The 72,089-nt window shown below is 35.8% G+C and overlaps 1 protein-coding gene and 1 long non-coding RNA gene across 2 annotated transcripts; both read right to left on the bottom strand.

Annotated features, from left to right (window-relative positions):
• Positions 1-51,187: 51,187 nt before the first annotated feature.
• Positions 51,188-59,743, bottom strand: LOC130641636 (uncharacterized). Its single transcript, XM_057448516.1, has 16 exons — positions 59,144-59,743; positions 58,971-59,063; positions 58,630-58,701; positions 58,306-58,529; positions 57,978-58,061; positions 57,779-57,823; positions 57,409-57,474; positions 57,257-57,322; positions 56,588-57,182; positions 56,041-56,103; positions 55,317-55,376; positions 55,099-55,137; positions 54,913-54,972; positions 54,739-54,786; positions 52,730-54,109; positions 51,188-52,079 (listed from the first exon to the last, which is right to left on the bottom strand). The coding sequence occupies exons 4-16, from the start codon at positions 58,306-58,308 to the stop codon at positions 51,751-51,753; spliced, it is 2,838 nt and encodes a 945-aa protein (XP_057304499.1). The 5' UTR covers positions 58,309-58,529; positions 58,630-58,701; positions 58,971-59,063; positions 59,144-59,743; the 3' UTR covers positions 51,188-51,750.
• A 3,302-nt stretch (positions 59,744-63,045) lies between these two features.
• On the bottom strand, positions 63,046-65,279 carry LOC130641635 (uncharacterized). The gene is made up of 3 exons (XR_008982494.1): positions 65,256-65,279; positions 64,754-64,849; positions 63,046-64,534 (listed from the first exon to the last, which is right to left on the bottom strand). It is a non-coding gene; the product is annotated as an uncharacterized LOC130641635 (long non-coding RNA).
• Between the last annotated feature and the right edge of the window lie 6,810 nt (positions 65,280-72,089).

The raw sequence follows: 72,089 nt of genomic DNA, 5'->3' as shown, positions 1-72,089 counted from the left end.
ATATAAATGGCCTTAGATCTAAGCTAGACTTACTTGTGGATATTCACAAAAATGGATGCTAACCCAACGAACAGTGAGATTGAGATCTCAGGGTACACTTTGTTTAGATTTGACAGAAATAGTTTTGGTGGGGGTGTGGCCATATATGTCAGTGAAAGTGTACAAACTAAAAAGTTGAGAAATCTAAGTCACACTCAATTTGAGAGTCTTTGGTTGGAAGTTAAACTAAAAAATGTGGCTCCTTTTTATGTATGTTCTATCTATCGCCCTCCAGCTAAAGGAAAAGATATTGAAATGGTCTGTAAGCTCTGTACTCACTTAAAAGAGAGCATAAAAAAACTTCTGCAAAATCCTGAGGTTTTTATACTTGGTGACTTAAACGTCAATTTTAACAAACCTAACACTCTGAGATCAATGATGAAGGAATGTTTAATATCGTGTCAATTAGAACAACTTATAACCTGTGATACTCGTTGTACTATTTTTTCGTCAAATTTAGTTGATGTTGACATTTCAAACAGCGAGCATAACTGTCATTCTTCTGTGGTTGACATTGGATAAGTCATCATTCACTAATATGTATTATTTGTAAATGGAAAAGGACCAAGCTTCCTGCAAAGATTATCAAAAGCAGATCTTTCAAAAACTTTGATGAACAAAAATTTCTGGCAGATTTATAAAAGGTTGATTGGAACAGTATTATTAATGATGATAATTTGGATGCTGCATGTGACAGATTCAATTCTGTTGTCAATAAATTGTTAGATAGTCATGTTCCTATATCTGTTTGCCGCATCAAGGGTACATCCCCTCAGTGGGTAAATGACGAGCTTATCAAAAACATCAAAGAGCGTGATTTTCTCAAAAAACGGCATCACGCACCAAATCTATTGTTAACTGGGAAATGTTTAAACAAAAAAGAAATCAAGTTAACAGGTTAAAAAACAAACTTAAAAGCAGTCACTACATTAGGAAACTAAACGAATCCCAATCAGATCCTAAAAAGTTGTGGAAAACACTAAAAGGGCTAGTACCAGGCAAGCAAAATAAAAAATCTCCAGGAATAATATCAAATGCTGGGGTGAACATTTCTGATCCTAAGTTGATTGCAAATAACTTTAACAATTTTTTTGCAACTATTGGGGCTACATTAGCTGAAAACTTTTCAACAGAGACTTGTGACATCAAAGTTGATGTAAATAAACATGATTTCAACTTTTTGAAAAGGTGATCCACTACCAAATGACTTCTTACTTAACATATAACAATATTTTGAACCAAGAGCAATCTGGTTTTCGTAAATTGTACTCAACATCCACTGCTGTGAAACAAGTTTCAGATTTTATCTTAGAGGAAATGTGGAAAAATAAATATATTCTAGCGGTACTAATAGATTTAAAAAAGCGTTTCATACTGTAGATCATAAGATCCTATTTATGAAATTATTTTGCTATGGTTTTCGGAATGCTGCACTCTCCTGGCTAGAATCCTATCTTTCGGATGGAAGACAGGTTAGTAAACAACCGCACATTAGACGTCATTGCTGAGGGATCATATGGTGTCCCACAAGGATCTGTCCTTGGCCCTTTACTTTTTCTTGTGTACATTAATGACCTGAAATCGGCCATACATCTTCTTTTTTTCATTATGCCGATGACACAATAATCATTTGCAGTTGTGACTCGACCCAAGAACTGAAAATGTCATTAGAGCAGGATTTGAAAGATATAAGTAACTGGCTCAAGTGAAATAAACTCATTATAAATACTAGTAAGACAGAAGTTATATTTTTTGGTAATAAGTGCAGATTAAAGTCTTGCAAAGATGTAGCTATTTGTTATGATGGCATTCCTTTAGTATCTAAACTTGACATTTGACACCAAAAATTTATTAGTTAATGCTCTTGTTATGCCTTATTTAGCTACTGTTCTTCTGCATGATGCAAAGCTAACACATCTGTTTGAAAAAAGCAGATAAGTTGTACAAGAATATAAGCACATTTATAAATAAACCACATATTGAATAGGAGAATTTACTAAATTTTAATCATTGCATTACTATTTTTAGATCCATCCATAAAACAACCGCAAGTTATTTAAGTGAAAAAGTTGCACTTGTAAAATCTAGTCACAGTCACAACACTAGAGCTGCTTCAGACTATATGTTAACGATACATCCAAATGGGTCCAGATTTTTTAGGAGATCCTTTAAATTCCGATCACCTAGGCTCTGAAACAGTCTTCCTTCTGAGTTAATAAAAATTATTATTATGATTGTTATTGTTATTGTTATTGTTATTGTTATTGTTATTGTTATTGTTATTGTTATTGTTATTGTTATTGTTATTGTTATTGTTATTGTTATTGTTATTGTTATTGTTATTGTTATTGTTATTGTTATTGTTATTGTTATTGTTATTGTTATTGTTATTGTTATTGTTATTATTATTATTATTATTATTATTATTATTATTATTATTATTATTATTATTATTATTATTATTATTATTATTATTATTATTATTATTATTATTATTATTATTATTATTATTATTATTATTATTATTATTATTATTATTATTATTATTATTATTATTATTATTATTTAAATTTAAAATTTGGAAGAAATTATAGAATTCTTGGCTTCAGGTTAACATGCTTAAAATTATCACTGCATTTGAATATTACGGTCAATCTCTTATAAAGTTATATAAAAACTTCATACATAATTATACATTATGTTCATGTAAACATGATGTACATGTCCAACATGTTAATAATCATAGCTATGGTTTTCCTATCTTATATAATTTTTGCTCCTCAATTATCTAAACAACTAGTTTATTTATGCAGGGTTTTAGGCCAAAAACAAATGGGCTTAAAAGTCACATATATATATGAAGATGATGATGATGGTGGTGGTGGTGGTGGTGGTGGTGGTGGTGGGGTTGATGATTGTTTTGAAAAGCAAATACATTTTGTGGTAACTTTTCACAAACACGCTGCCATTGGCTGATAGCACTAACTGAACATTCCTGTGCAACATGATTCATTAATGAATTTTGCTCTTTTAGCACATTCATATTAGACAAAACTAACTGTTTTGTTAATAAGTCTATCCTTTGGGTTCTTAGGCTGATCAAGATTTAGCAGGGTATCAGCTTCAACGTATTTCTCAGCGGTTAATCGATACAGGTTACGAATTTCAGGATTAACTGATTCTTTCAAAATGTTTCGAGTTTTTAACTGGCTGGAATTGTAACAATGAGATGGTAACATAAGTTTCATACTCAGTTGTTTAACTGGTATGTATAAATGCCTAGTATTTGCGCTTTGAGGTAATCTGAGCCAACGTTTCGTGTATTCTTTAACAATAGAATCAAGTCTTGAATTTAGCAGCTGGGGGTCCTGGGGGCGCTGTAAGCCCCCCTCTCCCAGGTGGGGTCAGAATATTTCACTAATAAATCGCCGAAATTGTCTACCGATTTATCTAGTTATTAATAAAATTGACGAAAAGAAACGGTAAGTTATAAGAAAATCTCCAAGAACATTTTTTATAAGAATCAACTCTCCGTCCTACACGTCTTATTTAAGATAGATAAAGGCACTAAAATTAACAGGGATTAACTACAATAAAGTGAGACAATTGTGAATATATTTCAATATTTATAAACTCCTGCTGTTTCTGCCAATATCAGGCTTCATCAGCATGACTAGGTGATCACACCAGCCATGGACAGCAAAATAAAACACAATCATAACAAAAACAATAAGAATATGGAAAGATCAGGATAATGAAGATGAAATATACATACATGTGATATGATACATACACCTCAACCCATGTATTTATTCAGATATATTTGTTTATTCATAGGGCTAAACTCAAGTTTCGTTTGAACTTTAAGAAGAATTAAGAAGGGCAATTTTCTGCTTTTTTGCATGCTGAAATAGGAAAATGCGACTTTCGCTTAAGAAGGTTGCAACCTGGAACAAGGCTTGAAGTCTACACCAATACCTTCATAACAAAATAAAATTTTTAACTGATCTCCATCAGGTAAAATAGATGGGCATGGCAATATACACTGTGTAAAGAGAGTTCGAAACAGTAAAAAGCCGAACTGTGGGTAAAACGTATTAATTTTTCTCTTTATTACTGTTGACAAGGCAAGTATTGATAGAAAGGAGACCACGTCTGGGGTTACAGATGTTGATTGCTTCTGCTTTAACTGCCTCCTCAGGAGAAAGAGTCATATCACAAACAATATGGGAAAGGGAAAATCTGAATAAAATTTTTTCAGATATAAAAATATTTGTTTTGTTTCCTAATAGCCATTCGAAGAGTTGTTTATTTTCTTCACCAACCTTACTTATCCAGATGTCAAGTTCTTGCTTCTAATACCAACACAAATATTAATTGAGAAAGAACTCCTCCACAATGCTGAAAATTCTGTTCAAAGCTCATATTACAAAAACAATTAGCCAGCTGGCTAGCTATAGTTAATTGGCTAAATCTTTTTGTAATTGTTCTTGATAGTCTGTTGTAAAAAGCTCTCCCACAACTAGCTTTTCGTAGCGAATATACTGAAAACCCTTAAATACATGCAAGGTGTGTTGGAGAGTAAAAAACATACTTCTCACCTTAAAGCAATAATTCCTTTATCTTCACACCTCGCCTCAGATGGAATGTATATATCTGCACCTGAATTCCGATGAAGACTTTTACCAACCAAGGGATAAATATCCCCAGACAACAAAAATGTCCGAGAATAAACACTTTCTAAAAGTTCTTTTTGGATTTTACGAACAGATTCAACATTATCACACTTTAAATCAGTAAGCACCCGTGCCAACATGTCCGCAGTAGCTATGATAGTACGGGAAGAATCCAAGCCAAAAGGCGTGAGTCTTTGACTAATCCTGACGGATGGGAGTTAAAACTATAGCCTAACAGGTTATAAGTAACCACGCAGTATGGAACCTAAATTTCCTACGCCGGCTGCGGGCCACATATTGTTGGACTACGCATAGAGTGTGAAAATTACGTCACGATTTTGACGTCACGTGCCCCTTAGGTGAGATGGGGAGGGTTGCGGGCCATAGCTATTTGATTTTTGACTAACTGAGTGACTGATTAGTCAAAATGAATCAGTCAAAATCTGTAAGCTATAATTTGCAACCCTCTCAGTCTATATGGTAGCGACGTCACAACTTTGACGTCAACATCGCCATAGGCGAAATGGAGAGGGCTGTGAACCATGGCTTTTCGCCGTAAATAAATTACAATGTGATTTTTTAACTCGCTCCGTCTGCAACACCTGGATTGTCGACATTATTCGCTTGGCTAACATTTTTCGTCAAATTTACACTAAGTCACGCGACTTATCTGACAAACCCTGGATCGAACTTCCTTTTCTTTACTGTATTACATTGATGACCTATGTGTGGCTTTTTCTATATTAATTAGTTCATCATGCATTCTCTTATATTTTGACAAGGATTTTTTTTCATTCGTTTTTTGGCATTAGATTTTTTCTTCATCTCGTTTTCTTTTTGGATAAAAGTCGGAAACGTGTTGTAACTTCAATTCTGTGGTGATGTGATATAGATTTATGACTCAGATAGTTATTGTTTGTAAAGATCAAATTAGCAACATTTCAACAATCAGGAAAGCACTAGCACTGCAAACTACCATTAATATATTATAATTGAAAATATAACAAGTTGTTAAAATAAATGCAACTTTTTAAAATTTAAAATCCAAATAAAATATAATTTGACAGTAATGATATAAACGATAATTGTTTGCTTGTCAGTAGTGCTGCATCTGTAAATGATGGATTCAGTGAAATCGTATTCATTCAATATCAATTTATTTAATATCAATTTATAAACATCTTTCCATTAGACTTCATGTTTTATTATAGTAAATTCATAAGAAAGAGTGAAATGTCAAATAGCAGATAATCATGAAATTCTATTACTCATTGTTTTACAACTTTATACAACGGAATTTCTATTGACTTTGTTGGTAATTGCTGTAAATTTCAGTATCAGTATTCTTAAGAAAGCAAATATTTACAATATCCACCAATTAGTTAAGGATAAACATTTTAGGAGCACACTCACGTAATCTTGTAATTGTGTATTTACATTTGTGTCTGCCGCCCTGGAAGAATATGTAATACTTTTTGTAATTCCTTTTATATCTTGTTCACTTCAATGATGCAGCTTAAAAGAAACTGTCTCACCTAAGCCATGGGCTGTCTAATCATGCTTAACATAAGTAGTTTGGGAGAAACCATTATCTGTAAAATAAGTAAGGGATGCTCACACGGAAAACCAAAACGTAATGCCTGCAAGCTAAACATTAGAGCTGACACTATGAGCTCAGTAAAACAATGCTTTTTATTTTGGCGTTTTCCCAATCAGGAAACCTTTACCTGCTTTTTCACCCGCTTAGGGACAAACGCAAAGAAGAAGCAAATTATTTCTGTAGCTAAGGCAAATATTAGTTAATTATAGCTATATAATATTTAGCTATAATTAACTGGCTATCTCTATAATAATACGGACCTTCTGTTTGTCTGTGACTTTTACAAAGACGATATTCTTTACCACCTGAATACGCGAGTTTTCCAGGTTTTTTTGTTGTGTTCACATTCCCCTCGCAACCATTAGAAACCATGTGATAGGAAATAAGCAGTATGATTCGCTCAAATACGTACTTTCAAACGGCACGGTATTCGAATAGCAAGTTCCTTTGGCCTAAAAACAAACAAACATAAAAATCTCCCGACAAAGTTCTCGACAAAAGGCAAACTAAAGAATCGGATAAAAAATGTCTTATTTTCGACGATCCTTTAGTCATAAAAAAGTGCAGATATTAAGAGCAAGGAAAGTCAAAGTGGAGAAGTGAAGTGGATTAAAGAAGCATATAATTTGGAATAGGGTTACCATCGACACACAAAAAACGTCATAAAAAAAGTGAAAAAGTAAAGCGGTTCAAAAAAGCATATTTGAAAAAGAAAAAAAAGTTCAAGTGAAGAAGTAGAAGTAGAAAAGTAAAGTTGGAAGCCACAAGAAGTTGCTTCGGAATTGAAGAGTGAAGCTAAAATTAGCAAATTAAAGTTAGAAGTAGAAAATGAATGCTAGAGTTTCAAGTGGATTGAAATTCAGAAAAAGTAAAACTATGATATTTTTAGACGTTCCGTTTTTATATGTAACACACTCGAAATTATCACTGCCTTCTCAAAAAATCCATTGGAGCTTCAAATTCTTAAAGTTTTTTATTTTACCGCTTTTTTTAAAAAATAAAAAAGCTGGCATATTTGTTTATGTTTTTTGCATAATTATAACTAATGTAATTAACCTAAAATACAAAATGCTACACTAAACTGTTAGCTTAATACCAAACAAATATGCTAAAGAAAGAGGAAATTTTGGTTTCTTGAAAGGCAAATGTCATAATTTTTACATTAATATTGTATGTGTTTTGCTAAGTATAAATGGCTACCTAGCTATATACGTCTCCTCAGTTTAATGTTGGCTTCAAGCTCCATTAGCTAGCTAACTTGTGAGTTATGTTGTTATCCCCCCTTTTTAGTTATTTTTAGTAGCCAAACTTAGGGATCGTTTTTAAGCACGAATTATGATGTAATAAGCCACAAAACCTTTCAAAGACTTATTGAATAATAAGTCTTATTGAATAGTTCAATAGAATAACTTATTGAATAGTTCAATAAGTCTTTGCCCAGCATAGAGATTCATTTTTAACGTTTGCTGTAAACATTACAAGGAGGCCATATGCAATATGACAAGAGGAAGGATTTTTTGTAAAATTTGAAGTGTGTGCGTTAAAGGCGCGTAATCACCCTTTTCAAAAAAAATTAACATATACATTTTTTTTATTAATTTCAAAGTTCAGACAGAGTTATGCCTTTCCTGAAGAATATAAAACTTACTAGAAATGGAAATAATGGTACTTCAATATCTTAAAATTATTGTTGTTGTTTTCTAGCCGCCATATTTAACGATCTTGTTGATCTCTTATTCCCGTCTAATAAGCGGACCGTCGCAAAATGTTCGTGTGAAACTGTAGGTAAACAAACGGCCTTAACTTTAAATGAGCACTCAGATGGAGTTCGATAATATCGCCATTATGGTAGACTCCGTTCACGCGGTATTTTTGGCTTGTTTTTTCTTTGTAAAACGTGGCATCAAAAATTGGAAAGAAATTTTTTCCCAGGAGTTTCTATTGGAAAGACACAGAAGAAAAAAATAATTTTCTCTGTATTCTATTCGCCATTGTTTTGGGAGACCACAGACAAAATGAAACAGAAAGAAGAAATCGCAATATTGTCTCGTGTAGTTAATAATTAATATTTATCATGATCTGCCTTTTTATATTAGCATGACCGGGATTATTTCATATTATAAGCAAAAAAGCCCAACGGAGGAGAATGCACATTGTAATAGTTATAGATAGTTGAAGCATTATGGACATAATTAAATTTAGAGCATAAAAGGGGAAATTCTAAAAATTTAGGTATTCTAATTGTCTAGATCTGATAATGCCTCCTTAAGGAAATGACTAACTGTTTGAACAAAGGTAAATAATCAAAAAGTAAGATAGCTAGCGAGGCAAAACTATCTTAAGAAACAAGAAGAAGAAGAGTTCGTTGTTGCAAAGAAGTCTGATTTCAGTAAGTTAAAACGTTTAAGTAATAAAGAATGACACAGAAACTTCGATTGATTTATCTGATTTATCATGTTCGGAACTTTGTTGATACATTTATAAAAGCATTACGATGGAAACACAGCTACAGATGCTCTCCCTCATTCATTATTTTTTCTGTAATGGCATGAATCCAGCAGCCATGTGTTCGATTTTGCCGTGCGTTTATTATCGCATGATTCGTGCAATGAAATGTAATGGCGATTCTGTAGGCTAAGAGAAATTGGGGTGAGTTTGCTATTTCTATGAAACATTTGAACATATTCTGGTTGTCAGTTTTCAATAAAATTTTCAGGATAATATTTTCTCATGTATATCTTTCAATATTTACTATAAAATAGGTACCTCAAAAAAAATTGCCTACAAGGTGATTACGCGCCTTTAAGTGGATTTATTTTTACTATTTTGTTTTTGACATACAGTTAATCTTTTGTGAGCCAGTTACTAGGTTATTTCTACAAGTGTTATTGATATTATTACAAAGGTTGTTGATATTGTTAGGGGGAGGATCGTATTTTTGTCTGTTTATATTGTTTGTGTTGCAAACTACAATTTTTTTGAAATTTTGTGTAAACTTTGTGGAAACCGATCACATGCAATATACTAGAAGAACAATTTTTTTAGAATTTTTAGAATCTAATGGGTGAGGACTGAAGCACTGAAATGACTGATTTTTCCATAACTTGCTGTGTTTCATAACCTTTTTGAGAAAGATTTAGGGTAAAAGCAATGCTGAAAGAACTGATTTTTGTTGGCCTGGATGTGCTCCTTAAAAACCGGTCTGTTTTACCTTTTGTGTACAATTTTGTGACGACGGGTCATATATATCGTTTCCAAGATAATGATCTTTGTTGATTCGAAATTTACTCCTTCCTTATTGCTTTTATTGACATTTTGGTTTAAAATGGTTGGTAAAGGGCAGTACGGATCATCAGTTCGTGCTTGTTCATGCGAGTCTTTTTCTTTTGACAATTCAGATTTAAATGTAAAAGGTTTTCAATGTAAGCACTTAATAAGATGTAAATATGTGTTATTTCTGACTTTACTAGTATTGTCGGTGTTGTAAGTGTTTTACACCTTGCAAGCTGTTGTTTTTCGTATTTTGTGTAAGGTTTTCTTGGGAGTATTTCATGGTATTTGACATTTCATATTTGTGTAAGATTTTCAGAACTGTTTTGGAAACAGTCTTTTTTGCATTTTCAGATTATTTTTTTTTGTTGAAAGGCAGTATTCAGTATACTGAAATATTTGCTGATGTCATCAAAATTTACATGACAGATCTTTTCTATTGTTTTTTTGCGTAAGTGGATTTTAAATATATATGTATGCCTAGTCCATAAATTTTTAATGTTGGTTACAACGCAATAAGTTTACTGATTTGGGGCTAAATTTTAGTGGAAAAGAGCTATATACCGACACTGATTTTTTCTATTTTTCTCTTACTACATCTAACTGGCAGCAACAGTAGAGTTTAACCAAGCACATGACTTAACACTAAACAAGATGGCACATTTCTTTAAAATGGCGTTTTGTCACTCTGGAAAACCCGTAGAGTGAATTTAAAAAACGCTGTAGGAACATGAAAACACAAGGCCTATTATTTTCTTAAACATTAACTTTTCTCGCCTTAAGGCGCTATAATTTAAAAGTAAAATAGTTTAAAACGTTATCGTATTTACAATTTGTGGGAGAATTCACTCACAAGATTTTTTAATATTGTGGCTGGAGTGCTTATGAAGATGAGGGAATCGTGTTGTAATTTGGGTGAAGACATTGGCAAATAAATTGTATATGTCATAGGATTTCTGATCGTGCAGCTATCAAGTATCTTGTTTTCATATTTTTTTGACTTCATCATAGCGTGACGTCACCTCCATCCCTAACCCTTTCACACACATCCATGGATCATTGAGGCCGTCATCACAGTATACATCCTGCTAATGAAATAGGTTTTCCACGGGCCATTCAACTACTCTTATGTAATAATACGATAAATTCGTGTCTGTGAGTTTCTCAAAAGGGATGTTTCAATGTCTTATTTTGCTAGCTGAAAAATTAACTCATTTTTGATGCCAATACATGTGACTGACGTCAGTGCATTAAAAAAATTAGCGAATAATGCTGTTTTATCTTTGGGTTATGGCAGCATTTAAAGGAATATGTCAGCCGTGTAGATTATACAGGTTATGTTAAAATGCAGATTATCTTATTCTTGCGAAAAATGTTATGGTATCCTATGGAATTACTGTCAAGCTACTTATTGATTGATTTGAAGTTGTTCGTTTTAATGGAGAACTAACAAAAAAAACTTCTTATATGTTTTCCTTGGTTTAAATAAAAACACAGAAAACTGTCCGTGTCGCACATGCGTATAGGCGTATAGAAAATTATCGCAACAAGAAATAGCCTATCATTACCCATCACTCAGCAATTTTATTTTGTAAAACAGGTATTCATGACAGTAATAAAAGATATAGCTACCTAGCTAACTGCATAGGAATTATGGATTAAGAATTTTGTTGTAAGACAAACTTCATATGGCTACTTTTATTTTTTAGCCAGAGCTAACTAGCCAGATAGCCACATCTAACATAAAAATTAATAATAATATAACTGAATGAAACTTGACAAACAAGATGAATAAGGATAGCTATACGGTCATAGCCAAAATCTTAAAATTGGTTGTTTAAGATTTAAACATGGCTAGAAAACGTGACAATATATTCATGGTAACATGTGAAAACATGAGAAAATAAATTTTCCTATAGAAACAAAGTATATAGAAGAGAAAAAGTGAAAAGGAGACCTACAAACCCGACAACATCACTTCCAAACTAAAATGCTCTTCGTCAAAACAGAGCCGGTAGTTTTACCGCACTTGTGTTTTATGACTCGTGAGCGGAATCGGCGAGTGAGATGACGGGGTTCATACTAAAAATTGCGTTAAAAATAATAATGCATTTATTTTAGTCACTTAATTTGTTTAACTTGTTAGTTCTCCTTTAAAGTTACTTAAAGTATACAACACATTTTTTTGCAAAGTGTTTTTCAGTTGGCGACAAATACAACAAAGAACACCGGAAGCGTTGAAGGTAAATCTTTATTAGCTATCTTAATTTTAACGAAGTTTTAACCTTTATAAAAAATTTTGTGTATGTTCCCTTACCATTAAAGCGTCCGTGGCCAAAACTTTTTAGAGTCGCCGCTCAATGTGCTCAACTTTCTTACGCTAAATGTGTCACAGCTGCAAAATGTTGTAATACAAACTCATTATAAATAAAAAGGAATTTGATGACGTCATATGGATCAGGAATGACGTCACACGGTATTACAACAAATTTTGATTTCTCACGATACTGATGCTACAGTCTTAAGCTTGGGTAGACTTGTGGACTGAGGATATAAAAATTAGTTTCTCAAATAAAGGTATTTTTAATGATGTCATTGGAATCAAAAATGTTGTCATTGCGATTATGAATGACGTCGTCATGTCTGCAAGAAAGTTTGTGATTTTAACGATACAGTATAAAAAACCGTTTTTCCAGAAATTATTATTATTATTATTACCATATTTTAATAGGTGCAAAGCTTCAGTGTCGCAACAATATATAAAAGTTGTCACTGTTATCAATGTTTGTCCTACATAAAATAAATTAAAATAAAAAATAAAATAGATAGAATAAAAGGAAAAAATGCTGAAAAGAAGTACCGATATACATATACAATATTAAAAGGGTAAGATTCTAATGCTTCTTCGATGCTTTTTAAAAATACAATAGATTCAATTTCTCTAATATTTAAAGGAAGATCGTTATATTTTTTCGCCCCTGCAAATGCGAATGACTGTTTCGCTACCTCGAACTTTTCTTTTGGTAGCCTTACTAAGTGTCCAGAGTTTCTGGTTTCTATGTTATAAACGTTTTTCTCGACGTTATTATTGAAGAACACAAATAGTTGTATTAAGACACAAACAACATGCTTCTCGTCGTACCGACATCAAAATCGATGGTACCTTGCGACCTATTATTTGTTCTGCTCGATTTTTCAACGACTTAAACTTTTTGCTGTGGGGCTGTGTAAGGAAGTTTAACAGTGCTAGAGTACGGTAAAATTTGTTGGATCATTATTGTGAATATGCTGTAAGCAGCATCCGTAGTTAAATATACTCTTAATCGTTTCGATAATTTCAATCACCGACTGGCTTTCTTGTATGTTTGATTGAAATTACTGTTAAAATTGAGCAGCTAGTCAACGATGCTGCCAAGATACTTATATTCTGTGACGTTGCTGATTGGTTGTCCACGATAAGAAACATCAGGAAAGTCGTTAAAAAACAGTACGAATAATAGTGGTCCCAGAATGGAACCCTGCGGCACACCTGACGACAATGGTTGATTCATTGAGGATTGTCCTTCCAGATTTACGAATTGTTGACGACGATATAGATAACTTTTCATCCATTCGTGCTGCACGACACCAATGCCATATTTATGTAATTTGTTGAGCAGAAGCCTATGTCCAATGATTGAGATAGGCCTATAGTTTTCAGGTTTCTTGATATCTCCAGTTTTAAATATCGGAGTAATCCGTGCAGTCTTCCATACAGATGTTACTGTACCCCTTCTTAGAGATAAGTTTATTATATATGTTAACGGATTCAATATTTCCTTGCTACAGTCTTTTATCATTCCGTGTGGTAACTCATTTGCTCCAGCAGCTTTTGTTTTTTAACAAAGGTCTAAAACACATTAGCGAAACGAGAAATTTGAGTTGTTCGTATAGCTTTTCTTTCGTGATATCTTCATACGTTATTCGAGAAGGAAATAACTTTAGACTTTAGCTCGCTAACAACGCTCGCTAACAAGTATCCCTAAAATTGGTTTGCTAGAATTTTATTAACGGATTTAGTTGAAAATCCCATAGACAGTTTTGATTTAGAAGGAAATACCGCTTTAACTGGCAATCCAAAATTTTCTTGGGTTAGACTTGTTTTCTTAAATCAGGTAACGATGATATTTCTGTTTTAATTCTCTCACTTTCCCATTTACATATATTGCGTGCCCATCGATATTCCTCCCAGTCATTTTCACATTTAGTTTCACGGGCTTTCTTTAAAAGTCAGTTCTTATTGTCAATATATCGCTTAATGTCTTTTTCAACCACGGAGAGGGTTTTCCTCTCAATGTTTTTATTTTGAAAGGTGCATTTACATCAAGAGCGTTTCTAAGCGATTGTGTGAAAAAGTTAGTTGCTCTGTCAACGTCATTAAATTCATATATTTCTAACACATTAAATTTCTCAGGCTCATAATCTTTATAATCTCTACATAATAATGTCTTTGATTCGTATTTGATGTGATTACTTTTTCTCACACACCCAATAAGTTCGTGGTCCCAAAGGGAAGTGGATGAACAATAACTTTTGATATAGCTGCTGGATTGTTAGTTGCAATTATAAGTAGATATACAATAGGTAAACATAGGTTATTGAGATTTATTAACCCGAGGTGATTTATATTCAACGACGCGCAGCGGAGTTGAATATAATATCACCGAGGGTTAATAAATTCAATAACCTATGTTTACCTATTGTATATATGTTTTATTATATACCCAAAAGAGATTGTTATAATTAATATTACTTATTTTGTTTTGTGTTTGTTTTGTTTTCGTTTCATTTTATAGTGTAGATCGAAACATTTTTTTGTGAAATCGACATGTTTTCGAAATGTTATTGAAATAGACACGGTACAAAGAGACGAAAACGGACCACTAAGAAACAACCAATCACAGTTAATTACGATAAAAATTAATGAGGCGGAAAGGATAAAATCAAAACATGCGTTTACGAATGTTTTGTCAAAACTATTGTTACGTCACAAGCATTGAATAATACGGGTGGAATACGATTATTTATTCAATGGCTGTTTTTGCTTACGGGTATATAATAATATCTATAATCGACTCTGTTGTTTTCATAATATGAGTGGGTGTTGTAATAAGTTGGTTGAATCCATTTGTTTCTATAATGGATTTTTTATTTTTATCGTCGTTTCTTCTCAAATAGTTTGCGTTGAAATCCCCAAGCAAAATTACTTCCTTTCGTTCTTCTTGTGCATTAATCAAACTCTCGTTAAAGTCAGTGTTGAAATTTTTTGAAAGATATTTCGGTGAATCAGGTGGTTTGTAATAACACCTCTGATAAGAAAAGATTTTAAATGTTTTTGAGAAAGCTCGATCCAAATAGATTTCGTAGATTTGTTTCCAAAAACTGTTCTTTTTTCCTAATTTAAACTGCTTTTCTTTACGACTTCTCGGAACAAAGTCATACTCAGGAGTACAAATCAGCAACAGCATGACCACGCGCCACAACGCCATCTTAAGTTGTACTCTTTTCATTCACCGTCTGATCAAAAAAATTGCCCATGCCGTTAACATTGGTAGCTACATAAGATAAACGAAGTAAGGATAACAAAATGACGTCACTTCGAGTTTGATCAGTATTTTATTTCCAGTACCCGTAATATTTTCTTAGTAACACCAGGATTTACATAACTATCGTCTGTGCTTTGACACGAGTTTGTGTGGTATTGTCAAAGGGGAGATAGAAACATAACTCGAAGCAATGCACGTTCAAAGAATACCTAATATCCTCACAATAGCTATATACAAATCATATACTTATTATTACCTGATTGTTGTAGGTACAAGATAATGTTTTTCCTAGGCCTGTCCAGTATTTGAACCTAGATCTCTCATTTGCTTGTGTGTCATAGCCATTAGACCAACAGAGCATGAATATATATGAATAAGTAACAGGTGCATATTATATACGCTTATGGATTTACAGCACACATAACCTACTTAACTTGTTTTGTGGATATCAAAATCCTGCAACCCTGTCCCTGTCATAGCGAAAACAGTCAGCCAATTTTCCTTTAATTTTTTACCAAAAATGTTCCCGGTGAAACTTAGAAAATTAATTTTAATCCGGGGTGAGCGCTTAGTACAGGTAAACAATGTCAAACATTTATATAGGTTTAATACACTTTAAAAACTTTAGCACAACCTCTGTTAAATAGAAACCCAGGTAACAGCTTGTCACTGGACGGAGTGCTTAGTGCAGATATACTGTGTCGCACATACGTATAGGCATAATACCCATTTTCAAAAAATATGTCCTAACTCCAGTTCAAACAAACAGACAGTAAACAACTTGTTATTACCCTACACAGCTAAAACAATCACACAGCAGTTTTGGTAACATTTAAAGTTAAAAACACAGTTTATAAGCTGTTTTTACCCTGTTGAAGCAAAAAGAATCCTGGAACATTGTTTTATTTTATGGGAAAAGTTGCCGTGAAAGATAAAAATTAATCGCAACATTCTCCAAAAAAAAACTATATTGCATCTTCGGTTTGAATAAAAACAGCAGAAACAGCCCCCGCTGTTACCCTGTCTAGCTAAAGAAATTGCGCAGTAGTTTTATTTTGTAGAATAACTTTTTATGAAAATAGGATAAAGCGATGACAGTAGGAAAATCAAAAGACGAAGATTTTGTTACTTTAAATTTGAAAAATAATATATTAAACTAGTCGTTGCCCGTGGAAAAATCCACGGGTTCGCCCGTCCTTTATATTTACCCGTCGCAACAAAGTGGATAAAATATATCGCATTTGATATTCGTGTTTCCGTAACATTATTTTCAAACTCAGCGGGGGTCCGCGCAGAGACAGACAGACAACGGCTATTATTATAGAGAAGAGTCTCAATACGTAAATTTGTTGGGTATAATTCTTGACAATAAGCTTTCTTTTACGCAACATGTTCTTCCATTATGTAGAAAGGCTAATGCCTACATCAATGCCCTAAAACGTATATCACCATATATGTCTTATTATAAGCGAAATTTTATTGCAAATACATTTATTTATAACATATTTAATTACTGCCCTCTTATATGGGGATTTTCTTGTAGAGCTCTACTACATAAAATTAATAGCATTCAGAGTATAGCAAATAAATACAGAATCAGTATTCATGAAAAGTTCTGCCAAACATTGTTAAAGAAGGTTTTCAAAACAAAACTAAATCAGATGCCCTTCTACATGAAATGCATTCAAAAAGACTGCATATAGTCTCCGTGTATTAAGTTCTTATAAAAGGCGCAGAATTCGTACCACAAATCATGGCCTATTAAGCGTCTCTTATATTACATCTAAATTATGGGAGCAGCTTCCAAACTCGAAATGCCTCTTTGTTGTCCTTATTCGAACACGAGCTAACAACATTCCGTGTATTCAGTACCGTTGTCGTCTTTGTGCCACATATATTTCTAACGGTGAATATATGAATTAGCTTTTTCTTATTATATTTAATCTTCTTTTTATTTAGCTTGTTTTAGGACAGTCGATTTTAATTAGCCTAAGGGTAACATATTTTAGCTATATTTTTAAAGTTTCTAGCAGTAGTAGTAGGGAGTGAGAATAAGCGGTTTTTCGATCCTTCCACACCTTTACCCCCAAAAACCCCGCTTACACCATTTTCACCACCACCTCATCCCAAAAACAAGGAAAATGAAATCATATGCTGATATCAACACATAATAATATTAAATACCAATAACCAACACAAAATAATATTAAATGTAAGATATATGACATCATTAACGCATGCGCAATATTATATATGCTAGTATACAGAATATGAGTAAAGGGAAATTCCTTAAAATGCTAGTCACACTTTCTAACACATAATAATATATATGACATCATCAAAGCATGCGCAAAGGCATATATGTTATTATACAGAGTATGAGTAAAAATTATCATGACCGTGCTACAAAAAATTGTTGGTTGGAATCAAAATATATAATAAAGATGTCCATTAATGATCATCTCATAATGCCTGATCGAATAGCCCGTGCTAATTCATGGACACTAATGTTCGTACCCGATCATTTCAAAACGCAGGAAATGTGTACTTCCGTAGTTCGTGAACATCCCTGGACATTAATGTTAGTACCCGATCATTTAAAGACACAGGAGATGTGTAATGATGCATTCAGAAGGGAGAGCCTGATGTTCAGGTATGTACCCGATCATTTAAAAACACAGGAACTATGTGATGAGGCAGTATGTGACAATCCAGCGCTCCTCGAATATGTTCCGGATCGTTTCAGAGCCCTCTCAAATAAATGACTGATTACTGCGACGAATGTGGAATTATTCTCGATAAATATGACAGATGCAAGTGTGGAAGGAGGTTCTTCATAAAAGGTAAGCTTATGTGCTGGCAACACTATATGATGTATATAACATACAACGGAGGTTATTGCAAATGTAAAAATCCTTAGTTGGGCCCTAGTTATTATAATAAAGGGATGTTCAAATTCTATAACGACTCCGTAGAGACAAGGGATTTTTATAGACAACCAACATTACTTGATATTGATGATGTTCAAATTGAGAATATTGTACTTAGCGTTCCTATCCAAGCTAACAAGGGCAAAGATGGTAGATATGTTATAGGCTATAAACATGATAATAAGATATCATCGCTATTGATCATAACGCCAAAGGGGCTGTATTCAAACGGTGCATCCAGATATGAAGATAGATCCTCCCTTACTATTTCATTTAATGTTGGTGATCATCCTGAATGGCTGGAAAAATACAAGTGTATCCTGGCTAGGATACAGCAATCGTGTGGTAGTGAGTTCACAAACTCATCAGTGAAGAACGGTAGATACCTGAACACAAAAATTAAAGAATGGGAGGGTAAAATAAACACGTATTTCTACGACCAAGCAGTACCACTAAATAAACCTTGCGAATGCATCTGCATTTTAAAAATATCCAGTATTTATAAACAAGGGAATAAGCATTACATCCAGGTCCTTCTGGAGGAATGTAAGTATAAGCCTGTTCAACAACCCTTAAGGACACCTTCGTTGTAGTCTAATAAGCTCGATAGATTTTTTATATTTCATCAAATATACAAAATAAACAATGAATAATTTGAAGAGCGAAGCAAGAGAGCTGGGTATTCGTGGTTATTCCACTATGAAAAAACTGAAATTATAGCCGCGATTCATAAGGTACGCTTCGACAAAAACCCTTGGGCTTAGAAATTACAGCTATGAAAATATTGGACGAGTATATTAAAGGCCTTGAAGCAAAACAGAAACGAACAATAATTTATGACGGAGATTTCATGGTTGATGCTAGTACCGGTGAAGTTGTGGGTATCGTCTAATATGTTAATGAACAAATTAGATTCAGGTGGTGCCTCTAGGTATTTCTTACATATTGAGCAGAATGTAAGTTTTTTAACAATTCTACTCTCGCTTCATCGCGGCCTTTGGCGACTAATTGCTGTCTCTCTTGGTCATTGATCTCGCTAACGTCTTCTTAGTGCGTTGTCTTATTTGTTCCTTCAGCAGAAGATATTTTTGTTTTTCCTGCATGATCAGACTAAATTCATAGTCGGATATAATTCCATTCTCAATCGCCCTTGATATCAAATCAACTATTGAATTCAGCTTAGTCTATGCAAGTCTATGAGTCTTATTGAGTCGTGTTTCTTGCGTTTATAGTTCAATTTCTTCCCACACTGTTTTAGGGCTGTTTGTCCTAGTCCCACGGCGATGGCTATACCACTCATAGCGACGGCCATAGGAACTCTGATTCCTGATAATATACTCCCAATACCAACACCTGAGGTTATAACGCTTATCGCTAATAACCCGTGATCCATATAATGGATCCTGGTACCATGCATACCAATTTTTTTCGCGAGTTTTTCGCACTGCTTGACCTCATTCCGTAGAAATTGTTCTATTTCCTTCTTTAATCTATAAATATGCCCCTCATTTTCTTCATTCGGTGCACTCGGTGGTAAGCTCGGGTATAGCTTAATAACATCATCATTATTCATTTATTCTTTGAGCAGGAGCATCGTTAGTCCTACAAATGAAACGTTTTTATGCGAGTGGTATTCGTCAATTAGCATGAACTCTAAACTATCCGATGAGCCTTTCAGGGGTATATACACGAAGTTATCAAAGCTCCAAGTAAGCATATCTCCCCAGGTGTTTTCCTTCGTTAATAGTACCGCTAGAGTTTTTGATTTTTTCCCATCCAACAGGGCATGGTCTTCATCTAATTGGTGACATGTTAGCTTTAATCGCTGATATACATCTGTCTTATACCATCCACTGTAATCGCCCTTTTGATAATTTTTTTTCTGGGCTCAAATGTGAACCCTAATAGCTTGTGAAGTGTTTCACCAAAAACCAAGGTATATCCGTCATGAACCCTAATCCTGCATATAGCGTTATTTAACACAAAAAGTTGTACCTTTCCCTGTGCCTGTGTATTGACGATCGCCGCGATCTCTTCAATCTTATACAAGCCGTTCATTAGTTCTATCCTTAGCTCGTCCTGAACAGGCCCTACTTTTCGAATGGTAAAGTCGTTGTTGCTATAGATATTTAGCCATGTTGGTCGAATACTAATAAATTTCAAGGCAATCCTGGTATCCTCGCTCAGATATTCATCAAAGACTATTGGCTTGTCTATGTTTGTAATGTATAACTGCTTCATGTTTGTTATAACAAATATGAATATCTATTTGTACAACTCAAGAGCAAAATATATCCCGAATCATGGGCGTTATCTCGAGAGACTCAAGGGCTCGGACCTTACCCAGCAGGACATCGTTGTTGATGCTCGCGGATCGTCATTTAGGGTAGGGTTCCCCAATATCTTCGTTGACTACGAATTCCATTCCGGTGCGGTGTTGAATACTTGGAAAACCCTTTCAGCCTCTGGTCAACTCAGCTAAATTTTGCGGTATTTTGCGCAACTTCGGCATGTGGTATTTCTATCTGAACACATCCCTACCGCTTGTTCGCTCCGTTTACCGTTTCCATGTGTATTTCCGGATTCGTAAAATCCTTCAAGATCTCGAAGTGTCTCTACCGGGTTCCGATAGGTTTTGACGCCTCAGCAACCCATTCAATAATCAAAAGTTCCAACAATTAGCACGTGAATTTGGGTAAGCGACAGCGAGCAAGAGTGGAGGAATGAAACCCTCTTCAGTAGCTGGCAAGCTATTCGTAAAGACTATCCCAGCAGCGGGTCTAGTTATTTTGATGAAGATTCATGGAGTCGATGGATTCTCGAAAAATCCCAAGGTCTCACTTGTATAGGTATAGAAAATCTTTCCCAAAGCGTAAGATTTTACGCTTACTTGATACTTCAGAGTCAAGCTAACGCGAGGTCCAACATCATTGGCAATCAAGGTAGTTCGATCGATGCGCAGCGCCTCTACTTGATGACTTTTGAGGATCTGATCATCCGACCTAGTGACACGGGTGAGGAAATAAAGCGATTCCAAAATGTACTCAAGTACGCCCGGTGGAAGGTTGATTATAGTGTTCCTCATAGCGTCTACATGATACCAAGCGATATGTCACTCCATGTCGGAAATGTGCAAGGATACAACAACAAGATACTGATCAGTTAGGATCATTTTAATATCAGTATTAATCCGACTATCAATGCTTCGCGTACTGTTGCCAAGCCTATACCAAGGAAGCATCAACGTCAGCCTTCTGAGGTACCATCCCATCAACGATCAGGGCATCATCCCCCACCAGCCTCCGAGGATGCTGATGTCCACGAGGATACCAAGGCTACCATTATCACTGTGAGGATATTGCTAATTATCACATATACATGGATGAAACATTAAGATTGTCATCTGGTAAGTTAGGTGGTTTACTAGAATAATCTACTATCTCTTTCCACTCCTCCTGTTACCCACGAATGCAACGACGATACCCACGAATGCAGCCAAGGCCATATACAGATGCCTCGCTACAAACTCCACGATTTTGGCGGCTACCCGGAAGAATAACGATACGATCGTACCGATGACGCCTGGTAATGAGGTAAAAATTTTCCCAGTCTCTCCAACTGCTTTCTCACAAACCCTTTTCCACCACCTCCTCCAGCACTTCTCCCTGTTGCCCCACCACCCGTGAGCGCCAGGACCAGGGTTGATATCAGTAAGCCTACGGCTGAGACAATGCTGGCAATCGTTGTACCCTGCTCTTTGAACAAAATGGTCAATTTCTCCCGTAGGGATGTGTCATCTATTTTTATGAGAGTGTCCTTAATTGCCTTCAGCTGATTGTGGATATCCTTATCCCAAATTTTTTATTGCTCCTCGGATACACCTGGTGTAGCTTTCTTTGTCTTTAACCTCTTCAATTTACCGCTGAGAGTCTGAAGCTCGCGCTTAAACCCCCTTCTTTCACGTTCGTCTAAGGCTTCGGTAAAGGAAGTATCCTCCATGAGGCTCTTCGCGTCATCTAGAACATTCTCTTGTAGCGGCAGCATCTCGTTGTCACCAGGGTTGTTATCGACTGTATCAATATCATTTAGGAGTTTTTGAGCCATTGCTTTGCCTTTGTTTGGTGTAACATAGTCGGTAAAACCTAAGGCTTTCAGACGCGTAGGTCCTAAGGCCGTCTCTATAGATGTAATAGATCTTAACTCACCGGCCTTAGTAGTAAGCACTATCTCTTTATAGTCATGTTCACCCTTCGTCATCTGTCTAAAAACAAGCTTTTTACCTTCATCGACCCTAAAATAATGATAATTTTTATCGGTTGACAGCCTTAATCCTAAATGCTCGCTAAGTTTAGCATAAAGATCGTCGACGGTTTCCTCTAAATTCTGTTTCCCCAGCCCCACATCCATTCGCCTACGCGCACCTCCCTGCTGTTGTCCTGGCGTTAGGCTGACATCAGGCTCGGGTCTAAGGATCTCGCTCTCGCTACTAAATTCTTCGGGTTCGTCTTCTATATCTCGTTCTGGCGTAAAGTCATCTTCATATCCCGGATTATCAGCCATTTATTTCAACCACCAGCCTACCTAAATAAATGAGTGTTTTTGAAAGACTAAACCCTTATCAGGAAGTCAAGACTATGCTCGCTGTCAAAGGCAAGAGGCAGCGGGTTAAAGTGAGTCATGTACCGTCTACGATTGGCCAGAATGAGGATCTCTATGTGGAAATACCGAACATGGGTCGAGACGATGTCATATTTCCTGGGAGTATCAAACCACTATTTGATATGGAATTGACCGGCACCAACACAAAAAGAACGATCGTTAGCAACATTGGAAAAGCCCTGGTGCGTGACCTACGTATTACTTTGAATGGGAATGAGGTCCAGCATATTGCGGATTATGATGTATTCAGTGCCTACCGTGATCTCTGGATTTCGAAATTTAATAGGGAGAACAATCTGATTTTTGAGGGAATCAATCCAAATGACAGGACAATTCGCGCTTTACAGGTAAAGGCGTCTGACCATGTAGGAACAAATGAGGAGCGTGCTATAGCCGCGGCATACGGAAACACCTTTTGTATTCCGTTGGGGAAAATGTTCGAGTTGACGAGAGATCTCCCGTTTTATCAACATGGACTCCACGATAGGCTACAGTTCGTTCTACAGTCATCAAGGATGCCGGTACACCAGCTGCGGGCTCAATTGCAGCCAAAGCAGCTGACGCTACATAAAAAATCTATAACATTCTGCTCGAGTTTGAAAAATTAGTAAATGAGGATCTGGCGAACGCTATGATGTCGCGATGCAGGCGCCTCGATACATCCTACAATCTCCAAGTCGATACCCCTGCTAAATCCTTGGTGGGTATATTACTATTATTCGTCGATCCTGGAGTATCCAAGGCTTATCCGGGCGTCAATGAGCAATTCTACAATCCCAAAATCGAGAAGATTTCTGTCACAGTGGAGGGTGAGCCTAATGAGCTGTATTCACATGCTATGCTTCCCCGAGATCATTTGCAGCAGATCGTTGAATTATTTGGGTGCCATGATAGTAAAGTGACCATAGGTCAATTTTTCACTGAGCGCTATGCGCTATTCATTGATTTCAGGGCAACACCTGATCGGGGCCTACATGGTAGTGGGCGGCCTCTGCAAAGGTTATCGGACAGTATAACTTTGCACATGACGAAAAGAGCGGATGGCAATGGAGATATTAGGTGCTACGTCTTCCTTATCCAAGACGCGCAATTAAACATCCTGGATGGCAGGTTCCATTCAGTAGAATATTAAGATATTCAGTATCACGCGTTATTCTATAGTAATACCATAGAATAAACATGGCAAGCATCGCGATAATGGCTGGCGGGGCGTTAATCAACGCTCTAGCATTCTCGGGGAGTAACTATCTCTTCAGCAAACTAAGTAACCATGGGGAGGCTGAGAGGAAACGACATGATCTGGCGGTCGAGAAATTACAAGCTGCTCAAAGCCAATGGGTACGTGATAGACAAGCAAAGATCGATTGGTACAATCAGCAGCGAGAGCTTAAGCTTCAAGCTGGCGAGAGTCTTAAAGAGTTGGACGAAGGCATGCGACAATACTATATAGCGACGATTGAAAAAGCTCTCAAACTCTCCGACTACTATATTCCCAGCAAACAGCAACAAGACGGCGAGCTAACGTTCATCGTAGGGCCCTTGGCCCTCCCCGGCTTAGTGGCGTACAAATGGATGTAATCTTTTTGATATATATAGTAAACATGGCAAAAGCACATATCATTACCGGGGAGGAAGCTGAAAAGCTGAATCAAATTTATTACCAACTAGAAATTCTCTGGACTGGACGCAAAGCCATTAAACTACTATCTGAGCAGAGTGGTCTTTCAAAGAAAAAAATTATTCACTGGCTATCTCGTCAACTCCTGTGGCTAAGACATATCAAAGGCCCCAAACGTATCAATTATCCGCATTTCACTATTACAAAGCCCAATGAAATGCATCAATTCGATTTGCTTTACATGCCCCATAACAAGCTGTATAATAATACGTATAAATACATTTTGGTAGGTATTGACGCGGCATCTCGCTACAAAGTAGCTAGACCTCTGCGAACCAAGAAAAGCCAGGAAGTAGCCGACATGCTCCGCGATATTTAAAAAGCCGGACCCCTCAAATACCCAAAAATTTTCCAGCTGGATAACGGCTCAGAATTCAAATCAGACGTGACAAAGTTGTTGGAAAGCAAAGGCGTAGAGATCAAGCGTGCTACAACTAAATATAACCACAGTTTCATGGCTTTTGTTGAAAGCTACAACAAGGTGCTCGCGGAAAGGCTCTTTAAACCTAAAGATGCGCAAGAGTTGGTCACTGATGAAACTAGCAGTATATGGGTCAAACACCTATACAATATCGTCAAAAGCATGAATAATACCAAGACTGCTATGATTTGTATGAAGACAAGCAAGGCTATAACGCTGGATGAAGTCCCAATTGCAAAAAATGAGGAGTATCCTGAAGAAAAGCCTCTACCTGACGATGGGTTATATCTGTATCTGCTGCAACCAGGTGAGGAGGATGGAGATGCTAAAAGACGTGCAACGGATGCTTGGTGGAGCAAAAAGACGTATAGAATTGACCGTATCGTAACTGGTACGAGGTTGCTATACTATCTTGATGGAGGGCCCTCGCCTCGCGCATTGATGCTAGTACCCGATGATGTAGAGGTACCTCCCGAGCATGTGAAAGATTGGTGAGAAATTTTCGATTTTGTGTGTTATGAACACACAAAAACTTATGCATAATCTTCTAATGCCGGATCACCCAGGTCGTATAAGTCGTCGCGAGTAAGATCAATAAGCCTGAAGTGGCATATGTATCGCTCCATATGTCCTTCCTCTTCAAACCGATTAAAGGCACGCATGCCATTGGCGTTATCGATAACAACGATCTCTTCAGACTCAGGAAATTGAACCCTTATCCACCTCCTTTTCTTTAAAATACCAAGCCTTTGTACACGGGCGCAGTAGTACGGAAGATGATGGTATTTATCATCCTCGGGGTTGGTATGTTCACGAAAAATCATAATAACAATATCCTTCCCTGGATTATAAGCATGTGGTACATATCTTTGACGAGTCCCGCAATCTCTAATGTTCGGAGATCAAGCTGATTTTCTCGCTCCTAAAGATTCTCCTCAAGGTTAGCGATAGTTAAGTCCCTTTCCTGAAGATCATCGCTGAGTATTGCCAGAGATTGGTGATTCTCTTCAATAATTTCTTGTAATTCTTCAATCCCTTTAGACGCCAGCATTCTCATAATTTCAGGAGTCTTTGCTTTTCTTGAATGTACATAAATCTCAAGAGCATCATCCAAAGAGATGAATATATCGTGAGCATTTTAGTTTCCTTTGTCCCGGCATGGTATGCCAGGTTCTGACAATTTAGCTCTATACGCGTCTTCTCCACAATATTTAGCGCTCTACAAGATGTTCTTATATCAACAATACCCAGAAATCTCCCAAGATCAGCACGTTTAAACATGGGTTGACCCTTATTGTTTAATAATATCTCAATGGTAGGCAATGTGTTGAATAATGTAATTGAGGACATATTTATTTAATTTACATTAGCCTAACCAGGGTCCATATCATTAGAACAGATATAAAAAAAATACTTGTTATTTTTTCCCTTTCTAATACATCCCTTAGCTCTTCGTCAAGAGCCTCCAGACTCCACCCCAGATAGGGTATCCTATCCATTCCTTCATGACAAGCAGCCAGCTGATTTTCTAAGGTTCTGATGTACGACATTTATTTATTCCAATATACTCCAAGTCCTTGGGTACTTGAGTCGAATATACAAACACGCGTGTTTGTATATTCGACTCGTATTTTTTCAACTGATTCTTTATAGGCTCCTAGTCATTAATTATGTTTGTCTCTTCATCCACCAATTTAATATCACTGGGTTCGTGCGGGTACCACATGAAAACTTGCTTTTTCTGGCGGCGGATGTTCTTCAGTAAAGCGGTACAACTCTGCGTTAGCAGCCAGAGACTGTGCTTCCTATGTCTACCGCTGACAGCTAACTCGAGCAGTGGTTGCCGCTTTTTATCAAGACTTTCAGCAGCAATCATGTCATCTACAACGAATAATGTTTCTTCCCCCGCCAGCATCGACGACAATTTTTCGATCCACTCGAACAGCTGGTCCTTCGGGTCAATTAGGAATACATATGGGTCCTTCCAAAGCGATGATCTATCGAGGTAAGTGGTGTTCCATCGAATTGTTGGAAACAAAACTATGATGTTTTGGAAATGGTCTCGGTATTCATTCTCGAGCACGCCCAGAACGCGCTGAGTCTTCCCACAGCTTGTGGGCCCCGTAAATATAGCTGTATCGGGTTCTTTTACGATATCCAAGGTCATTTATTCAACTTGTGTATACCCGAGAGTATACACAAACATTTCCAGTGCTTACTTTTTTGGGACGATAGAAGCGGGCAACCTCCCTTTTGAGACGGCCATCTCGCGGCTTCCTCGACCAGCTGTAAAATATGCTACCATTTTCATCAAATCGCTGGTATCCAACTTAGTACTAGGACTCGAGATCCCAAGGAACTTCTTCCCAACCATAGCATATCCAATTGTGAACCCGAGGTCCACGACGGTTTCGTATATCATGTCTATTATCTCTTTCTGTTGAGGAGTAACATTCGAACTCATTTATATTATATTTATTTCATGTGAAAAATGTCAATGTCTGGTTTAGACTCCTGCCTAACGCTTGGTTGCTGAACCGCTGGTGGAGGCTGCTGAGTACTCGCGGATTTTTTACGGATAAAATAGTAGGCACCCCCTATACAGGCGAGGATAGCAATAAGGCCTCCAGCGCCATAGAGATAGACACTGCTTGACTGCATAGAACTGGTTTTGACTGGAGTCACAACAGCACCCTCTTGTTGTTTAAGATCTTCCTTCCTCTTCTTCATCAGTGCCGCCAATTTGTGACCTTGTGCTACTCTACCAGGATGCTTTTTTGGTTTAGTAATGACCCTTTCTTCTTGCGATTGTTCAGTGCTCATTTATTATGTGTACCCAGGAGTACACATAAAAGATCTTGATCACTCATTCAGGTATTGATATATCATGGAGGGCTTTAAACCGTTTCTGCCAGCGTATCTTATTTGATGCATATGTGGGGCCCTCACTAAATTACATGCTTGTGGTGGAAATCGATCAGCTGCTGGTGTCAGGATTTCCAAAAGCGTGAGTAGGAGTCACCGTAGATACCACACCAATCCGTGTACCGTGATTTTATTCTGCTATTACCTTATGAATCTGCCATGATGCATGATGCATTTCAAACACTTCGCGATTGTGCATGTATATCTTTGATAGAATATTTCCCATTGTTTTCTTGCTCTTTATCAACCTTCTCTTTAACTACCTTGGACGTTGAGAGCTGAGTATGATTTATTGTGTGCGCGGCAACTAAAAGAGGCGCTAAAAATTTCCCGAACGCTGTATAGACGAGGATTCCAAGCTCGGTCATAGATTCACGGATGATCAAATCATTTCCTAGATTCTTACGGAGAGCATCGACATCATCGATGGGTACAAATTTGCTTATGGTTTTGCTATACAACCCAAGCGCGTGAGTGCTGATAGCTCTCGCTGTTGCTTCTCCTTTAGCCACCAACTCGCGTTGAATATACTCATCATATATTTTCTCGATAACTTCAGGCGATGCTTTGTCCAGGAAACCTTCGCTACATTTTTTTAGGCAGTAAATGTGGCTTGGTCTTTCGTATATCTTTCAATGTTTGGCGTTTGTCTATTTTTTGATCAACAGCCTCGGCTGGAGTGTCAACTACATCAAATATCTCCGATAAATCGTGAGCCATGTTTATTATACGTTTGTACCGATAGAAACAAGCAATGATTACTACGTATGGGAGGAGTATCGATATCAGTAACAATAAATCCATTTATTTGCAGCTTTGTGTATAAAGGTGGTGCTTCGCAACACCTTTGGATAAGCACTAAATTACTCAGATATGGATTGATGGCCTTACGATTGTTTTTCATTTTTCCACAATGGCTGCATGTTGGTATAATGTAACCGCACGAGCTGTATCTCCCTACTGGGTGGGGCACCATTTTCTTGATATTTAATAGGGATTTTGTGATCGAATTCCCACTGCCCTCGGTTTCCCCAGCACATACCATCTGAAAATTGAGCCTGAATATGGCCAATAAATGTGCAGATCCCACACCCAAGGTACTCTGTGGATGCTATCTCAGTGTCATTGTTTAGAGCAACGCGAATCCTATTTAGAATGAGGTGATGCATATATCCAGGGAAATCGCATTCCTTACAATAACCATGCTGTTTGGTGGAGTTTATTGCGTTCCCTTGTCGCCTTCATGCCGTCGAGGCATTTGATTTACCATTTTGTCCATTCGCCATTACGTTGGATCTTAAAATTATCAAAAGATAAAGGTTTTTTACAGCTTGTACAGCACTTGGTCTCCTCCTTTTTGTCGTTGTATATACTATCAATATATACAAACTTTGGGACAATAGTCATCACTTAGAATTCTAATGGCTTTGTATGAACACCATCCTCGAGCACTATCCTCTTATGGTAAAACGCTGATAGACCCAGCTTATTTTACTAATACGTGATCATGCCTTGGTTATGAACCCGGAAGCCCACATTTTTTGCATTATCTAGCTCTCCCTTCAGTGCTCCCATATACCTCGACCATGTCAATTCATTTTGCCTTTTCGACATTCCTTTGCAGGAAAATTTAGTGCCATCTTTACCTTCGACGAAACAACACTTTGCGGTCAATGCAATCATCCTCGAACCGATGAATTCTTCTTTGAATAGCCCTCCGGTGCGGCTTGAATATTTATCGGTGACTAGCCAGTTTTTAACATCCTCATCGTACTGCTTGATTAATTCAGGACGAACAACATCACGTAAGCTATCTCCAGAGACTGTAAAACAAGCACTATCGGTATCCATATACACATATTCAAAATTTCGTCGATCTACGTACTTATCCAGGAAGTCATAGTAAAATTCGAGCATCCACAGCTTGGCCAATTGATATACATGTATCCCGCATTGGTACGCTCTATTAATGGAAACGCCTTGTTTACTCCGTCTTACTCCGTCTTACTTCGTACGCGTCTCCAATTTCTTCAAGATCCTCCAGGTATGGGCTCCTCATTGCCGCATCTACTACCTTTTCATCCTTTGTAAATGTGGTATTGTTATGTCTCGCCAAGTCCTCTATCATTTTCCCATAAAAAGAATTACCCTTTAGCTTGGCTGTATTGCCCGCAATACGTTTATCAGGGTTCTTATCAGCTTGGCGCCGCGCATCCGCTATTTCTTCCGGGAACCATGCAAATGTTTTACCACGTGAGTACTAGAGTATTTGATAGCAAGCCGTAATCTTCAACCCATGATTCAGGTACCATTTAAGCAGGTCAGTACAAAGCAGGATCTTCTCAGCTTTCATCACTCACAACAGCTTCCTGGTACCCGGGATACGTTTTCGCCCGGTCTTGTTTTAATAATCGTGAATATGCTGAGGGATTTGATTGTCAGCGATCTCTCTAACCACAAATAACGGAGACATCTCACTAAATTTGTTGTGCAGCTCAGGAGGCACCTCAATATCAACTTGAGCAAACCCGAAGAGCGATCCATCAAGAATGTCTCGAACCAGATCATCTATTTTTTCAGCAGGGTCTGCCATTTTTATTAGCTTCTCCTTCCCACAAGGAAAATCTTGGAGTAGGGTGCTAGGGTAGAGCATATTGGCGTCATATCTTAGGATGGTTCTGCATTTTTTCAGTTCGTTATAAATATGCGATCTGATACCTGTTACATCACTCTCATGGTACCTGCAAAATACGATCGCGGGGCCACCTACCATGCCCGTTTGGAGGAGTTCATACGCCTCGTTCTTTGTACATAGTGTACAAGCGTTTTGAACCTGTTTACAATCCTCGCATCGGGCTTTGGTGCAACGAGCCTCACATTTATGTTTACAGGGATCACCCGGGGCATAAAGCTTTATATCCGGGTTCAACCGCAATGATTTGTTCAGAACGTAGCGCATTGACACACTTGGGATGCTCACTGCATCTTTTAGAATGTCAATCTCATTCTCATAATAAGTGTTGCGGGTCTTGTCTACAGCCTCGATAAATGGGACAACGTCATCCATATTGTATTCACCCAACCAACCCAGCATCGTGACGCATTCTCTTTTAAAAAACTCATTTATGAACGTCTGGTAAACCTCTTGTGAGAGGGTGTTTCTACCACTGAGTGTGCTATAAAACGCCTCATGTTCGACTGGGCCTACATGATTCAACTTTTCGTAGCAGGACAACCACTTGTATGGGAACACGAGCTTCTCGAGATTGCAATCAAGCGATTTGCACCATTTTTCATAACTCAGACCTGGTGCGAGGAAATTCTTTATATCGATGAATTTGAACCTCGATGTGGTTAGGAACATGTAATCGTTGTCTTTTTTCGCCACTTTGATATTATCATCATCCGCAATCTGTTCGACAAAATACCGCTTTATCATGTTTATATCGTACTTGCCACTGTTAAAGCCTATCATTGTCACTTGATTTATCCATTCGTACCAAGCATTTTGAGTTTGTTCCGGGAGCATATCGAAATCATCCGGCTTGGGATATATCTTTTCAACTTCTTTAACAATCCGGATCTGTCTCTGCTCTATTTGCTCGACGAATTTCCGCACCAATACCTGGATCTTCATTCATGATGAATGTAGGATGTTCTTGGAGCGAATCGTGAATTGCTACGCTGACGGGTATATGCTCTGATATATATTTTAGATAAGACGTTTGCTGCTGGTTCAATGGTGCCAGGAGAGCCTCGAAATCAAAGACAGTCGGGATATGCTCGAAATTCTTTCTTGATACCCTCTTAACCTTGGGGGGATTTTCACACTCCAATGCAGTGACAAGATTGTAACCGAGTTTCCGATTGTAATCCTCTTTAAATTTGGTGAAATTGAAATTATTTTTATCCACGTTGGTTCTATTAGGCTGACATGGGCATCCATGCCATTTGCAGCCGTGGTATTCGTATACTGTTTTTGTCTGAGGATCATACCCATCAATCTTGTATACAGCCTTACTACCGTCGCGTATCACACGTTCCCCCCTTGCCCACAAAGAGCATGATGTATATGCCTACCTGTTTGCTTAGACATGGCTTCAATCCATTGGCATGCCGCGTAACTGAAACCCTTATCGGGATAGAATACTTTTTCAGAGCTACTCTGCATGCGCTCAACCCTATCACCTTTGCAAATGATCTTGGTCTTGATACCTTCGCATTCGTTATTCTTGTGTAGTGTGAGATTCTCCGATCTAGTAAATCTTTGCGTGCAAACCTCGCATTCCCAATGCTGCGTTAAAACATCCATCTTTTTGATAAAAAAACAATAACCTTCCAACATACCAATATTAATCGTGTCTAGCCCCTTTTTGTACTGGCCTTGTCCATATACGAGTCACCATGGGGCCTTATCGTTGTTTGTTTTTGGTTCGAAGACTCTTATGTTAATTTTGAATTTTGTAGCGATACCTTCCAAGTCCACGAGCCTCGTAGCCCTTACCTCTTCCCTGTTTAATATGGGGTCCTCGTAGTACTCACGAGCTAATTCGAGAGCTGGCCTTGTGAGGAACTTTTCGCACTGTTTTCGCTCTTTCCGGTAATGAACAGCTAGGCATCTCCAGAAGCACAAGCTGTCTGTTCTCTCGTCCGTCTTGTCAAAGCTATAAATGCACCTTTTTCCGCGCAACCAATCTGGTAATGGGCCACATCCAAGTAGGGGCTCCCTCGTAGAAATTATCGTGATCTGCACGTGCTTGAAGACTTTTTTACCCTCATATGTCCCCAGGGTCTCGATAATTCTGTCTGGTAGTAAATAGGCTTTCGTCCAGAATTCTGCATCTTCCAGATCAAGGCGTTTCATCTCACATTCATCTATGAAAGCCTCGATTTCAGCCATGCTTTAGAGTGACCTTGAGCTCTTGGTGTTGTGATTATTCGCAACATCTCCACCGCCTCGGTAAATATCGCAGCCAAATGAGTATATAACCTTCACACGCATGTGTACATGGGGGTGATTTTTCGCATAATGGCCTCCGTCAATGGCTGGTTAAGATTTTTGTTGAACCTCCATGTTTTGATGCGGTTTCTGTCTTCTATCACTTCCGCGTCATCATCAAAAATATTATGGATATCCTCAATTACATCAGTATTGGTGGCATGCTTAGATTCTTTCCCAAACAGACCCGTTGAACCTCATTGTGGAGAGTTGGTGTTCGTGAGAATTGATCCCTGGCCTTGTTGTAGTAGTAACTAACGGTAACCCGCACGCTCCTTAGTTCTTCTTCTTAATTTATTTAACGTCGGAGAAATAACTATGTACATATAGCTTCCTGATATAAAAAAATAAATAAATACATACTTATAAATATACAGGAAACTAATCAAATCCGACAAAAATTTGTTTATGGTTTTATGAAAAATGTATAAAAATTAAGAAAAAATATTTAAATAGACCGAGTGACTGAAATCATATTCCTTTAGTTTCGTTTTAAATTTTTTAAGGCTGTTACAACTTTTTAATTCAGAAGGTAAAGTATTCCAAATTTTAGGCCCCAATGAGCGAAGACATTTTTCCCCAAAATTTTTTGTATTAAAGTTCAATGTTTTAAGATTATTTAAATATTGACTTCGTACTGGCCTGTTTGTTTCGCTGCGTTGAAAGATGTCTAACATAAATGGCGGATTTAAATTATTAAGAGATTTAAAAATCTCTATACATAGATTTCGTATTCGCATAATTTTCATGTAGTTACTTTTGTTCTTGGTAGAAATGTACTTTTCTTTTCTCTCTGAATATCCGCTATCTACAAATTTTAGGGCTCGCTTATGGAGTTTTTCGACCCTAGAAAGTGATTTTGAAGATGAGAAATTCCAAATAAGTGGACAGTAGTTAAAGTTTGAATACACAAAACTTTCTGCTAAGACACTCTTAGCTTTAAAAGGAAGTATGTTTTTAAATCTATACAAAGCATTTAGTTGCGCAGATGCTTTCTTGCAAACCTCATTTAAGTGCTGATCAAATCTAAGGTTATTGTCAATTTTAACTCCTAACAGTCTGACTGTGTCTTGCGAATATATGTTTTTATCTCCGATTCTTATCAGTTTACTACTTGTGTTTTCTATCCTATCTTTGCTGATTATAATGCATTGAAATTTGTCAGGGTTAGCAATCATTTTATTTTCATGTAGCCATGCTAATGCCTGCTCAGACGCACCTTCTAAAATTTTAATGAGGTTTGGAATTGAATTGGAAAAACTTGACAATGTATTATCATCAGCATAGTTGTGTAGGTCACTTCTGGTTATAAAAAGAAAAATATCGTTAAGAAAAATATTAAAAATTATCGGGCCTAAGATTGATCCTTGCGGCACGCCTGAAAGAATCATTTGGAAAAGACTGTAGTGTCCGTTTATACGAGTAGATTGTTCTCTATTTGTTAGGTATGACAGGACAAATTTCAGGGCATTAATTTCAAATCCATATACCTCAAGTTTAGCGATTAGTAAATCATGTGGCACGCAATCGAATGCTTTTGATAGATCCATTAAGACTGCACCAACCACGTAATTCTTATCAAGTTTTTTTTTCCATTCTTCTAGTAAACGAATTAAGACATGCTGTGTGTTATAGTTTTTCCGATAGGCTGACAAAAATATTGAAAGTTTCGATTCTATGAAAGACATGATTTGATCCTTCATTATGTTTTCATAGAATTTTGAAAATACATTCAACACACTGACAGGTCTAAAATTTTTAATGCTATGTTTGTCTTTGCCTCCTTTGTCAAGAGGTGCTACCGTTGCACGTTTGGCTCCATCGGGAAAAGTATTCAATTTTATGCTGCTGTTTATAGCATTTTTCAATGGGCCAATCAGATATTCACTAGCTAACTTCACAAGCTTTGGGGGTATTTTGTCTCTACCTGGAGAGGAATTTATGTTTAAATTAGTAAAAAGTTTTTTGATTGTGTTGTCATCTACCTCCTCAAATTTATATTTTCGTTGCAGGCTTTAATTTTGACAATACTCGGATGACTCTCGTATGTTTTAATTATCTCATTAATTAGTCTCTCCTTGTCTAAGGAATTTCGATAATCAATTGATATTGGCTTGGTTCCACTACTTTTTTCTACAATGTTAATATAGTGTTCATTAAATAATTCAGCAAGCTCACTGTCATTGGTTATCTGAGCACCATCTTTGATAATCATAATGTTATCATTGTTCAAACCACTTTTATTGGTTATAAACGGCTTAATAGTTTTCCAAAAAGTTTTATTTTCTACAATCCCAGAATCTATAACATTTTTAAAATACATTGCCTTTTGCGATGCTATCACTGATAATTCTAATCTTCTTTTTATTTTTACGGGTTTCAGATGATTTGATGTTATGTTGTAAAAGATCTCTTTCTGGAGAAAGGTTAATAACGGGATTTGGTCTTCTTATAGATTTATTTGGTTGTGGTGGTGCGTAACTTTGATTATTCGTAAGTGGTTGTGCGTCATAGTGATTATTGTTGTTTTGTTCGTTCTGAAGTGTACTAAACCGATTTGAAAGACTGAATCTATTATTATATCGTTTCTCTATTTTTCCCGAGGGACCTTTCTTTACTTCGTTCCATTCATTGGTTTCTGATTTGTTTTTAATTTTTTCATGATTATTTTTGTTTATGTCTTGTAACAAAACGTCCCTCAACAAACTTTGAGATTCTTTTATCTCGTTTTTTAAAAAATCGTTTTCTTCCTTCAAGTGAACAACCAAATCATTTACCATATTTCTTCTTAATTTACCGACTTCATACGAGACGTATTCTTTCAGGTCCGATATCGTTTTAACTATTTCTTTTAAAACTTTAAAGTTTTTAACCTGTTGTAGTTCCTGAGCGAGAAGATCGAGGTGGTCTACTTTTTCATCTGGTTCTTGGATATCATCTTCCACTTCTTCCCTATCAACACTCGTAATTTTGCCAGTAAAAATGTTTTTACTTATCCTATAGCTAGGTAATCCTCGTCTGTTTATGAGAAAAAGTTTATCAGTATCGCAAAGTCGTTGAACAGTATATTTTACCTTTTCTGGACTGAATTCTTTCGACTCAACAATAATACTGTCCATATCTGCACGTTTCTTTCTTCCATGAATATTTTTAATAGATTGCAAAACGCTTTCTTCTAATATTTCCATATCCTCGGTGTAATTTACTAAGATATCTTTAGCCGCCATCTTTCAACCTGCTGCCGTCTCATCAAAACATCAATTAGTTGTTTAACGAGAGCTTCGCGAGTTGCCGCTACTGGTGCCGACACGGTATTATATATTTTACTGATTGCATTTTTGAACCAACTCATCTTTATTATAGGTAGATTTCAATTTCAACCAGCATTATGTTTGGTTTGGTCAAGGATTGGATATTTTAGGGAATTTCCCTTACTCATATTCTGTATGATTTAGTGTATGACGTCATATATCTTACATTTAATATTATTTTGTGTTGGTTATTGGTATTTAATATTATTATGTGTTGATATCAGCTTATGATTTCATTTTCCTTGTTTTTGGGATGAGGTGGTGGTGAAAATGATGTAAGATGTAAGTGGGGTTTATCCCGCTTATCCTCACTCCCTACTACTACTCTAGCCTATTTTATAGTATATCGAATTTAAAGAAAAAGTAGAAAAAAAATACCCCTGTTCTGCGAAAATAATAGTTTCTCGCCTAATCAAAATATTGCAACCACAATAAATAGATTTTCATGTCGAAATTTCAAAATTTTTGATGTATAAGGACGAAATCGTACAGAAATCTTGTATACTCTCCACCGTACTTACTTATTTTCCTTATTTAATGCGAAATTGGGCTCCGCACTAATGTTTAATGTAAATGTTAAATGAATGATTTATGGTTGATGATAATAGCAACAGTTATTGCATTCCATAGACACATGTAGATTGCTTATCTAGATGGCGTGCATATTTAGATGATCTGATCCGTTTGAGGCTCGCACTTCTGGCCACCCAGGATCGAATCCCGACAACATGCCAGCCAGCTTCAATTATGTGAAAAGTTAATATTATTTGATGTAATGGCTGTTGTAAATAGAATCAACATGAATAAAAGCGAATGACAAAACTGTTCTTATTTCGCTGATCTTAAAGAATCCATTGGAACCAAACGAATGAAAGATGTTTTAGTATATATTAGCTTTGGCTGTTTAAAATAACTTCTTCCAAATCTTAGTATAAAAGTGGCTAATATATAGTCCCTGTTTGGTTTCTTCTCTTGGTTTTATGCAATTAAAATATGCGCTTTCTCCCGCTTAATAAAAAACTCCCCTTAGCGTCTTGCGTAGTTTTAACGCCCAATAGACCTTTCCCGAATTTCCTAATTAGGCCAAACTCAAATAAAAGAGTCGATACTAAAAATGTTTCTTATCTCTAAGTTCTTTAGCAAAAGGAAGAATAAATTACCTAATTTCGTAAATATTTCTGTTCGTTAAGGTCAAACCCTTTATATAGCCGAGCTTTCCAATAATAGCCTCGTTTTCAAAATAATTTTTTTTTTTAAATCTAAATAAAATCCAACCAGAAAATTATTTTGCTCTAAAAACTTTATTTTTTCATGATAATTTATTCTATCTGAATATCCTTATTTGAAGAGCACAGAATCATTATAAAATTTTGGATGACGTCATAATTATTATAATTTATTGAACTCAGGAAAGGTGTATTCTAAGTGACTTTTTAAATAAAATGGACTAACTTGTTTAAATTGCTGTATTCGCATTTGAGAGATTTTTCTTTACCTGTCTCCTTAATAAGTTGTCTTTATTATAATGTGCCGCTTCTTAGAGACTTGCGTAAAAGAGGTGGGCGTGTAAGATATGAAATACAGTATAATTTTTAATTATACAAAAAGTGACATACGATCGAGATTTTCTTTTGAAGTTTCAAACTGCAGCTATATGTAGAAATAAACCCGAAGATCTTTCCGATATTGACGTCGTATTAAGTCATTGTCATGAACCTGTTATACCTGTGATACCTGGGCAGTGGTACGAAATGATTTTTTTTGATGGTCTTGACACACTTTTTACATTATCTCCAACAAAAAAATTGTCGTCAGCTTCGTTTTTTTTGTTAATACGAAAATGTAGCTAAAAAAATAAGCTGCATTCTAATTGTACTGCAGTCGTGGACAAAATTATTAAAACAAAGGCACTTATTTCGTCCGATTTTAAAATATGGACAAAAGGGTCAAATGGTCAATATTGTCTAGCCGACAGTCTACAAAATCGCTACTTTTGCACAACCGTACGCAAGGCGGACAGCGTTTAAAATTTGCTAGTGGGATTGCCTAGCGCTCCAGCACAACGAAATAATCAACGTCTGAGGACACAATCCGCGAAATATACATACCAAAAGACCGAATAACATGAAAACGATATTAGTTATAAGCAAATTTTTAGTTTGTAGCAAAGTAGTGCAGATATGGTATTTGCAATATTTGCAAATTTAATTTGTCATACAGATTGTTACTAAAATTTGGTAATAATATGGGATAATAGCATGTATCATTGGGCCGTTCTTATGCTTTTGCTTATTATTCTTGGTGTTAAATGAGCTAGGTATTATCTAGCTTTATATATAATGATATTAGTAGCTAGCTAGTTGGGTGGCTGACTTGTTCCAAACAAACATGAAATTTTAAGCTGTTTACCAAAATTGATGTTGTTGCTGGTATATATCCTGTGTCTCCAGTTATTGAGTGTACCTTAGTTTTTAAACAACATCTGTGAAAGTAACATTAGCAGGCTTACTGACTATGGTGGTTTAAAAATAGTAGTTTTGTTGACCTTGTGTCTACCTTTTTTTTCCAAGTGAGGGTAGTTTGGGAAGTATTTATAACTCACCTTTTACGCATTTGTGATTTAAGAATTAGGATAATAATTTGACTTACGCTTTCCTTGGAATGTTCTTGCTTACTTGTGTCACATTTTAAGCCTCTATCGTAGATTGTATTTGGTAAAATAATTATTTAAAATAATTCCAAGATGTAAGGTTGACAAAAGATATGATATCCTAATTCCTAAATTTTGTATTCAGAGAGCTACCACCTTGGTACTTTTACAGGCAAATGAAATTGTCCAGTGATTTTGCTTGGTTAAAAACAAATTTTTTCTTGAGAGGATCACTTCACAAAACAATTAAAAAATTGTTGCTTAAAAAAAAACACAAAATGTTTATTGACGTACTGCCTAGAAAGAAAGAAATTTCTGTAAATTTTGTCCACAAAATGCTTGTCATGTTGAACTTTAACTTTTATAAGTGAAAACATTGTGAATTTATTTGTGAGGTCAAAAACAAAATTTTTAGTTTTATATTTTCACAAATCGACGCTTTGGAAAAATTTCATCGAGACTATTTTCTGTAAATAAACAATTTTAAATATTCTGCAAGATTAATTTTCAAGATTTTATGTAAGCAAGAAAACAAAAAGAAAACAAAATACATTAGGTTAAACATCACAATGCTTGATACAAATGTATGGTTATTGACAGTCGAGATAGCAGACGTTTGCGTCTTACTCTCACTGTATCGATATATCGTATATGGAGAATTACGCGAAATCGTTATGTAGTGGACTCTCTAATAACTCGAACAGCCACAAGGAATCGCGCTCGAGTTTTAGAGGGGTTCGGTTAATAAAGTTGGGAGATTTTCGAATTTTTTGTATAAATTTTGTATAAATGGCCAACTAAGCGTGATTTTTCTTCCTTATATGGAATGGGAACAAAATCTTTATTTGTACAGGATAAAATCTCGACCTTGTAGGCTAAGAACGGATTGAAAAAATAAAAAACACAAAAGAATCGTGTTTACGTTCTGTTCGAATGACATTCGAATCATTTAAGACCCCTCACACAATGCAAAAAACCTGCTGTTGTCATATAAAGTTCTAGATACAAGTTGCGACGCTCGAGTTATAGAAAGGAAATACCCAAAGAGACCGAAAAAACATTCGAGTTAAGGAGAGATTCGAGTTTTAGGGGTTCGAGTAATAGAGAGTTTTTTATGAGAGTTTATTAGGAACTTATCACTGTGCCATCGAAATCGTTCGAGTTCAGGAGGAGTTCGAGTTATAGAGAGTCAAATGTACTATATACATATAGAGAATTACGCAAACTATTCGCGTACCGGGTAAAATATTATGCGAACAAATGCTCGCGTAAATGAATAATATATCCTGTATAATTACGCCAGCAGTGTTCGAAAGTGTTTGTTTCGCGTGGGACTTGTAACATGACCTCATTACTCGCTGTTGTTGTTTTAGTATAAACTTTTGTCCGGATGCTAACATAAGATGGTGAGATGCTTTGTGCAATCTTTTGTATACGAGCTTCAACGTACTGGAGTCATTGCGTCCACGTATGGGTAGCAATTTTAGATTTTCCACTGCAACGACAGGTTATATTTTGTTATTTCACGCACATATTCTACTTTTGTTATTTATTGAAAGACGCTTCGGTTGAAATTGGTGTGCTTTCTTGCCTGAAACTCTACACCTTTTTTAGCGCTAGGGAAGCGAGAGATCATACAGTCATGGGCTCCCGGTTAGGAAAACGTTTTTGAATACGCTGACCGGTTTATCGTAAAATTTTCCTGCAGACATCAAAATACGCCATCTATGTTTGCGTGATTCTTCGTGAAGGGGCTATCAATTGTTATTGTTTACTTATGATATATCGCGTATTTAGTAATTATCGTATTAATTGAGCAAATTATGCAAATGATAGGTGGCGTATTATTGCATAGTAGATATAGAAAAAAATAGGCGAAAAACATATGGCGTATTTCCCTATATTAATATAGGTTGTTCTTATAGCCTATTTCTCTGTATTTAACACAACGATATAGTGAGCGGAATATGCGTATATGTGAAATCCGTCAGGAAAAGAGAGAGTAGTGACAGAGGGAGCGTGACAGTTACATAATCACAACAGAAAATATTTTGAAAATATTAATTGTAAATATCCTTTTATGCAACAAATATTAAAAAATGATTTCTTAATTACTCATGTCAGTTAACTATAGCTACAACCCTGGAAAAAATACTTGTGAAAATGCTATAAGAAAATCCGGCCTTTTTATTATTCTTGATGTTGAAATCTCTTTACTGTCCCCTCCCTTTCCCCCCAAAATCAATGTTACTTTTCTCTAGTACTCCAGGTTTCTGGAGTACTTCTGTTCCCATCAGTCAGGCATATTCAATATTCAACATTGATTTTGGGGGAATGTAGAGCTCAAAATGAAATTTACATTGTTTTTCCAGAGTTGTATGTTAGCTGCTGGCTACTTTGGCTTAGCTACCAGCAAGCTAATTTTAATTTTTTGAACTGATCAGAGTAATATGAAGTACCACTGAGCGTTAGTAAGCTGTATATTTAGTTTTAGTTCTAAATTTACTTGGAAACAGTAAAACGAAATGAAATGAAAGATATACCAAAAGATACGCCCTTAAAATATGAAATATCTTAACTTTTGTCACGTTACCACTACCAAAACCCTCTTTATAACTGTGTTAACTACGATTATGTGAAACTGCCTGTTAAAAGCTGTAAAAGTCAACATTTTGTTGATACATTCTTCATGCATTAGCATTCCGAAATTCGCTCATAACTAATCTCGTTTTCATGTTATTCTGCATTTTCGCATGCATATTTCGCGGAACCAAATGGATATGGAAATAGTTCTATTAAGAGTATGGATAAAAAATTCCGCTATGAAAATGCCGTTGTTAACATGTTACTTAAAGCGCTAATTACGGAAAGCAACCTGGGAGGAGAACTAAGAAGACTGGTGTGCAAAATATCAGAAAAAGTCAATCTCTGTCAGACCTAGGCCCAGTCTAATGCCTGAGGGCAGATTTCAAGGTGAATTTAACACTAAACTAATCCAGGCAAATAGGAACCAAGACAAATAACTAAACAAATATTAATTGGTATTTTCTTATTCATACATGTATAGTTTTTTGTTTTCAGGCTGCTAGGGCTACTTAAGGCGCGTCCTCCAAACGGGTGATTTTCAGTTGCGGCACTTTCCCTTCTAAATTTTATAACTTTTTTTAACTAAGGCTTTCATTTTGCCTATAACATTGCTAGAAGAGCTGTATCCGTCCACCCCACAAAAAAATTGATGACTGTCCTTATTCCGTTGAATTGTGTAATGCATTATACACGCCGTATAAAAAACCTTAATTTTCCACGCACAAGCCAAAGTAGTTATTGGTACGGCATTATTCTAAAAGGCAGTCGTCTAAACAAGCCGAGAAAAAAAAATTAGACAAAAAAAACGACGGTAACTGAAGCGGAACCGAGAAACAGCTATTACTACGTCATTATACATTCGACGTACGGCATTCTCATAATTTTCGTGCGACATCTGTAAATTTTGCCGCATAAACATGGTAGCCAGAAACTGCGGGAAATATGGTATTTTGACTTCGCAGATGTTTTTTTGTTTTGTAACCGGATGGAATTTTAAAAAAGACATAGCAAAAGTCTTTTAATGTGGATTTTTAATAAGCGCACATAAGGGAATTCATTCGTCGAATTACGACAAATGAACTGTTTGAAGCTCAATTTTGAGCCACTGAAATTGTTATGAAGAAAGAACATTTCATTCGAAAATCGAAAGAATTTGTTGCCTATTTGAGGAGAAAACACTGGCATGGTGCTGCAAAGGAAAAATATGTTTCTAAATTTTCAACCAAAGTTTGGAAATTACTACCTGCATAGCAAAAACAAACACTCTTTCCACCGCTGTCGAAAGTTCTACATCACTTATCAAAGGTCACAAAAACTATTCCTGAATTCAAATTCAGAGCGTAAAATTTTAGGGGACACCACAAATAAGCAACCAAGGAAAAAAAACACAAAAATTCAGATGTGCACAAAATCAGAAACAATAGCACAGATCCCGATTAGCGAAAATAATATGGGCATTATGAAAGAATCTGCAGCATAGTCGAAGAAGTAAATAATATGCAAGATGGTGACCAGGTATTACACACCTCTCTGGTTACGCAATGTAACTGTAAGAAAAAAATATATTTTTTGAACAAATACTGTACTCTTATAATTTCTCTTTAGGTTAATGTTTCAGAACTCGCATGAAGATATGGCATATCAGGAATCAACGGTAATATGCTAGTGTGGGAATTGCTTGAAAATGAAGGTGTTGGCTTGAATCGCTTAAAAAATAACATGTTTAACTCGTCCAAAGTTCGAAGAAAGTAGGAAAAAATGTCATACATATATGCTTTTGGATGTGTTTCAATGCGTAGATCAGTTACTTTTCATTTATTTAACACAATCTAATCGAATTAGTTGCTCCATGTTGCTGAATTAAATTAACGGCCATATCCATTGAACGTATTTTACCTAAAAAATGAGAAATTTATTTATGCATATAAACTTTTATTAAAAATATTACCTACTGATTTTCAGGCGGCTCTGGAGTATCAGTTCCAAAGCCTCGACTATACGATCAAATCAAGTTTTTACTTGGCAATCTGGTGAAGAAAAAAGAGTATACAAAATTTACAATTAATACTAGTAGTAATCTTAACAAAACATCTTACACAGTATTTGGCAGAAAAATTCCTCTAACTGATATTAGAAAAAAAATGAACAACAAACACAGACAGCTTGGTGTATTAAGTGTGACCATCTTTGACAACATGTGTTTAACCGTTCTAATTTTGCATAGTTTTAAGTGTATATATTAAATTTAGTGTATTGACTGTTTTTTTATATATTGTACTTATAGGAGACCATCCTGAAATCCAATTTAGGTATGTAAATAGTGTCGGGGAAATTTATCCTTGCTGTTGTGGAGGAAACATAGGCAGATTTACAGACTTAGTGTATACATAAAGAAGAAAATCTACATCATTGGAAGAAAGAAAAAATGTGGCAATCTATTTCTACATACCATTTATTTGAAAATAACCCTTATAAAACATTTAATTGCATATTAGAAATATAAAAGCATGTATGCCTATTACAACTTTCCTAATTTATGTTGACATTTTGCTGACATGTATACACAAACTCTTGATTCATGTTGAAAATTTCTCAATGTGGTTTTTATTTCATTTTAACATAACGTGAACTTACCTGATTAATCTAAATGTAAACTATACTGATGAGAGCAGGTGTTGCAAAACAAGTTATAAATTGCTGAAATGGAGCAGCCAAATGACACTTCACGTCAGCAGTAAATTAAAATAGAAAGGAAATAAGTTTTTCCATCTCAATGTTTAAGGTTGTATTAACATCTGATGGTAAAAACAAAAACAAAGTGAGTCCATTCCAAAACTCGAATGTATCAGACCTAACAAGAGAACTTGGTCAAAGGGAATTGGTAAGGGGAGTTTTGAATGAAAAAAACTCAGAATTGTACAATATTTAAGAGATCATTTGTCAGGCATTGTCACACTACTACCACTTTGCTTTCAAAATGGAGATCAGTCCATAAAGGATTGAAAATTATGAAGTTTTTCTTGTTGAGCCACTGCATGACACAAAATGTCACATAAAAAATATATGGGACGTGTCACCAGAATGTCCCAATGAACAACAAAAGAAAACACTTTATGATACCCTCCATGGATGTTATGGCTACAAGGATAAAGTGAGGGGATGTGATTACTGACTGTCAGCCATACTAGTTCACAACAATATAAAAAAAAATTTGCCCAGAAGAAATAGTGGAGTTATTATATGCACTAACTGAAATCAACCGGTTAGCATACAAGGAAGGGAAGTCAAGAACACCAAGCTCTATTCTTCGACTGCACAGTATCACACTTAAACATGCTCTACAAACACGTAAAACAATATCCACATCAAAATTGTATTGAATTTATTTTCACTTTCTCATCACACATCTACCAACAGTAGCAAGGATTATATCTCTCCAAGTTCCTTGCATACTGAAAAAAAGAGGAGAGGATTTTTAATGCGTTAAATGTAATCAGTGCCACAACTTTTTCACAAAAGTTAGAATCTATAAGAGATAATTCAATTCTTCGCCTACAAACAGAGCAACTTTTGAATGAAAGATATAAAAATTTTCTTTAATTATATATATACTAGTCGATAAAGCCGGTGGAAAAACCCACTGAGGCAGGATAAAATTGAAAAATAAGCGTCATATGAATTTTGATGACGTCAGCAAACCATCTGCAAAATAAAATTAAAACCTTGTTAGTACGTTGCCTGTGTAGAGCTTAAAGCACGGATCAAGAAAATGTATATAATCACGTGCTTTTGATGAATGGTTAATGAGATATAAAGGTTTAAAAATTTTGCTGACGTCAGCAAAGTCCCTAATAAAAGTACAGAAAATTTTTCTTTTGAAGTTTGTATATCCGTTGCCTTCATGTTATAGTTCTTGAAACGCTGACCAAGAAAATGTATAGGATCATGTACTTTTGACAAACGGTTACGGAAATATTGTGGCTTAAAGGTTTTTTTGATGACGTCATCAACCCGTTCATTCCGAATCGGATTTAGGGACCCAGGTTTGGGAAACTTACCTAAATTGGTCCCAGGTGGTCCCTAGTTATCCACGCAGTGATAGATCATTGACGTCACCACCTCTTTTTCAAGTTATTTGGCCTCAAAATTTTAAATGCATTGTAATGGCTTCATTAATTTAGCATAGGATATTGACGTTAGAGTTGTGTTTAACATATCAGACACTAGAAATTAAAAAAAAGGTTGCTAAAAATTTCGAAAGTTGCAAGCAAAATTAAACTATCCAATACTTTGTCCCTAGCGCTTCTTGTTTCGTTGGCGCTAACATCTTCCGAAATACATCAAAATTGAATATCATAGCGTAGAAGAACCCTGGGGAGGAGGTAGGAAAATGAACGCTCTGCAGAACAATTCGTTGTGCACAAACAGTTTTTTTTTTTTTTTGGTAATACACTGCGCGAGTATTTGATGTGCGTGGGATATTCTTTTCAAAATGTGCGAGAAAATTAGATTACGCGAAACTAACAAAAACGAATAACGCGTGTTGAAATTTTGTGCCGCCTTTTCCCACAGAATGATAAAAGTAAAAAGCGCAATACAAAATTACACTTTTAGTAGTATTCCGAAAGATATGTAATACATGCAGAAGTTGGTCCTAACGTTAACGATTTCGTAAATGACCTTACCACAAAAGAGTATTTTTTTTCAAGAAAAAATACCGGCACTAGAAGCCACAGAATCTGCTGGAACGAATTTCGAAAACTCACGGGAATCAATTAAAACAAAAAAAACAAACAAATCAAAGCAGTTTTTTAACTTTATCAAGATTTATTAAATAGCTTCAATTTTGGGCAGAAATACAATAACGGTTTCGTCTTCTTTTCACTACACGCATTGGAAGATTACAGCACTTACTCCAAGTTTGACATTTTCTGCTGATGTCCGCTTTTCTGTGCCAAGATTTATAAAAAATAAAAAGAATTATTGGAAAAGGGATGGAAAGTTCTCTTGATTGATAGTATGGCTATCTATTTCCCGATTTTTCGTTAAGAAAATATTCCATGTTAAAACATGGCAATATGGCAAATTTAGACTTTTTGCCATATTTCAACATGAAATATCTCTTTTCGTATTCAAACTTCAAAACGCTGAAATTTAAATTAAACTTTTTAAAAAACCCTGAAAAACTTTGTATTGGACCAGTTTATCAAAACTATTAAAATGGACCACAGATTTCAGTGAAATATTTCATAGATAAATTAATTTAGTTATGGTGAAAGTTTCATTATATTTCTTTTATGTTAAGAGTAAAACTCTTTATATAAGACCCTGCAGAATCAAACAAAAACCCTGAAAATCCACAACACCACTTAGTAAATGACCCTAAAGTGGATCAGATAAATTCGCCAGGCACGTTGTTCAATTCTAAGAAACGATTTTTACTTTATGTTATAAAATTATTATTTTTTCCATTCATTTCATTTTTATGTGTACATCAAAGATTGTAACGCAAGCAGGCTTCTTTCTTGTAACTTCACCATGATAGCATTTGATGACGTTATTGGCGACTAATTGGCGCTATGCGAGAAAAAATTGAGTGATGAATAATGTTGAAGAGTAAGTTTTAGATGCCGTTTTTAGAAAGTAATATACATATACGTCAATATCATAGTTTAGGTTGTAAAATTATATTTTGGTCGATTGTCCGCAAGAATTTTTCTTCATATTCTTGTTACTTAGAAATTCAAGGACACTTGTGTAAAAATTATTACTTGGTTTTAAAATCCTCGATGATAACCTAATGTGAATACCAGTCACTTCATGTACAGCGTCATTCAAACACACTTCGTTTGCGCCTTGTGATAATATTGTTTCTCAGTTTCAATTTATTGTATGCATAACGTGTCACAAAAACAACAAAACAATCTCGACGGAGAGTCCACGAATAATTACTAACCTAATATAGTTTTGTTTGTGAAATGTTAGATTATTAGATTGTACATATGCGCACAATGTAATATAATTAAATCTCATTGTTTCTGAATTCTGCAACCCGCTAGATTCTGTTTCTGAGTACCTCCCAACCATTTAGAACAGTAAAATGACATGCATGACGTCCGTGCGCCTTGATTTGATGGAAATGTGATTTAAAACGAAATATGTAGTTTTGACTTGCACGTGTTTGGCAATTTTGTGATGGCATAATAATATGTAACTGTATAAACAACAATGTAAAGAGACAAAAGAGAAACAAGAAGCCCTGCGGCTTAAAGATTTTTGCTATTATCAATAATCTGAAAAAGTACTGAACTTTAAAGTAGACATTAAAATTGAATAATCTGGGTGAAACAAAATCATTTAATATTCTAAATTTTTAAAATTCAATTCCTGATTATTAAAGAACAATTTTATAGTCCCAATAGAAACAAAATAAGAACAATGGAAAGGCTGAAATTTACCGATTTTCTCCTTTTTTTCAATGCAAAATTTTCAGCAAAAAAGGAAACAATGATCAGTGATAAAACACAAAATAAGGGGAGATGTCCTTACCAAATTTGCCACACTTATCACACACACAAAAATAATTAGTGTCCTCTAACCAAACGTCCGTTGGTTGTCCGAATTTCCAGGAAATGATGAGAAAAGCGTAAAGTTAAATCAATTTTAGCATTTCAAAAGTAAGATAAATTTAGCAGTGATGCGGCTGATGTTGTAGATAAAATTGCGCCTAATCACGACAGTGAAGAGTGGATTTTGTAAGGTGAAGAGTGGATTATGTAAGGGTGATGGTGAGCCAAGTAACCAAACTGGGTTGATTGCGACACATGCAAAATGTGATCCCACTTGACGTGTGCCAAAAACGCTGGATGGTTTCACTATTGAAGGAAGAATTGGTTACGTTTGCAACACAAAGGTGCTAATTCAGTATGCAAACAATACAAAGGAAAGACAGTTCAAGGACGTTACTTGTATTTTTTCATAAGATAGTCATTTCTAAGCTTCTAAAGCTCAAATTATAATCATGCACAGGCGCAATTTCTTTTTTGTTTCGATGACCTAGCAATAAGAAAGTGAAAATCGTTTCTACTTATTTTTACACCTGACCTCTCTCACACAATAGAAAGGGGAATCTCCAATTCGCGCACTCGTGAAAATACCTTATTCGCCCTTTTTATGCCGGCCGTAAACGGCGTTAATTTTTGCAAGGTGGTGGGCATTACACCAAATTTCTCGAGAGGCGGAATTAAGGCCGGCGTAAAAGGGGCCGACGTCGAAAGGACTGATAAGATAGCTTGGATGGATGATCAAACATGACGGCTGCTGACTTCGTTTATGAAAGATACTTGTTATCAAGATAATGAAACCTTCATCTTTTTTTATTGCTGATTGAGCGAGCCTTTTGAGGATCTTCTGGATCAGAAAATAAATATCCACATGTCGTTTAAAAGATGTTGGTAAAAATACCACGATGAAGCATTCAGAAGGGAGGGTAAGGTTAAGGATTCAATAATGAAAGCCGATTGTCAACTTCCCCTACCCTAAACTTACAATTTTATATTACAAAAGCAGGTAGACAGGGCTAGCTACATAGATCTATCTATCTATCTATCTATCTATCTATCTATCTATCTATCTATCTATCTATCTATCTATCTATCTATCTATCTATCTATCTATCTATCTATCTATCTATCTATCTATCTATCTATCTATCTATCTATCTATCTATCTATCTATCTATCTATCTATCTATCTATCTATCTATCTATCTATCTATCTATCTATCTATCTATCTATCTATCTATCTATCTATCTATCTATCTATCTATCTATCTATCTATCTATCTATCTATCTATCTATCTATCTATCTATCTATCTATCTATCTATCTATCTATCTATCTATCTATCTATCTATCTATCTATCTATCTATCTATCTATCTATCTATCTATCTATCTATCTATCTATCTATCTATCTATCTATCTATCTATCTATCTATCTATCTATCTATCTATCTATCTATCTATCTATCTATCTATCTATCTATCTATCTATCTATCTATCTATCTATCTATCTATCTATCTATCTATCTATCTATCTATCTATCTATCTATCTATCTATCTATCTATCTATCTATCTATCTATCTATCTATCTATCTATCTATCTATCTATCTATCTATCTTTAGATTCACCAAATTTCTGGATTGCTCCCGAAATGCAAATTTCGTAATCAGTCTTTAAATCGACCTAGCATCTTCTGTAGTAGGAAATACGTGGCTGTTAAGTGCCGAAAAGAAAGTTCCATGCCTCTTTGATGGAATTGAAGTTAAAAATTTCTATAATTTACATTTACAGAAAAAAAAAGCAGAAGTGCGCAAAGCGTTTGCATTTCGGGAGCACGCATGTTTTCTCGGGCTACATTGACCCCCATAAGTTGTCCTTTGGTCCCATATTAGCTTGCTTTATTCCCTCTTAAATGATAGAATCCCACTCCATTCCACCTTTATTTTATCATATCTATCTAGGAAAAATACAAAAATTTTGATAAATTTGGTTGAGTCAAGTTCATAGTGTAATATCGGGTATGTGTTACGTACGCTGATGTAAAATGCGACTTCGATAGCGTTTGATTTTTTCAGTGTAACTCTCATATCATCTTTAAACACTACAAAACCAGTTTAAATCCTTTTGCTTCTCAACAAAGTGGGTCTGGGGTATGTTTAAAGGATGGAATGGAATAGAAAATATTTTTTGAAAAAAAATTATAAGCATTTTCTCGAGTTTTTGCCTTCAAAAAATTTGATTTGAATTTCGGGAGCAAAAATTTAAGGCGTTTTTGTGTAATTATTCTTAAAAAATGTAATTACACAATGCGGTTCAGTTGTTTAAAGAGAAGGAACAATTCACACAACTCAATTCAAGAAAAAAATTGTTACAATTTATATCAATGTGCTCGATTTGACGCATGCGCAAAAAGACCCAATTTTGAAATTTGGATTTCAGGAGCAATTCCCTGGATAAATTGTTACCTTAAAAAGCACAAGTTTATTCTTGTTTCAATAGGTTTCCAGTTGTTCATTAACGTGCAGTACTACAATAAATGAATTAAGTTAATTTTCTGTCAGTTCTTAACAAGTAGTTGAAATATTCTTGCCCCCTATTTTGTGGATAAGTCGTATGTAGCTTGTTTTTATGTATTTTTTATCTTACCAACTCCCGTATTCCTCATAGATAGGACACGTAGGTAGAAAGTTGGTATAGGTGATTATTATGATGACACAACGACAGGAAAATTGCTGACGTCAGCATTTTTGTGAAGGTTCCTCATTTCTGCTGACATCATCAAGTTCATTGTTGTTTTAAAACCATTGAAGAAGCTTCTTTCTTCCTCAATTATTTGAGGGGTAGTCATTAGTATGTGCCATTTGCAGGTTCGAGTTTTTAGTTAACAAATTGTGGTTGTTCCACCGGACTTTTACATTTTTTTGGGTATTTCCTATGTATGTTTTCCACATGTTAGTCTGTCTTAATGTTTAGCGGAGGTGCCCGCAAGAAGTTTGTACGTGGCGTATTAGTAATTATAGCGTTTCGTTGTTTCATTGATGCACAAGACAGATGTGTTGCACATAACATTATTGCGCGCAAGAAGATCGGTGCTATGGAAACATAAAAAACGTCCGGGCTGGGCAAATTCGTGGGTTTATCCATTGGCTGTGGACTTATATGAATTTATTTTGTTTACATGCGGAAAATCTGCACCATTTTTACTAATTACCATCCCTACGTAAGCGGTGCTTGCCAGAACAGCAGTTAATGTATTAGTTTTAGAACATTGTATGTAGCTATAACGACTCCTACAGTTTATTTTACTAACATTATGACAATTACTTCAGAGTAACATCTTTGGTACTACCTACGAATGTCCTGTGGGAGAACATCTTTCTCTATACTGTATCTAAGAATAGTTTGATATGTTGGTTAATACACGCCATAATAGACACTGTAATGTTAAATGTGTTTTATTTAGTCAGAGATGCCGTGAATAGTAGTTTCTAAGGCAGAACAATATGTTAATGCTGGAAAAAGGTAAGTTCCTTACAGAAATGTTCATTTAAACACAAACGTTTACTTGAATTATTATTTCTAACGGAATAATTATCGGGAACATTTGTTAATACAATGTTGAAAATTAATAACAATATATCGTGTTGCAACATACAGTTAGATATTCATTAGTTAAAAATAGCTCTGAAAGCGTATTACACGAAAGAGGTGTATGAGAGGATGGTAAATTAAGAAAATGATCAGAAACATTTTGTTGGTGGGAATTGATTTGGTGGGAAAATAAATTTCACTTTTTGATTATATTTTTTTATTGCTACTTTCTATATGCATGCTGGGAAATATACTAATGTTCTAACTAGCATTGTCCTTTGCAAATTTCTTTTTCTCAGTGCGAACTTTCATCACTATTGTGGTTACACCGTATTTTTCGATCAAATCTTTCACAACTCTGTCAGCTTTGCTTGCACTGCGAATATCTGCCTCCTTAATTAATATACTTCCTGTTATCAGGTCTCCAAATTTTCCCCAAATTGATTGGTTATCTTCGCTGGAAAACTTCACCCTATCTTTTCTAGTTCCAAACAAGGATGAAGTCGTTTCACACGTCGAAATCGATGTATTGTCGCTGATCAGAGCTTCATTATCGTTAAAAGAGGCTTCTGGTTCGTGTACTGTTAATTCTAAATGTTTAATTTTCTATTTTAATTATGTACATTTTTAAAGTTATCCGTTTTAATTTTCCTTTTAAAAGCTATTTAGAACAGGGTTGTATGTAAATGTGTATTATTTAAGTATAACTGAGTTATTGACGCAACACCTTTTCATTTTATTTTAACCATATATGAAAAGCAACTTCAACGCCTCACTCACAAAATATTAAAGGTATATTGACGGAGAACAACATGATTAGCAATGTGAAGTTAATACACCCCAAGAATCCTTCGCCTGTTACCCCAGTACGGCAGTTTGTCATTATTATTTTGGAAAAGCAAAATCTAGTGACTACAGTGACTGGACACTTTTTCTAAAAGCAGAATATATTTTTTACAAGATTAAGTCTCCAAGTGCCACGCGAGACAACGCAGCGAAACTTGTAAATTACATTTGTTTTGAAAATATGATTTTTTGGGAAAGAAATGGTTAATAGTAGTCACTTTCTTTTTTAAAAGTCTAAGTTTTTTAAAAAACGTAAAGCTTACAGGGGAATTATAACGTAATGTGCAGAAAGAATGGGATAATAATAAATTGCGTAATCAGGTTAAAATTTTAATAAGAAAACTAAAAATCAATTTGTGAAAACGTATTAAAATGCTATGTCTCAAATTATTACCTTTATCTCTAACTTCATCGTTATTCTGTCTCTTCGTCTTCGACATGATGAAATAACGAATTTTATCTCGTAGCTGTAGTGAGGTAAGATTAAAAAAGCTCGGATGTAATGTTGACTTTTCTTTCACGACAGTCAGAGTGATTTTACCATCACTTATCTCCTTTGCAAAATGCACTTTAATGGCATCCTCTAGAGACACATCAACGTTATTCCCAGTTTGGCGTAGGACAGATCTCAGCTCCCTACTTGTTTCTGCGGCATTTTTTGACTTTTCTTGCAGAAAGTACGACCGTCTGGCTGTTGCCTTGGAGTGGCACATTAAATTTGCCAACTGTTGCTCCAACTCTGGCCTCAAAGAATGAGTTTTAGTGACACACGTCTTGCGGACTAGTGTTGCATTAAGACGTGGTCGCAGCAAACTCCTTCCCACTGCTTTATTCCAAAATGAGTTCAACTGGCCTGTGGCCATTGAAGAAGACATTTTATTTCCGCTCCAGCTGGTAAAAAACGGGTTGTTGGCAGAACCTTTTTCGTCGTCTAGGCCTTCTAGCCTATTTCGGAAATGTTGAAAGAATATCGATGATTCTTTATATAGATTTGCAGTGAAGCAAATTGTCGCTGGTCCCGACGTCGCTATTGTTTTGTGGTTAAAAACACTTACAATATATACTCCATTTTCCATTTTCCCCGTCATGAACTCTTTGGTTGTCATGTTAGCCAAAGCACCGGTCCTTGACGCGTTATCCAAGCAGAGATAAGTTAAGATATAATCTCGAACAGAGGTAAATTGCTTGAATGTTGGAACTTTACCAGTGGCCAACACTTCCTTGATATTCCTGCGACAATTGGATACGTGTGTTGAATTATCGAAGGTTTTGACCTCTTCAGCTGTTATGAGCTGATCTAACTGCTCCAAATCTTTCATCCATTTGTCACTTTTGGCCTTCTTTCTATACTCCACAATCCAGTTTTCCATGATAACTATCATGCTTGGACAGTCCTTAACGAAATCTTTGAAAAGCACAGGTGTGTCACACAAAATATACTTGTAAAAATGACATAGAGAATGGAGATAACTTTTTATAGTTCCAGCTTTTCTCCGTTTTTCAAAATTCAGTAACCATTGATTCCTGATCTTCATGCGGTCAAAAAGAACGGATAATTCGTATGAATCTTGGCTGGTGTCCTTTAAAATCAGTTGCACTTGTCTGGAATGTTGTTTCGCAGCGCGTTTATTTTTTCGCTTACCATCAGGGCTAACCAACCACAATTCAAATTTGTCAAAATGTGACTCATTCCTCCATGGTGTAATTATAATATCCATATTCTCATCCTCCTCATCTTCATCCTCACTTCCATCCAAATCTTCAATTCTACATTCTAGAAGGAAAAAAACTTTTAAATGATGATTTTCCTCAGGGAGATAAATTAAATTCTTTACACTAAGCTATTGAAAGGCTAAAATAATATAATACTACGCATTTTTTACTAAGAAAATCCTTATGGTTCAACAGATTCAAGTATTATCAAGTTACTTACGCGACATGTCTTTGCGGAAAATTTATAGGTAAAAAATTCCTTTAAATACTTAATATTTTCTTGTAAATAAAAATTAACAAAATAATTTTTTTTAGAATATCCTGCTACTTACAAACAATTAGAAAATGTTCTTCTTACGGACTGTTTTTTGTTTGAATCCTTTTAGGTTAAAAATTCTGCTCACTGTTTAAGTTCAAATTTCTTAAGCATAAATTTTAAGTTGAACAAAAGTGGCAAATTTCTTTAAAAAATTAAATCCTGTTTAATGCTGGATAGAAACAAGTTTAATGAGAAGAGTTACGCAAAAATCATGTACAGAGAATAAAGTCGATATTTTCTTCATAACTTGCACGCTTCAATATATGTTCATATCAAACGCTCATATCTTAGGAGCAAAATTTATACGCAGCGTTGTTACAAAAGAGGAGGGATTGCATACTTTTTCGGTAAACAAGTCAAACCTTACATACCTAGTGAATCGTTTTTGCTTGTTATTGGCAATTTACTACGGACAGGTTCTATAAATAAACAAATTAAAAGTAGAGTACGTCACAAGAAATACATTAAAGGTCTTCTGTTATCAAAAGAAAACTGTAGTTTTTAATGGTTGTTTATAAGACAGGTCATAGAATGAAAAATTATACCTTGTTCTTGTTTTTCTTCGAAACGGACAGATAAAGGCTCAATCGTCGTTATGGAAGGAGCTGAGATGAGATAAAGACGATTTATTGACAATTATTGTGATATCATAACAGAAAGGATGAATTAAACAATCAAGAGTGCCATGACGACTTCTTATCAAATATGCACTTAAAGCTAAACATACATACCTAGTGTCTCATTGAAAATTGGGAAATTTGAGTCAGGTTCTATAAATTAACCGAATAAATTGTAAATAAGCAGCAAAATTTTGTTTTTAACGGTTTAAAGTGCTAAAAGAGCGCTAACTGGGACAGAAAACATCTTTTCTTTTTTGTATTTGAGAGAAATTAGGATAGTTTTGTGAAACGGACATGCGCTTTCGCAGAAATTAGGATAATGGTTATACCTATTTCTTCCGTTTCTTCTAAATCGACAGATAAAGGACCAACACTTGCTATGGAGGGAGCTAAGATGAGACAAGGAATCGTATATTATTAACAGTGAAAGTAATAAAATAGCGAATCAACGAAACAAGCAGCAACCAATCACCCTAGAATTATTTTTTTTTATAAGCGCCTCCCTCATTTAAGCGCCCCATGTAACAAGTATTGTTCCCTCTAAAAGAAAGAAGCGCTTAATAGAATTTTTTTTCAGATTCGTATCAACCAAAACAAAAAACAAAAAAACTCGTAAATGATCTTAAAAAAAATCTTTTTATTAAAAAAGTTACAGCTTAATTTTCTGGGAATTTTAACTGCCATGTAAAACTTTTAACGTAGTATTTCTTCTTTTCGCCCCAACAAAAGAAAGAATGAACTTAACTGGTTATTCATATTCGAATCACTAGAATCTTTGAAATGTTATAAGGGTCTCCTTGTTTTAAATACACACCCCTGTGATAATCTCCCTCCCCTGAAAACTGGAAAATTATACTTGCCTTGGGCAACTATGAAAATTCACATTTTAGAGCTTAGACGGTGACGTGTTTCAGTGAAAATCTGCTTTTTTTTAAATTTCGCGATTGAAAGTAGCCTTTTTTTTGGAAAAATGAATGAATGAGTGAATGAAATAATGAATGAATGAAGAGATCGTTTATTTGTAATAGTTAGTTATAAAACATACAAACCTACCTCTAGAAATCGTGGAAGAAGATTTTCGATGCTTAACCAAAACAGTTTCTTCTTGTCTTTCGCCTAGTGTACATAAAAATAGTTTTCTAAGCAAATTATCACCCTAATTTTTATTAATTATTACACCCCAGATCTGTATTGAGGGTTTTGGGTGTATATTGATTTCGTTATTAAAGTCATTGTTCAACTCACTAGGTCATAAAGATTTTTAGATTCAAAGCGCAAAAAAACATTTGCATAATGTCACATGAGAATAAATTTTTCCGACTTTATAACATCTTTGCTTAACCTAGTCTTTTAACAGCGCACTTTTGAAAGTAATCTTGTTTGATTCACCTGTTTTTTAATCGTAAATAAAGTGTGATTTGAAAAGTATGTTTTTTTTAACAGGGAATTAATCAACAGGTTAATGTTTTAATTCCAGTGCGTCTCACTTTAAGAAGAAAGAAATTATTACGGCATCCAATATCAAACATTTATTTTTTGAACAGGCACACAATCGTATGTCAACAAAATCTGCAATTAACAAAGTTAATAATTTTCTTACTAGTTCTACGCTTTCTTTCTTCTCGCCTACGTTCCGCAATATTTCTAACCTTTCTCGAAAACCAATCTTCATCGCTGCTATCATTGGAATTCACAGGCGACATATTTTCAGCAACTTTGAGGTACTTCATTCCACCATTCCTCATGATCTTGTTTTCCTCTTCCCGTTCGCTACTTTCGCTGCAACTACTTGTCGCGCTATCTTCGCTTAAACCATTTTTAGGTGTAAATTCCTCGAAAGCAATGGCCTCTTTCAGAGCAGCCTTAAATTTTTTGTTATCTTTAATTTTGTGTGTTTCTCCCAAATGATTTTCTATTCGAACAACCACTTTTGAGCAGCCCAGAATGGGACAAATCTTTTTCCGGTAAAATCGAGGTTTGGTTTTCCTTTGCTCGTTGGCTAATCTTTTTCTCTCGTTATTTGAACTGATTCCGCTTTTATAACTTTTGGCATTCTCTTCCGTTATCTGATGTACTCGAACAAGATGAACCACTAAATCAGTCTTGTCTTGAAAGCCGACTGGACAAGTGCACACTTTTCGTTTTCGTTTCTGTGGAAAAGTGCTCCTCAAAGATTTTTCCCATAGATTGAAAGTCTAAATAAAATTTTAACAACTATTAATTTCGGTAGGTACCTAATGTTAACCATAAACAAAGATGAATTGCTTACTTTTTTGGCTTCAGCTACATTTCCACTCCGAATCAACTGACACAATCTTTCTGTGACGTTCAAATCCTTCAATAAGTATATTTTTCAGAAATACTTAGTAAATGTTACAAGATTTGTCAAAAAATAAGTGGGAAAAGTTATTACTGTAATACCTTTTCATCACAGTTTTCTTTTCGCTTCACACGTTTCATAGGTGGCATTTCTGGTAGCGGGTTATCCTAAAAATGGGTATATTGTCAGTGTAAATTATTTGCCGATCTTGAATTAAATCTACATTTTAATTATTTTGTAAAATTGAAACAAAACAAATGCTTGTCATTTCCTTGTGTCATATTATGGTATTTTGTTATTTATTTCTACGAAAATAGCATAGGATATATTTCCAATCGCTTTTAGAACATTTCCTCTTATAACGACGTTCCTTTAAATAAAATAAGATCGTAAAATCGTAAAATAAAATAAAGTAAAGAGCCTAAATCGATAAACTCAGATAGTTTTACAGAAGATCCTAAGTAAACATACACGTAAGCGTCTAACTTCTAATGTTAATTCATCGACATCAGCAAACTAAAAGTAAACACGTATTGCTACTATAACTATAGCATTCTGTTACCACTGATAGTCATTTTGGCATTTGTAAAGAGTGTTAGGCAACTTGTCAGTCCAAAATGCTCATATAAAAAACTTCCTTAAGTGCTGATTAAGCAGTAAGGTACGTTACCTTTTCCTGAGCATCGGTAGGATTAAAAATTTCATTTAACATTTCCGCCGCATTGTATTCTTGAGTTGGCAATACTTCCACTTTCTACAGGCACAGAGAGTAAAAATAACAAGCTTAAGAAAATGTATAAAATGCCCTACAAGAACACTAAATAATGAAGGAATTAATAAACAAATAAACTTGTTTTTACTCTTCCATGTCTAGCAGGTAACAGTCAAAATATATTAATACATTGCAATTATACATGCACTTACATTTTAGCTTCGGTTAAGAAAACTGGTAATGTAATTAGAAAGCCAGTTTAAAATGAGAAATGTTTAAAACTAACCATATCTAGAACTGGTTTTGAGCTCTCAGTTGTATCGTTAATGCTTCCCTCACCTGTCGCCTGTCTTTTATCCTACAGGAGCAAATTTTTGGAATGAACAGCGTGTTATTATTGCGATATCAATATAGATTTAGAAATATTAAAAACTAAATGTATTTGAAAATTCCCTTTGCGCTCTCAACTGCATTTTCCCCGCCTTTGTCAACTGTCTCTTGTCTTCTACCCTACGAAAGTAATACAATTCATAGTATAAAGGCTATTTTACCAAAGATTGCGTGTTATAATTGCGAAATCGATATATAATGGAAAATAATAAAAACTAACTGTATTTGAAAATTCGTTCACGCTCTCAACTGTATTCTCCCCGCCATCGTCAACTGTCTTCTGTTTTCTAGCCTGCAGAAGCAAAATAATTCATAGTATAAGGGCTATTTTACGTGTTATAATGAACTTGAGATATTTTCAGCCTTGTGATTTTGTTAAAATTTCTTAGGATTCTGGACTGTCAAGACTAAATTTCATATATTGGGCATTAGCTAAGTTTAAAAGTTTTTTTGGTAAATCTATTTTGAGTATCTAAGCAGAACGTATACTTCAACAAGATTCAAAGTCTTATGATACCAATTTTCATTATGTAGATAAAGTGCCCAATTATCAAATAGTACCTTATTCTGTGGATCCACATCAATAAATGTTAATCCATCTTTTATGTATTGACTTCTTGCCAGTGCAAAGTCAACGTCACAATCACTGTTTTTCTAAAAGGTTGTGTCAAATGTGGAATGGTTATTATTTTAAAATTAATCACATTTCGTGCACATCTAAATAATATAATCACCTTCTTATTCTTTTCCTTTAGTTTACTTAAAGTGTATTTTACCTTGGACCTCTTATCCTATAAAAAGACAGTATTCAATGTAGGCACGCATAGGCTTGATGCATTAACATAAAGAGAAATTCACAAACCTTTCTCCACCAAAGACCGCTAGCTCCATACGAGTATCGCAACTCCTCACCAGGGCAAATGTCTTTTAGTGCAAATAAGCACAAGTGCAGGCGTCCATTTAACAAAACACTTTTCATTGCAGAGTTGGGAAACTTTGAATCGTTGACGTATTTTCCTAACCTTTCTTCGTGTGTTGCATCAATGCTATAACATAAAAGTCAGATGTTACATCAACAATCTTACGTACTTGTTTAAGTTTACACATTTTATATTCGAAATGAATCACTTTGTGTGCTTTTGTAGGTAAGAAAATATTTTTTGAGAAAATATTCTGTCTGAAAGAAAAAGTAACGGTAGGTGACTTACCATTTATTTTTATAAAAAAATAGGAACGATCCTATGTCATCTGGATAAGTTTTCATCAACTCATCACCTTCCTCTTCTGTTAGCAAAGTACCAGGGTACTCCAACAAGAAACCATTCTTCTGGAAGTTAATCGTCGCGAAAAAACCATAACCTACACGAGATCAATAGACTCAAAAATAGACCTACAAATAAACGAGCGACTGAACAAACGACTGCACGAACGACTATTCTTACCAATGTAGTCATCGATGTAACATGTTTCAAATCCAGGAGGATCGGCTCCGAGCCCGCAAAAGATTTTTGCTACCTCTTCTCCAGTTTTTTTTCTTGATTTTTGTGGCTTAAGATAAGATGTTCATTGTTAGACTATTTTATGGTTACATTTAAATAAAACAACGGTTTGTAAGAAGCGGATATTTTCAACATCAACATCAAAATTTACTAAGGAATTAATTTTTCGGATATGTTAACTGATATAATAGCTTTTGTGAGCATGGCAAACCACTCTTCGTATAAATACTAGGCGTTCGTTGGTTGGGTGATAGCTTTTTGAAGACTCAAGTATTGTTTGTTTTACACAAACTCGTCCCCAGCGCCTTTTCTCTCCTATTAGTAAAAAAGAGACAAAAGGCACTGGTACGAGTTTGCGTTTTACAGTTACTATAATCTTCTTAGTACCAAATAACTTCTTATACAAATACATTGCCTTCTATTTCATTCATTCTCGCTGAAACTCTACAATCTCTAGTTTAAATTTTTTAGTTCTATATCAACTAAATAACTCACCTCTCTTGATCTGATTCCTGAACTCATTTTTGTGTTCTGACTTTAAATTAACTATTTTTCCTGACTATTGTTTATAACCTGCTTTTTAAAAACATTCATACACTAAATGTTGTACATTATTTTACAGGAATGTGTAATGTGTCAAACCTTGCTCGACTAAATAAACACTGACACGACAACATATATACAAACTGAAAGCTGCCCTAATTAAAAGCCATGCATCACACTTACGTCTTTGACGTAACTTATAAGTTGTTTCTTAGTAAAAACTTACACGTTCTTATTAAAACTGGTTAAATTATTTACCCTAATTCCTCGGTTGAGCACTATACTGGGGCCATTATTAGAGGTAAATAGTGTATTGAGCCTTATAATCGCCTCATTCAGGGAAAAGAAAGTTATTCAAATATTTTGACAATGATTTTAACAATGATAAAACAAACCATAGAGATATTTTAATGATATTTCTATGATAAAACTAAAAATGTACTTCGGTTAGTTTAAAAAACATTTTACTGAATACAAAGTTCTGCAGTGTTTTTTGCTCCTGAAATTCTCCTGTCAATTAAATGAAGAATTTCATTCACTTCAGAATTTCCATATATGTTTACTTTGCGTGCCCCTGTTTAAAACTATTGGGTCCAGGGTTTTTTAACATACTACTCCCCCTCCATCCTTTCACAACTTTTGATAGGCTTTTTCTTTAAATTCAATCAAACTTGGCACACTTATACTACGTCACGACAGGAACGAATTTCTGACGTTATTTAACATATTTTGCATAATTCGCGTGAAAAAGGATAATATTTCATCCTTACCCTTATAAAATGATTTCAAAGAAATTTAAAGAGTAGTTTTACATATTGATCATACAGCATAGCAAAAAAGAGTTATAAAAAAAACCCGGCAGGGGGTTCGGCATCCGTCCCCATCCCCTGGACCAAGTAGGGTTACAGCCTGAGATTTAAGTAAGCACACTTGCAATTTTAGAGAAAACATAGGTTCTTTGTTTGGGCTAATGAAAACAAGTCTAAGAAGAAAGTTTGTGATACATTCGCACAAAAAAATTTCTTTGATCTACGTACAGCATACGCACTCACATGAAAACAGGCCCGAAGAGAAAATTTTGAAAGCTGGGGGGGTAAAACAGTACATAAGTATTTAGTATATAAGGATACCCCAGTATGGTTGGTGCTGAGGAAGAAGAAAATATTGTCAATTTTACTCCAAATTCTATAATTTCGCTTTCATGTTTCAGGTACAAAGGTACAAAAATTATACTGGTAACGTCTTTTTGATGGATGATCTCAAGGAGCATAGCTCATTTTCACGTTTGCGCAGCATGTTTTGCGCTTTGACACAGAGGCGCGTAAAAAGGTTTCCTTGTCTCGCACCAAAAAAGTAGGTTGGAGGGAGTATTATGATCTTGTGATTTACAAATAAAAATAGGCAGGAGCAATAGCTTGTGTGCAGGTCAGAAGTATTAAATACTTCAGGTCAAATTCTTTTATATTTCGTTTTTATGGTTATTTATTTGTAACAGCTTAGAGTACTGCCGAAGATAGATATTTTCAAGTTACGTCGGCGGATCATTCTTAATGCGTTAAATTTAATATATGATTTTCAAGTTACTTTTAAAAGTGACATCATAAAAATTTTAATGGTTCTAGAAGGTTCGAATATTTGGAGGGCAAAATCAAAATCAAATCAATCTCCTATTTATATATTTTTAGCATAAAAAGAAGAAAAACTAGTTGGACAAGTTGATGGAAAAAATCTGGTCTACTTGAAACGTTAAACACATTATTATATAACTAACATAACTTTTGGATGAGGTTTAATGTTAATGTTGCTTTCAAATTTCGGTTTTTAAAGGAGTTGAATTTTATGCTGCTTGCATAAAAAAGGCGTATAAATGAATTTCTTTTCTAAATTCCCTACCTGGAAAACGTCCAAAATAAATTGTTTATTTTGAAACGATGTCCCGGAGCAAAACTATTTCTAGGTCCCTGAGTTTAAGCAATATAAATATGCGACACGTTTTCTGGTTTTCTACAGAATAATAATCAAGCTAAGCTATCAAGATGGCGGAGAGCGCGGGCGTGTTGTTGTTATACTTGTTTGTACTTGGCTTATATGTTTTTAATTATGAAAAGCAACGTTTTACTACATCGAATCGTATTAACGAAACTTGCAGTGATAGAGAATCGTTCGAAAAAGATGATTTATCTACTCGACGTAGAAATATAACAAATCAATATTCGAAATTTGTTACTGCTTTCATATTAATCTTGCCCTAATTTTACATGTATCGCGGACTCTGTTAAATCTAAAGGTTTTACTGTGCTCCATCAAAATATTAAAGGGTTATGTGGGAAGAAAGATCTCCTTGAAGATATTTTATTTGAAAATAAAAAAATCGACATTCTCTCCTCGAGTGAAACATTTGTTGCTAACGACGAGTTGTTTGACATAGAAATCCGAGGGTTCGACTTCGTGCATAAGAGTCGTACAACTGGAATGGGAGAAAGAGTGGGTGCATATATCAAGCAAGGTGTTCCATATGTGAGAAGAAGAGAAAAAAGGATATTGAAATTTTATGGCTCTTGGGAGATATAAATTGTTTTTCTTATAAGAATCGATCACATAGAGATAAAAGATATATTCACTACCTTTGGTTTCAAACAAATAATTACACAACCAACGAAAATAACCGAAAATAGTGCAACTTTAACAGACGTTGTACTATCAAATTGTCCGAACACCATTTCACATGGTAAAACGCTTTCATCCAGTCTAAGCGATCACGACACGGTTGACTGTATCAAAAAGAAATTTGTTACAAAATTCGCTCCAAAGAAATTAACGAGTCGAAATTACAAACATTATAATTCAGAAACAGTCTAGATGAGTTAGGGACAATACAACACGCAATTTATTACGAAAAGCAAGAAAGTCAGGTTAAGATTGCGACGTCGGTCTATTAGCGGAAGAAAAACTACGTAAATATTCTAATCAAAAAAGCCGAGATAGAATACTGTAAAAATCAACTCCAAGACAATATTTCAAGTTTGAAACTTTCTGAAAATGCTTGAAAAATCTCTTTCCTGCGAAGGCAAAAAAGGACTATATTAAACGCTAAACGGAACCGAGACCGCAAATAAAAAGAAATTGCAAAAGGGTTCTGCTTGTTTTTCCACAGATAATCGAGAAATGTATTCATCAACAACTTTCGAAATACATGGAATCAAATAATCTTTTGTCATGAAAGCAATTTTGGGACTCGAGCAATGTAAGACAGCTTAAACTTTCCCCAACAATATTCTTCCGTTGGCCATTAAAAGGCTACCACCTTATATTTTGCGCAAAAAAACTGAAGATTTAATTATCGATGTTCGGATGTAAAACTATGGAGGTGTGGAGAAAGAGGAGAGCAATTAATTAAAAAAAGAAAAGGAAACATTGTTGTAGTGCAGCCTTGAAGGAAAAGTTGTGAAATAAGTTAAGTTTTTAACATTTTTGATCTAAACAGAGCGCTTATGTGATAAAAGCGCTTAATCAACGCATCTTAGTAACAAAAAAAGAACGAATAAGAAATATTTTTCAGTAGCACCTCCCTAATGCAAGAATTTGTCTGTCGTATTTAAAATGTGACGCATTGTAAAAAAATCCTTGTTTTAGTTAAGTTTAAATCCCTAACGTTCTTAATACTTTTATATTTGACACGTTGTAACAATTTGTGTAGAAACTCGGTATATATGCAATCCTGTTAGAAAGGAATATTTAAACGATATATCAGTTTGATCAACGTGTGCAACGCAACATAAGATAAAAAACACCTACAAAAAATTTAAATAATTATGTTTATTTGTTGAAGAAAGCTGTTATATTGTGGCGACCTTATTATATTAAAATCTAATCATACAAAAAATATGCAATATCAAGCGTGTTCATAATTAGCTGTAGTTTATCGATTATGGTTATGTTGTTTAAATAATATAATGGCAAGCGATATTTCGTATATGTGTGCATGCAAGCGTCAGGAAGTGTGTACCGGAATTCATTTTGTATTCATTGTATATCATCATCAGCATGCGGTCGTTGCTATCAAGAATATTTTTCATCTGTAATCTACAGGAAAGTAACAAAGTTAAAATTTATCAAACGAATGTTTTATATCTTTGTGATCATCGAAAAATTTATTCATATACTTTAAAAAGACAATCCAAATTATTGCATTACGATAAGTAATTTTACCTATATAACACGCCAAATATTTCAAAGCTGAGAAAAATGATAAATAAGCTTAACAATCTGATTAGTAGAGTTGAAAAATGTATATGTACATACTTTGGAACAATTGACTTCCCCACAAATGCCACATAATCAAACTGTCATTAATCCTGTTGCCATTTTCTTGCTCCTGGTACACTTTATTTACTTTATCTAAATGACAGAACTAAACTTAAAAAACGCATTGTAATAAGAAATCCATTTACAGTGATAAATATTTCGAATTTAAAATTCTATGGATTGTGTTGTCAGGAGTTTCATATTTGAGACAACTATCTGGTTTTTTGAGAAAGCTTCAAAACCTATTGCATTGTGGAGTGTTTACAAAGTTCGTTAAAATGCACTGAATGCATTGATAAACTTTCTACCAGCATTTTTTTCCTTAATACTTTTGACCCAAATGAAAAATAAAATAATGAAATATGATTTGTAAAAAAAAAATATACAGAATACATAATCAAGAATTTCATTTTTAGAAAAATAATTTCTTGAATCGAACTTTACAAAAGACTTAGTATAGACTCAGTATAGACCACACACTCAATTATTAATAACAAACCTGCAACTTAAATTCTTACAGCCTAATTGGTCAAGGAAAGCAAGCAGAATTCTGTTATATCATATCTGTTAATATGATATGCACTCACAATTGCTCTCCACATTGGAATGTGGATATAGAGGATGTACACCAACCACAATCTAGGAAATTAAGATCTTAAAATAATTGGGTGTCACAACCATGACTCTGCTGCTTATATGGTGGCATAATGTATATATACATCTTTCATGTCTTATATTCCTTTACTGCAGCTAGATACCATATTAAGACAAACTTATTATTAATTTGAATGTTTGTTGCAAAAAATATAAAAACAATCAGACATACATGGAATATGTGGTACAAACAGTATTTTGCCGTGTAAACCTATTTACGTCATTGAAAACATTTTGTTGCATCAAATTATTTATATAACTTTCATTCATTATTTTTTATTCGACATGTAAACTACACAAACAGACAATCTTCTGTACAACAATAGCTACCCATTATACAGAATTTATCACAATGACCGCAATCCGGGTAATTCTCACTTGACGCATCAGCTGGTTTTCTTAAGAATTATGCCCAAATACGTTTACAACAAGTATATACCTTTTAGAAACCAAAAAAAAGCCAGCGTGTTGTCACTCTATGGCAAACAAAAATAATAAAGAGAAAAAGAAACATCTAATCAGTTACACATAAAAGATAAATGTAATATATATAGCTAGCTACATATAGCTATAAAACTTAGCCTAAGGGGCCTACGAAAAAAAATTTTCGGGCCTTGTTAGCAGGATATCGCCGCTAAGATTCAGAGACCCTCCCCCTCTTTTAGTGGATTTCCGTCTGTGAAATACACACATTCGGATAAATTCTTGGAAGGCTCAGATAGGAATTATGCTCACGAACAATGAAGAATGTTCAGGCCACGAACAAATTTTTAAAATTTCTCAATCCTTAGCGGATTTCTTTTTCAAGATTCAGACCCCCTCCCCCCTTAGCGGTGATATCCCGCCAAGGGGGCCCGAAAAAAATATTCGAAGGCCCCTAAGTATATTAGCTTTGCACTTTGAAATTAGGAGATTATATATAGCTATGTTGAGAGGCCATGTTCATTTTTTCAACAATTATTTCCTCATGCAACTTATTATGTATATACTATTTCTAGTTTTCAAGGATGTTGTATAATAGAAAATCACAACTTTGAACTTTCATCTTTACGATAGCTAGCTAGCTATACATAAACTGCTAACATAGATAACTAGCTAGCTAGCTAACTAGTTGAATATCAAAATAAACGTCTATGATATTGTACATATTCTTAGCATGTTAACAAAAAGATTAATAAAGAAGCAAAAATATAATCAACACAGAACAAGAAACAATCCTACACCTCTGTAAACTTTCACTAACCAATATTCACTGTTTGTAATAACCTCGATATCCTCCGTTTGTTATTATTGTCTTGATTGCTTTGTACCACGGGAGCACTAAATATGAACATCGGGAGCACTGCTCCCGATATGCAAAATCGACAATTTGCATTTCGGGAGCATTGCTCCCTGGATGCAAAATGAAATTTGAATTTCGGGAGCAAAATTGTTACAGGGAGCAGGCAATTTGAATTTCGGGAGCAATGCTCCCTGGATTCAAAACTAAATTTGAATCCAGGGAGCAAAATTGTTACATAGGGAGCAAATAATTTGAAAATCAGGAGCATGAATATTTCTATCTATCTATCTATCTATCTATCTATCTATCTATCTATCTATCTATCTATCTATCTATCTATCTATCTATCTATCTATCTATCTATCTATCTATCTATCTATCTATCTATCTATCTATCTATCTATCTATCTATCTATCTATCTATCTATCTATCTATCTATCTATCTATCTATCTATCTATCTATCTATCTATCTATCTATCTATCTATCTATCTCCCCAGGCGATTTTAAAGATTCCGCTTTCGCCGGCGGAAATCAGTAAAGTTTTGCGAACATTTTTGGTTAGAATAATATTGACTTATTGAATGAATAAAAACTTTCTACGAAGCACACCAATAATTTCAAATTATTTTTTCTTTATTCTTACCACAAGTCAATAAGGCCTGTGAAAAAATTCCCTTATGCAGAAAAACAATAGACTGATAGTGGTACCATTTTTAAATTTATGACTTCGCAATGCAGTATGGGAAAATCAGGGTATCTCAAATCAAAACAAACCTTGAACTAAGGTAGTCGCTTTTAATATGTACTGTTGTTCTGTGCTTTTTATTGAAACATAATCGTCGTTATGGGATTAATGATCGTTGTGCTGTGGGAGCATGTAACAATGCTCGTAAATATCCAGAAAAATATGTCATTAGAGATAAGGAAATGCATGTTCCAGCGCAGTCGTGTGCGCATACAACAGTGACGTCACAACAAATCCAACTTAAGGGGTATTATAGGCTACGTAAGGCTGATCTTTTTCAACATATCAAGAACGACATTACATTACAAGACAGGAAAATTGGATCAAGGTTAGTTTTGAGCAGAATGAAATCTTCCGACAATGGTAAAAATCCCTATAATAAAGAGAAATGGAAGTAAAAACTGTTAAACAATTACGTGATATTGCAAAAACCGGTGGACTTAAGGGGTATTATAGACTACGTAAGGCTGAATTGGTTGCCCTATTGGGAAATGTATCACAGAAACCAGTCGGACCCATAACGTATGAAGTTATGGACTTATTTGAGACGCAAGAGGTGGCCAAGATCCGTCCAACCATCGGGGGCAAAATCAGGGAATGGCACAACTGGGTATTACCCCCATCCGAGATGGACGTCTTCGAGAAACAGGAGATGTCGAAAAACCGTTCCGTTGTAAGGGATAAGATGCAGGGATGGTACAAATGGCTTGTGGCCGCTGTTCCAAAGCTTATAAAAGAGGGGACCTATACAGCCTTCAAACGTACTGTTATGGGGCTATATAACGGGGCAGCCAACACAAGACCAACACTGCATGATAAGGTGGAGAAAGAGGCCGAGGAAGACCATATTGAAGATATTCAAATTCCCTACAATCGGCCGGGACAGGATTTCACACCCCAAGAACACAAGCATGCTCTTCGCAGGAGCTTCCGGAGTTTTCGCATTCCTGGTATAGGAGGTGCCGACGTTGAAGGGTATATCAGGATGGTGCGACCCAACGTGAAAACGTTGGTTGAGGGGCAGGTAGAAGATATGGGGTCGGCGAAAGTACAGCTGTCACTATGGATCATGTGGAAGAAGCCGTGAAGTATAGATGGGGCTAACGATGATTATATTGAGGTGAAAAAGGTCTTCCATAGCAATATGGCCTCGGTATTCCAGGGTACGGGGTAGATGACGTGCTAGACAGGATGTTCGCCCAGATCAAAACAGGTGTGAAAAACACGGCACTACCACGTAGCGGTTTTGAAATATCTTAAATCCTACACCTCGACGCGGACTTCCACAAATTAAGGCTAACGAGGGCCTCATCGTATATAAAAGCACCCAAGTGGATAGGATCCAAGAAGGCCATTATTAACCCGTTGAATGAGGACGAGAAGTGTTTCAGGTGGAGTATAGTAGCATCATTGCATCATGAAAGAATTGAAAGAGATCCACAAAGAATCACCAATTTGAGGCCCTACGTAAGCCACTACAATTGGCAGGGTATAGAGTTCCCCACAAGCACCAAGAGCATAAGCAAATTCAAGGATAACAACAAGGAGATTGCGGTGAATGTGCTGTATTTAGCAGAAAAGAGGATCAACATCCTACGTCGATCGCTGTACAACGGACGTAAGAAGCAGGTGAATCGACTCCTCCTTACAGATGACAAAAAGACCCACTACACAGCCGTCAAAAATCTCTCACGGCTCCTGGGTAGTGATACCTCAAAAAATACTGCAAAAATGCACTTCTGCCTAAATTGTTTACAAGCCTTCCCCATAATTGAATCGAGGGACAAGCACCACGGCTACTGCAGGGACCATGAGGCAGTCAAGATCACAATGCCAACAGAGGCCGAAAAATGGCTATACTATAGAGATGGCCAGCAACAATTCAAAGTACCTTTCGCTATATACGCGGATTTCGAGAGTCTGCTAGTCCCGGTAGAGAATGCAAGGGATACCGAGACGAAAAGGCCGCGACTATTGGAGGACATACCACAGAGGCCACCCAGAAGGACCGGAAAACGAAAGCCAATCAGGCCCGTAACCATACTACCAACGCCAGAGGTCATTGACGTCTTCGAGAAACAGAAGATGTCCAAAAATCGCCTGATTGTTAAGACCAAGATGCTGGGATGGTACAACTGGCTAGTTGATGCTGTCCTCAAACCTATAAAGGAGGGGGTCAAGAGGACCTAAGAGGCCTTCAAACGCATGGTTATGGGAAATTAGGGGTAATGGTCGGACTAAGACCTGTATAGGTTGTCTTTATAAAGCGAAGGAGAGACGGACCGTAGCAAATAGACATATCGAAGACGTTGAACATGAGTTGGATCCCATTGCTATTGATGCGGAAATTGGAGGTGTTCAACAGAATGAGAATTACATCATCCTGTATGACCTACTCACATACAGGATTATACCTTAATATATCGAACTTATTGGGGATAGCCCCAAGAAGGCAAGGCTCGTTGAAAGGTATCGCAATGCACTGCAGTGTTTGCAGGGTAAATTAATATATACTCCACCACCCCTCGAATACAAGGCTCGAAGTACTATACTCTGCCCTGCCTGTCAGGGGTCCCTGGAAAACGAGCATGGAGGTGTATGGATTTGTGGGGCATGTGCCGCCCTGTACCCCAAATTCACGATCGAAAGTGAAGCAACTATTAGTAAATGGACATTGTGGGTGACCCACACACAGCAATGTTTACAGGTCCGACTTCTGGTGGCAAAGCGCAACGTGTTTTGGATCTACTTGAAGCCGAATACAGGCACCACTATCATAACATAGTCATCCTGTGCCTGACCATACGGTGGAACAGTAGCTACCTTGAAAGGGCCTCACTTTGGAAAGACCACTATGTATTTCGGATAGACCCCAAGGACCAACTTTTCGAATGGATTCAGAAATTGTCGTTGTTGCTAGCAGGCGAAGAAAGTCTCTTCATAGTCGATGATTGTATAGCGAACGAGGATTTCGACAAGCGTCGACAAGCTTGAAGACATTTTAGGCTTGGAGAACATCATACGCATAAAAGACTCCTGGAACCCGCGGAATAGGTGGTCTCCAAGGTGTACTCGGATCTGAGTACACCCAACCAAACACGATTTTCACTACTCCTGCAGGGTAGTGAAAATTGGGGGTGTCTACCACTCTGTAACATGTTCTGGACGCACTTCAACGTCCTCCGGGATCAGCATGTGTTCTTCCGAGACGAAGCTGCTATCAGGACCATCCTTCAAATAATACATAGTACGACTATCTTCTACCATTTGGTCCAGTCTGTAAGTATTTTTGCTCCAGAGGGCATCAGTTGTACGTCGTCTCGCGTCACTGTGCTCTTCCCCGGGTTGCAGGAGGTATAAATACAATCCATCCTCGGGTAGTGGTTTCTCTTCGGGGTATTCTTTACCTTTTGCGAGTGGGACATCATCCCACTCGTAAACCTTGTTGTAGGATTCCACGAAAGCCGTGAATGTATTGTGATACTTTGTGTTTGCCCACCTAATTTCAACACCTTTACCCTCAAGCAGTTTGGTCACATCCGATTTGAATTCACTACCGTTATCACATTGGAAGGTTTTGGGGTAGTGTAAAGGTCCCCTTTTGTATATGTCCTTCAACATATCAGCGACTTCGCTAGCTTTCTTTGTTCGTAGTGGTCTTGCTACTTTGTATTTTGAAGCCACATCAATGCCTGTCAGTATGTATTTGTAGGTGTTCCCTAGCTTGTCATGTGACATATAGAGCAGGTTGAATTGATGCATTTCATTCGGTGTTGTAATGGTAAAATGGGGGTAGTCTATACGTTTCGGACGCCGAATGTGTCGTAGCCACAAGAGTTGACTGGATAGCCAATGAGTTGCCAGCTTTTTGGAAAAGGCGCTATCCTTCGCGAGTAATTTAATAGCTTTGCGGCCAGTCCACAAATGTTCCGGAGTGTAGTAGATATTACTGAGATTTTCAGCCTCCTCCCCTGTAACGATATGTGATGCTTTTGACATGTTTATTATATGTCAAAAATGTTCCTACAGATACTTGTAGGCCACGAACCACATCAGGGATAAGGAGCCAAGTACGAATGTTAACTCGCCATCCTATTGATGCTTCGAGGGTACGTAAAAGTCTTTCAGCCGAGGGGCCTTTTTGTCAGAGGCAATATAAAATTGATACATGCTATCGTCCAATTCCCTAAGACTCTTACCAGCCTTTATTTGCCTCTCTCTTTCCTCGTTAAACCAGTCCAATTTAGCCGCTGTTTACGTATCCACTCCGCCTGGGCTGTATTGAGCTTTTCAACGGCCTGATCATGTCTTTTCCTCTCCGCCTCCCCGTGTCCCGAGAGCTTGCTGAATAAATAATTTGATCCAGAAAATGCGAGGGCGTTTATGGCCGCCGCGGCCACGATCACCGCTATTGTGGCCATTTATTAATATTCAACACGTCCAATCTGCCATCCAAAACATTCATTTGCGCATCCTGCAACAGATGCACATAACATTTAAAATCCCTGGTTCCGTCGGCTTCTTTGGTGATTTGGAGGGTGATCCCATCACACACTCCTTGTAGTGGCCTACCGCTACCATGCAAAATATCGTCCGGGCGGTCCGGAAGTCCACAAACAGGGCATACCTTTCGTTAAAAAATTGTCCTA

Source organism: Hydractinia symbiolongicarpus, chromosome 4, assembly GCF_029227915.1.
Source record: "Hydractinia symbiolongicarpus strain clone_291-10 chromosome 4, HSymV2.1, whole genome shotgun sequence".
NCBI classification, from domain to species: Eukaryota; Metazoa; Cnidaria; class Hydrozoa; order Anthoathecata; family Hydractiniidae; genus Hydractinia; species Hydractinia symbiolongicarpus.
This window is presented reverse-complemented; position numbering and strand designations above follow the sequence as displayed.

Coding starts and splice junctions, on each gene's coding strand:
- LOC130641636 (XM_057448516.1), bottom strand. Junction 56,104..56,587: donor AGAAAGAAAGCGTAGAACTA/GTAAGAAAATTA, acceptor TATGTACACTAG/GCGAAAGACAAGAAGAAACT. Junction 52,080..52,729: donor CGATGAAGTTAGAGATAAAG/GTAATAATTTGA, acceptor TTAAACATTTAG/AATTAACAGTACACGAACCA.